This window comes from Pangasianodon hypophthalmus, chromosome 14 (assembly GCF_027358585.1).
Source record: "Pangasianodon hypophthalmus isolate fPanHyp1 chromosome 14, fPanHyp1.pri, whole genome shotgun sequence".
NCBI classification, from domain to species: domain Eukaryota; kingdom Metazoa; phylum Chordata; class Actinopteri; order Siluriformes; family Pangasiidae; genus Pangasianodon; species Pangasianodon hypophthalmus.
In genome coordinates, this window is record NC_069723.1 from 25,334,811 (window position 1) to 25,404,810 (window position 70,000).

Genomic DNA, 70,000 nt, shown 5'->3' on the forward strand with positions numbered 1-70,000 from the left:
TCATTGAATCCTACCTGTCTCTCTTTCTGTAGGAGCATCTAAAGAGAAGGCAGTGGGAAAGAAATATTATCAAGTCTGAAATGCGGCGACAATACATGTTTCAACAGCAGCAGCAGCAGCAGCAGAACTCCCCAGCGTTTTATCATCAAGACCTGATCACTGATAATCTCGCTGCGGACAAAAAGGTGAGTGTGTTACGCCAAAACAGAGAAGTATAGTCAAAATTGTGAAGCAGTTTAGTGACTTGTCCTTGAACGTAAGGATCTGATTTAGACCCGACTTTCACATGAGAGCTGTAGACTTGAACTTAAGAGGTGCTGACTTATGACCTGACCTTTGACCCTACTGGTATATGTGTGTTTGATTTTTTTTTTCCTAATCTCTATACTGTGTTGTTGAAGTTTTTATATCATTTTTTCCCCCAGAACCTTTGCAACAACCATCCACATGCTCAGAAGATTCATCCACACTCGCCCAACCTGCAAAGGAGTCAACCGGCTTATCCCTCACTTCCAAAAACAAAGTGCTGCTATTCTGCTCAGCCTCCGATGCAGCAACAGAGCAGAAGATCACCCAGTAGCCCGATTCCGGTGCCTCAGATCTGCATCTCACCGCAGAATGAAACTGGCATAAAACTGAGACGCCAAAGCCCAGATTCAGCAAATCACGACTCGAGGAATTACAATTCATGGAATGCTGATTTGGATCATGAATACAGGCGTCGCTCGGCCTCGTCCTCGCCCTGCCGAAGAGGACAACGAAGAAACTGCAATGATGAAAATGGGAGCAACCTGAGAAGCAATATGCGGAGATTCTCCGGCAGTCATGAGTGCGTGATGAACTCTGGGCAAATTGATTTAGCTGTGTCCGCTCCTGAAAGCTCACTTCAACACATGATAGGCCATCGACAGCGCCGCGTGTATTCTGTACCCTATTCAAACTTCCTTGGTGTTCCTCAGTCAAATCTCCTGCCATCGGTGGCCTATTTGGAGGAAATGGAAAACAATAAAAAAGGCAGGAGGCATTCTTCACATAATGATCTCTCAAGTGCATGTTTGGAGGATGACCTAGGTAGTTTAAACATGAACAGAAAAAATATCCCCCACTCAAGATCCACAAGTGGCCAGGACTTGATATGGGCTATACAGGATTTGCCACAGAAAAACAAGCATGGTTTTGTTAATTCAGTGAAGTCCGTTATTAGAAGCCTGGGGCTTTCACCTCGTGGATCACCACGTCAAAGTCCAGGTTCCTCCAGATCTGCCTCTCCAAGCCTCAGCCCTACACCTTCCACTCCCAGCGATTCCCCCTTCAGTCCCCCTGTAGAATGGCCTATTAGACCTTATTAAGCACACACACTTCCCCTTGGTTTCTGTGTAAATAACTTTTTGCTGAACTTTTTTTCCGGGCTACATTGACATTGACACTTGGATGTAGGTACCTGATAGCATCTTTTGTTAAAAAAAAAAAAAAAGAGAGAGAGAGAGAGAAGAAAAAGAAAAAAAAAAGCATCAAATGGCCTTATTTATTTGTTGGCCTAGCCAAAGTTTTTGTAATTTTTTTTTACTTAGACTGATCTAGATACTTTCATACATTTTTCTTAATAAGTCATTCCCAGAATGCTAACATCATTGCTAAGCTTCACCACAGCCAAGTGCTAATTTTTTCACTTTCTAACTTTTTATCACAATTTATACTGTTATCAGTGTATCATGTACGTATTACTGTTAGCATTTGATGATCAGTTTTGTGTTTTTTTTAATATAATTATTACTCTTTCAGAAGTAGGCATACAGCTACAGTATATCAGTCAAAACAGAACTGGATTTGGGGTTATGTTGATTTAGTCTTTTTATTTTTTAGTACTATTCTGAATATAGCACTTTTAGTTTTCCAAAGATATCTATCAGGGGAGCAATATGTACAATTCATTATATGTTTTTTATTATTTTTTATTATTTTTAAGTTTAGTACCACCTTTGTCTTACCTTTTAAAAAACAACAACTAACTGTGAATTTGTATTTTGACCATGAAACTGTATTATTGACATATTGACATACATTGTGCATGAACTTAAATATTAATAAAACATTCATTTACTAAAATATATTTATAGAACGTTCTTTTTTTCGAATGACGCATTCTTCGGAAGGTCGCACATTCCACACTAAACCACTTCTTCTGTTTTTAGACTCAGGTGAAGCCTGACATTCCTGTCTAATCTCTACATTCTCTGGCCTCCTCGCTACGTCTCCACCTTTCCTTTCCCTCCATACCTAATAGCCACACTGTAAAAAAAACATATCTCCAACTTGAAAACTCATTTCATCACCTTTTTTTAAAGGTAACTCAACTTTAGGGCTGACTTGTTTGCTACAATTACAATTTTCAGTTGGCATAACAAGCTTTAAATGTTGGCCATCTTAAACTTCTTGGGCATAATTTAAACAGAAGCTGATGAATTAAGTACAGCTAACTCGAAATCTCTAACTAAAAAACACACTGAAATTAGTTACAGAAACATTTTAGGTTAGACTCACAAACACATACTTGTGTAGTTGTTATTTTTTTAAACAGCAAAACCTGAGTGCATTTATCTGTCTTTTTCAATAACCACATTTTTCCCACATTAAAAAAAAAAAATTATATAATTTATAATATATAATATATATATATATTATAAAACTTTAAATTAAACTAAAATATTTCACTTCACTTTACAAAAATTCTAATTAAAACACAGCACCAATATAGGAATCTAGCAAGATAATTACTGCTAATGCCAAAACAAACCTGAGAGCCTGAGATAATAAAGAGCCTGAGATAAATAGAGCTTGAGATAAATAAAGAGTTTGAAATGAATAAAGAGCCTGAAATAAATAGAGCTTGAGATAAATAAAGAGTTTGATATAAATAATGAGCCTGAGATGAAAAATGAGCTTGAGATACTATATGAGCAAAAGTATGTGCACCCCTGACCATCTCACCCATATGTGGTTGGAAGCTCACAGTTGTATAGAACGTCTCTGTGTGCTGTAGCTTTACAGTTTCCCTTCACTGGAACTAAGAGGCTCAAACCTGCTCCAGCATGACAATGCCCCTGTGCACAAAGCGAGCTCCATGAAGACATGGTGTGTGAAGGTTGGAGTGGAAGAACTCGAGTGTCCTGCACAGAGCCCTGACCTCAACCCCACTGAACACCTTTGGGATGAACTGGAACACCGACTGAACCCCAGACCTCCTCGACATCCCAACATCAGCGCCTGACCTCACTAATGCTCTTGTAGCTGAATGAACACAAATCCCCACAGCCAACATCTAGTGGAAAGACTTCGTAAAAGAGTGGAGCTCATTATAACAGCAAAAGAGGAACAACTCCTTATTATTGATAATGGTTTTGAAATGAGATGTTCAACACTAACACTATATTGCCAAAAGTTTTGGGACGTCTGCCTTTACATGCACATGAACTTTACTGACATCCCATTCTTAATCTGTAGGGTTTAATATGGAGTTGGCCCACCCTTTGCAGCTATAACAGCTTCAGCTCTTCTGTGAAGGCTTTCCACAAGGTTTAGGAGTGTGTTTATGGGAATTTTTGACCATTCTTCTAGAAGTGCATTTGTGAGGTCACTGATGTTGGACGAGAAGGCCTGGCTCTCAGTCTCCGCTCTAATTCATCCCAAAGGTGTTCTGTGGGGTTCAGGTCAGGACTCAAGTTCCTCCACACCAAACTCGCTCATCCATGCGTTTATGGACGTTGCTTTGTGCACTGGTGCGCAGTCATGTTGGAAGAGGAAGGGGCCCGCTCCAAACTGTTCCCTCAGAATTGGGAGCATGAAATTGTCCAAAATGTTTTGGTATCCTGAAGCATTAAGAGTTCCTTTCACTGGAGCTAAGGGGTGAAGCCTGACCCCTGAAAAACAACCCCACACCATAATTCCTCCTCCACCAAACTTTACACTCAGCACAATGCAGTCCGAAATGTACCGTTCTCCTGGCAACCGCCAAACCCAGACTCGTCCATCGGATTGCCAGACAGAGAAGCGTGATTTGTCACTCCAGAGAACGCGTCTCCGCTGCTCTAGAGTCCAGTGGCGGCGCTTTACACCACTGCATCCGACGCTTTGCATTGCACTTGGTGATGTAAGGCTTGGATGCAGCTGCTCGGCCATGGAAACCCATTCCATGAAGCTCTCTACGCAATGTTCTTCAGCTAATCTGAAGGCCACATGAAGTTTGGAGGTCTGTAGCTATTGACTCTGCAGAAAGTTGGTGACTTCTGCGTACTGTGAGCCTCAGCATGCGCTGACCCCGCTCTGTGATTTTACGTGGCCTACCACTTCATGGCTGAGTTGCTGTTGTTCCCGATTGCTTCCACTTTGTTATAATACCACTAACAGCTGACCGTGGAATATTTAGTAATGAGGAAATCTATCACGGGACCACGCTTGAATTCACTGAGCTCCTGAGAGCGATGCATTCTTTCACAAATGTTTGTAGAAGCAGTCTGCATGCCTAGGTGCTTGATTTTATACACCTGTGGCCATGGAAGTGATTGGAACACCTGACTTCAATGATTTGGAGGGGTGTCCCAATACTTTTGGCAATATAGTGTAGGTGTCCACATCATTTTGGTCATACAGTGTATATGATATTACAGAAAATTAAAATCCAATCCAATAAAATCCAAACACTAATAAAAATAAATGTGAAAAATAGAAATCTTGGAAAATTTTACCCAGTGAATTTGGGAAAACTGATTTTGTAGGGTTTATTAGGTGTTATGGCCCTGTCTGTGTTTATTCTCTCTGTGTGTATTGTGTATGTGGTGTTGAAGTCCATTTCAGGTTTTCCAGGTGTAGGCCATTCCAGATCCAATCCAGCACTTCCAGCTTTCCCTGTGGCTTGTTACTTCTCCATCATCATCATCATCATCATCATCTCTCCATGAGTACTTTGGAGTGGACAGTGTGGAGCTTTTGAGCTCACTTTTGAGATTTGTTGTGTTATTTGTGGCTGTTCGATTCTGGTACATGACCCAAGCTTGTTTGTGTGTGTTGAGATTTGCCTGTGCCCTTTGGTTTTGATTACACATTGTATATGTTTCCTATTGTGTAAATATTTGTTGTGATTGTAAAAATGTGTGTGTATGGTACACAAGTCACCAGGGGCCCGTTTCAGAAAGGAGGTTAAGTGAAAACTCTGAGTGTGTTAACCCTGAAATGTGGGAAACTCTGGGTTTTCCGTTTCAGAAACGGAGGTAACCTGTACTCTGAGTCACTTCCCGTGGTAACTTCCTCTGTGAACCTAACCTGGTCGGGAGCAGCTTTTCTTTCGGTCTCCTCCCTTTTTTAAAGTGGAAGCAGTGTTTAAATACCTCATTCATTCTTTCGGTACATTCATTCATTGCACATATTTCCGTCTTGCAGACTGTGTAAAAAGTGAAAATGGCATGTCCTTTTGTAGAGGATCCTGTAGATGAGGAGGCTGCATTAATTCCCAGGGAGTTACATTTACATCAGGGGAGGATTTTGAGGCCCCGAGAGGATTTTTTGTCAGATCCTCATGCATTTTTATTTCGTTTTTCTAGACAGTCAACTGAATATATCCATAATCTCATCCATCCTTCCATCAGAAACATCAGCCATCGTGGCCGTGCTCTTACATCCGAGCAGATGCTTTGTGTTGCTTTACGTTTCTTTGCAAACGGTAGTTTTCTGTATAACATCAGGGATGTAGAGCACATTAGCAAGGCCACTGTATGCAGAACAGTAAGGAAAGTGTGCCTCGCTCTCAAACGCTTTCTGTGGATTTCTGTGGTGTTTCCTGGCACAAACCCCTGAGAGTCATCAAAGAGGAGTTTCACAGGATTGCAGGTTAGTGGTGTAGAAATCATTTTAAATGAGGCTACTCTGAAAAATGATCATCAGTTAATAACATGTTGCTGCGACCTCTGGAAGTAACCTAATAATTCGAATTCCCTTCAGGATTTCCAAATGTGGTCGGATGCATTGATGGCACACACATTCCCATCACTGCACCCTCCGAACATGAAGCTGACTCTGTCAACAGGAGGTCTATCCACAGTATTAATGTGCAGGCACACTGACTAACCTACTGTTTCTAATGGTCAAAGACTACATCACAATACTGTAACTCACATGTCTCATTCTTTGCGCTGTCAAGATCATATGTGATGCTGCACAGATCATCACAACTGTGGAGGCCAAGTGGCCCGGCTCTGTTCATGACTCGAATGTATCGTGAGTCGACCCTGAGCAACAGGCTGGAATGTGGTAAGTACATGTATGCCCTATACACTTATTTCAATGCACATACACACTACACACTTACAGGGGCACTTCTGCAGCACTAAAGCAATGTGAACTTTCTTACAGGAGAGATTGATGGCTTTCTGCCGGGAGATAGGGGTTACCCATGCCAACCAACACTAATAACCCCTTATCCAGAACCTGAACCAGGCCCCCAGCAGCACTTCAATGTGGCACACTGCAGGACGAGAGCCGGGTGGAGATGACCACAGGCCTGCTGAAAGCACGTTTTCAGTGCCTACGTCACCTCAGGGTAACCCCTGAGAGGGCCTGCGACATTACTGCGGCATGTGTTGTTCTCCATAATATTGCCATAATTAGAGGGAAGCAACACCCTTCCCTACAAATACAAGACCCCGAGGAAGACCCCATCCACCCTGCAGATTTCCAGGACGGAAGGGTAGTCAGAGATATTATATGCCGCAATTTCTTCTCAGATTAATCAACAAGCACCCACAAAAGAAACAAAATGAATCAATACAAATCACAATAATTTATTTGGTCTTCTTTATTTCCTTCAAATACAAAAGCAACTGTTAGATTTTCAAATTCTTCCAATAATTCATACAATTCACCTGTGACCATACTCTCACCTTTAGCTTTGCTCTCAGGATGTCGATTTCCAGAGCTGCCTTTTGGATCTGATGGTCCAAGTATATAATTCCTTTTCTGTTTTTTTTTCTATTTTTTGAATAAGATGAAGTCTATATAACTCCTTAACTGGTAACTGAAAATACAGTAGATTAGCGTTATATTATGTAGTTCTTTATGAATTGTGCAGAATTAAACTCTGGCATTTACTGAACTGTGTTCATCTGTGCAGCAGAATTTGACGGACCCTCCTGCTGCTGTTCTTCCACACTCTGTGAGGGTTGAGGAGAGATAATAATCAGTTTATACTTAAATATAAACTTTGATTCTATAGGCTACTCCACACAAAAATGTGAAGAAATGTGAATGTGTAGATTGTTTGATGTGTAGACACTATATTAATATTACCTCTGTAGGCCTCTCTGTGGCAGAAGTGGTTTCATCATCCTCATCTTCCTGTGAAGATTAGCGTTTGGTTGAGTACACTTTATAATACTACTTGTCATAATTAATGGTTTATTTAGTAGGCGACTTACAACTGCCTAGGGTTCAGAGTAGAAGTCAAATAAGAAAGAACATTTAATCGTGTGAAAACAGCATTACTCCTATGTCAAAAATGCTGCTGCACTGCAAGACACTGGATGCTATTTAGTTATTTAATATGTCACATGTTTGTAAAGTCAGGTAGCCTACACCAGTGATATGCTCAAGCCTGACCTGATTGAATTATGTTTTTATATTTCATTTTTAGCTGCTGCCACGTTCTTGTTATGCCTGCAGGATTGCACCTACATGAAAATTAAAATTAGGTTCAATAATGTACTGTTCTTCCAGTTTCACTTCTGATATTATTACGGCAGTGTTGGGTAAGTTACTCTAAAAAAAGTAAATTAATTAAAAACTAAAAAGTATTGGATTATTTATTACTAATTGCTTTATAAATCCCATATCAGCCTCAACCACAATACAAGGATAGACACAAAACTGCACTTTTAATTCGTAAAAAATTCTGTATTTAATGTAATTGCATCACAAGTTACTCGTGGCTTTCTATAGTCGTGGTGCACGCGCTTAACTCAGAGTCAACTTACTTAGAGTTGATTGAACTAACTCATTTCAGCTGTTCTGTAACCGAAAACTCAGAGTTTCCCATCTCAGAGTAAGTCGACTCAGAGTTCAAGTTTAAACTCAGAGTTGGTTGAACCTCCTTGTTGAAACGGGCCCCAGGTGCAGGTGTTCTGTCTGTGTTTTTGGTTTTTCAGGGAGAAAAAAAAGGAGAAAAGGAAATGTTATTTGTTTATCTTTTTTTTTTTTTTTGTCTAGGTAAGACAGCTTCCTTTTGCACAGATAGTTTTGGGTGCTTGTTTGTTGTTTTGGCCTGGCACTGTCCTCATTTTCATCCTCATTTCTCATCTCACCTTCCTATTATCAGCCCCAGCCCTAGACTGGGGTGTAACATAGCCTAGAAGGGCCTACTCGCTGAAACTATTTCATAATAAAACCAGGTCAGAGTCATTTTCGCACAAATAATGTAATGATTTTTCATACACATCTTCACCATTAGTGTGTAATGGGAAAGAGCTTCTAATGCCGTCACTCTCCTGTGTTTCATGATGTCTGTAACGGTCAGTTATGACAATAACGACACACAGTGTGAGTTTACAGACGGCCCTGCACACACAGAGGCCTATATAAATAAACTGACAGCAGTACAGCTGAACATTCCTGCTATAGGACAGGCTGGCAAACGTTCAGACCACATCCTACTTAAACAATTCCTCTCACTGTGTAATAGACATTCACTCAAATGCACTACGAGCATTAATACTGAAGAAACTTGACTGGGTTTACAACACCGACCGCTCCAGTCCAATCAGGTAGCTAACTTTATATTCAGTTTAAAAAGAAGAAGAAGAATTTCTATTTGTTGATGTTTTTTTCTCTTATTGCTGTGTGAAAGAATTTACAAAATCAACCTCCAGAAATCACCTTTAGTAGAGGTTCAGATAATGCTGGGAGAAGTGATCTGCTGCCACCTAGTGGAAAAATATTATAAATATAAAAATATGTATTGCGATTTAGTTGATAGAAATGTTCACTACAGTCCAATGACATTCTTACATTTTTTTTCTTCCTTTTTCCAATCGTGAAAAATACATTTTTAAAGTTGTGGACAGAAACATAATCACTAAATAAGAAAGATGAATATGTAAATTCAGCTCTACACTCTCCACCACTCTGCCTGGGAACCTGGTGTACACTGGCCTCATTTGCATACTGGAACCTGATTGGCTCCTGCATTTCATGATGCAATAACATTCTCCTGTTTGTCACTAACTCAGATGTTCCAGTTTCTCGTCAGCGGTTATTTTTGCTGCTAATCATCTGCTGAAAGTTTTATTTAATCATAAAACCAATGGTTTCATTTAGAGAGACTTTGAAGATGTTTTTCAGTGTTTTGATAACTAAGGGCCGTATTCAGAGTCGGCGACTTCGGTCCAAATGTTCTGCTAGTATTTACGTGGGGAAAGTTCCTCATATTCAGAGCCGGGTTACGCGTTTTCTGGGTGCACCATTCAGATTATTAAAATCATCTACATGTAGTTCACACCTTCACCAGCTGTCCAAAACCACCTCTTAGTAGAGAGAGAGAGAGAGAGAGAGAGAGAGAGACTAATCTAACAAGAGTTTCTGTTTCAAAGAACCAAAGAAATAAAAGATACTGTTGCTATCTATCTATCTATCTATCTATCTGTTTTGGCTTTAGGTATATACACTCTTCAGCCAGTAGAGATCACTCACACACTAATAACGTGGTGTGTGTATGCTCTCCATCAGACTGGATGCAGTACACACTCTCCCTCAGAGCTTCCACCTCTCTCTGATTGGCTGAAAGTTTTCTTCCTGTCTCTGATTGGCTGAGAGTTTTCCTCCTGTCTCTGATTGGCTGAAAGTAGCGTATGGTTGTTTACTATATAAAAACAGGCGCTAAGGCATTTTCCCTCCTCCAAACCCACAGCACAGAATGAAGCTCACACTCCGGATTATCATCATCACTGATTCTGCAGAACTCTTCCTCTAAACCATCCGGCTCACCGAAATACAACATTCTTTTATTATTTCTGTTTTTTTTTTTTTTTTAAAGAACTCTTTGTACAAAATGAAGTGAAGTTTTATTATTATTATTATTATTATTTAGTATTTTAAAACTTTTTTGTTTGATTTTTCAATTTGCTTATAAAAAAGAAAAGTACTTTTATTAGCTTATTGTTATATATTTTTTAATTAGTTTAATTCTTTTAAACTGTTTTATTTTCTGTTACTTAAATAATTGCTAACAGACGGTATTATTTTATCTATTTGTTTATTTTACATTTTGTTGAATGATTTGATTTTTTTCACTGCAGCAGTGAATCTTTAGATTTTTATTTATTTGTTTTTTTTAATACAATTTATTTAATTGTATTCCTGCACGTTAATTACGTGTGGCGATGGCGAGCGCGTGCCTGCAGCTGACCGGATTTCTCCTGAGTTTTGTGGGGTGGATCTGTGTGATCATCGCCACCTCCACCAGTGACTGGGTGATCCGCTGTAAATACGGCATGAACACATGCAGGAAGATGGACGAGCTCGAGACTAAAGGCCTGTGGGAGGAGTGTGTGATTTCCACCGCACTGTACCACTGTTACTCCCTCAACCAGATCCTCGAGCTGCCCGGTGAGTCACATTACCACACACACACACACACACACACACAATAAACACATACATTGTCATGCACATGCATTATAATACACACAACATACACATTATAATACATATACATCAGCTACAATATATGCACACGTTAAAGCACACACACATATACACACACACAATAATAATAATAATAATAATAATATTAGCTATTATTAGCTAATAAACACATTAGCTATCATGCACACAATACATACATTGTCATGCACATGCATTATAATACACACAACATACACATTATAATACATACACACATTAAAGCACACACACACACACACACACACACACACCACAGTACCCTTCGATACCCAAATCCCATAGTTTTTTATGAATATTATATGTTCTGTGTGGGATGTTTTTATTTTGTAATTAAAATATTAAAATATGCATATTTAATACTGAAATATTCTTTATAAAATAGTTTAATTCAAATGGAGAGCAATTAGGTCTAGTAATAAAAAAAATTTAATTTCTCATATTTAACCATATAGACTATAAAGATAACACACAAGAACACTACAAAATATATATATATATATATATATATATATATATATATATATATTTTTTTTTTTAACAATTCCGAGAATTTTTGGGTCCCAACTTGTATTGTTTTTATTTTGTAGTGTTCTTAGACTATACTAACCTTTTAGACTATACAGTCTATATGGTGTGTAATATCTATATGGTTTATATGGTGTGTATTATCTTTATGGTTTATATGGTGTGTATTATCTTTATGGTGTGTATTATCTTTAGGTGTGTATATTATCTATACAGTCAATATGGTGTGTATTATCTATATGGACTATATCATGTTTAATATAATTTACACAGCCTGTATTGGTGTATTATCTGTGCCTGTGTTCAGTCTTATCCACAAAGGGCCAGTGTGGGTGCAGGTTTTCATTCCAATCACGCAGGAGCTCCACCTGATTCCACCTGATTCCACCTGAATAATCAGTTGATCTTGGCTTTCAGTAGACTCAGGTGTGGCTTCTGCTTGGCTGGAATGAAAACCTGCACCCACACCGGCCCTTTTCCGGAGAAGATTGGACACCCGTGATCTATACGGTCTACATGGTGTGTAATATCTATATAATTTCATCTCCATGTTACAGCGTTGATCTTGGGTTCTGAAGGTTTTTAATGTTGTACTTTATTTTTATAGAGTGATAGTAATTAACTACCCTAGCTAGCTAGCTATTTAGTGATTTACAGTATGTTTAGCTGACCACTTAATGTAACAGTAACCAGCTAGCTATATTTAATACCTTATTTTGTACAGCTATTAACTTCTTAGCAATTTACGTTTAGTAAATGTAATGTAACAAATAATAAAGGTCCCTGTTGTAATGCTAGCTATATACTTTTAAGGATTTACAACATTTAGTTCCAGTGAAGGGAAACCGTAATGCTACAGCATACAAAGACATCCTCTTCAATTGTGTGCCTCCAAATTTGGGGGGAAAACGACATATGGGTGTGATGATCAGGTGTCCGCAAACTTTTGACCATATAGTGTAGATAGCTGTGACCTCCAGTGATAACTTTAGCTAGCTAGCTATGTTGGTATTGTCAGTGAATATAACTTAAGGGCATATTGTTAACTCTGTAGTTATCTATTCTTAGCATTCTTGATAGTGAGTGATTGTGTGTGTGTGTGTGTGTGTGTGTGTGTGTGTTGTAGTGTATATCCAGACATGTCGCGCACTGATGATCTCAGCATGTATCCTCGGTTTACCCGCCGCAGCACTCCTGCTCTCCTCTATGCCATGCTTCCAACTTGGAAATGATTCGGTGAACGACAAGAACAAACGCTCAGCCATCGGAGGAATCCTGGTGCTCATAGTGGGTAAGCAAACACACACGTAAACATTTGTAAACACATCATTGTTATGCTACGTTTAAATGCAATCAGATTTACCAATAAGTTCCCAAACTATTCACCACCAAATTCTGACAGCTCAAAAATACTGACTTTACCAGCACATCTGAGAAAAATGTTGATGTTCTGGATGGTTCTGTCTCAGTTCCACTGTCACTCTGCCTCTGTCACTACATGCTAGCTAGATAAATCACTATCCTCAGGGATTAGCTAGCTAGCTAATACCTGGTTCCTTCTGGATGCACCACTGTCTTGCCTTAATGTTATACAGCAGTTTGCGTAATTACCGTACTTCAGTTGGGGAAAAAAAACACTTTCCAGTAGAACTCCAAGTGGGAAGCTAGGGAGCTTTCTGAAGGCCCTGATTTCTACAACCAAACCTGGAGGAAACTAGCTTTCAGTATGGCCGCTAACAAGAACACGTTGTCCATCAGAGATAATAAAATCTAATATTCTCAATTTAGTTTCCATTTCAGTTTCATTAATTGTTAATGATAAATTAATACCACACGCTTTGCTTCTGGTTCTGGTAAAAGACGTGCTGAAGGGAACAATGCTATATGCTAAAGCTAACCAATGCAGAATTTAAATATGCAGCTATGATTAGCATTTCATTTTGAAGATAAAATGGCAAGATGTGTATTTATAAAGGAGATAGTAACACCTATAGTATTTCCTTAATACCTAGTTTCAATTAATATCAAGTTCTCACTTCACATCTACATTGTTCAGTTAATGCCTACAGTGTTTGATTAACACCTGCAATATTCACTTAACGCCTGCAGTGTTTGATTAACACCTGCAGTATTCACTTAACACCTGCAGTGTTTGATTAACACCTGCAATATTCACTTAACACCTGCAGTGTTTGATTAACACCTGCAATATTCACTTAACACCTGCAGTGTTTGATTAACACCTGCAGTATTCACTTAACACCTGCAGTGTTTGATTAACACCTGCAATATTCACTTAACACCTGCAGTGTTTGATTAACACCTGCAGTATTCACTTAACACCTGCAGTGTTTGATTAACACCTGCAGTATTCACTTAACACCTGCAGTGTTTGATTAACACCTGCAATATTCACTTAACACCTGCAGTGTTTGATTAACACCTGCAGTATTCACTTAACACCTGCAGTGTTTGATTAACACCTGCAATATTCACTTAACACCTGCAGTGTTTGATTAACACCTGCAGTATTCACTTAACACCTGCAGTGTTTGATTAACACCTGCAATATTCACTTAACGCCTGCAGTGTTTGATTAACACCTGCAGTATTCACTTAACACCTGCAGTGTTTGATTAACACCTGCAATATTCACTTAACGCCTGCAGTGTTTGATTAACACCTGCAATATTCACTTAACACCTGCAGTGTTTGATTAACACCTGCAGTATTCACTTAACACCTGCAGTGTTTGATTAACACCTGCAATATTCACTTAACACCTGCAGTGTTTGATTAACACCTGCAGTGTTTGATTAACACCTGCAATATTCAGTTAACACCTACAGTGTTTGATTAACACCTGCAGTATTCAGTTAACACCTACAGTGTTTGATTAGCACCTGCAGTATTCCGTTAACACCTACAGTGTTTGATTAACACCTGCAGTATTCAGTTAACACCTACAGTGTTTGATTAGCACCTGCAGTATTCAGTTAACACCTACAGTGTTTGATTAACACCTGCAGTATTCAGTTAACACCTGCAGTGTTTGATTAGCACCTGCAGTATTTGATTAACACCTGCAGTGTTTGATTAGCACCTGCAGTATTCAGTTAACACCTACAGTATTTGATTAACACCTGCAGTGTTTGATTAGCACCTACAGTGTTTGATTAACACCTGCAGTGTTTGATTAACACCTGCAATATTCAGTTAACACCTACAGTGTTTGATTAACACCTGCAGTATTCAGTTAACACCTACAGTGTTTGATTAGCACCTGCAGTATTCAGTTAACACCTACAGTGTTTGATTAACACCTGCAGTATTCAGTTAACACCTACAGTGTTTGATTAGCACCTGCAGTATTCAGTTAACACCTGCAGTGTTTGATTAGCACCTGCAGTATTTGATTAACACCTGCAGTGTTTGATTAGCACCTACAGTGTTTGATTAACACCTGCAGTGTTTGATTAGCACCTGCAGTATTCAGTTAACACCTACAGTGTTTGATTAACACCTGCAGTATTTGATTAACACCTACAGTGTTTGATTAACTTACCTTTCTGTACAGTGTGCAGTCAACACTTACAGTGTTCTGGTAACACCTGCAGTATTCTATTAACGCCTACAGTGTTTGATATTCTATTAACACACACACACACACACACACGAGTTCAGTTTAAATCTAGTGGTTTCGATATTCTGTTACCCCCAACAACGTTCAGGTTCCATTAACAACATTCATATTCTATTAGCACCTTCAGTGTTTAATTAACACTTACTGTAGAGTGTTCAGTCAATAGCAATAGCGCTCTGTTACAACCTGCAGTGTTGGATATCCAGTCAACACCTCCTCAGTCTTCACTTAACACCCATTGTGTCCTATTAATGCATGCAGAGTGTGTAATTAACACCTACAGCTTTCACTCAACATGCAGAGTGTGTAATTAACACCTATGGTGCTCATAGTCAACGTCCAGAGTGTTGAATTATTACCAACATTTGTTTAAGTTACAAGTATAGTGTTTCTCAATAGTGGACTCAGACTGCATGGCTTATGTTAACGTGTGTGTGTGTGTGTGTGTGTGTGTGTGTGTGTTCCCACAGCCTTGTTCGGTCTGGTGTCCACCGTCTGGTTCCCGGTTGGAGCTCATCAGGAACTTGGGCTGATGTCGTTCGGGTTTTCTCTGTACTCCGGCTGGGTGGGCGGGGCTTTGTGTCTCCTGGGGGGCTGCATCCTCACCTGCTGCTCCATTGACTCCACCCCCTCGTACCGCCAAAATAGCCGCTACTCCTACTACTCCAAACAGAACCCGCCCACCAACCAGACTCCGCCCACCGGCAACCACGCCAAGACTGCACACGTCTGATGGTTCTACAGTGCTAATTACCCTCTATCTCTCTCTCTTTCTCTCTCTCTCTATCTATCTGTCTCTAAAGGTATATAATTGTAAATAGATTTTTTTACAATCTCATCATCGGGATTTTTAAAAAAATGTGTTCAGTTTTTGATGATTTAAGTGAATTATATCCAACATTAACATCCAGTTTTGTTAAACAGACTTCTTATACTAAAGAGATAGTTTTTTAAATAAATTGTTTTTTTTTTTTTGTTGTTAATGTTAATTTTTATATTTTAATATTTTTTAAATGTTTTTGTATATTCATTGTAATATTTTTAAACCTTTTCTTTACATCCACTATCTCTCTGGGCCTTTATTCTCACTTTCTGAATGATTATTCAGACGGTTAATGTTTACTGATTTTCAGGCTTTGATATCATCTATACACAATACACAAAACATTTCTACTTCCTGTCTTTATTTACACTCTGGGCTTTTGCTATCAGTAAGGCTGTAAAAATTAACAACCAGGGTTGCCAGGTCTTTGTATAAAATCCATCCCAAAAAATAATAATAATAACTAAAACCGGTCTAATTCCAGTTCGATGAAACCGAAGGAAGTCTTAAACTGCAGGTTGTGAAATAAACTGCTATAAAGTGCTATCTCATTATTTAAAATTAATAACATCTGGTTAGGTTGAATTATTATAAAATAATATTATTATTATATTTTTCTTAACATTTATAACTGGTTATTATTTTCAACTTACTAACTCATTCTTTTGTGTTTTTAGTTCGTTGTTTCGAAATATTAACCCGTTATTCCACAATATTACCTTATTATTACAAACTTGACTCCTAATATTTAAACTGTCGCAAATCTATAATCATATTATATAATGTCTTGTTAAACCTGAGTGTGTTTAAGTGAATTAACAATCATCAGATGTGTGTTTGGTTTAACTGAATTCCACTAAAGCTTACTGAATATCTGAGAAAGAACTTCTAAGCTAATAATCAGTACATTGGTCTGATTGCTAGACTGCGCTGTGTTGAATATTAAAATTGGAATAATGAGAAATTAAGCTGAATAGTAGTGAGTTATTAAGACAAAATAATGATAACTTATTTAAGATAATAAGATATGTTGGAATTAGATATTCACTGAAAATAACAACAAAGCACATCACCTTTTTTTCACACTTTAGCAGTTCAGGGCTTCTGTACGGTTATTAACTTTAACTTAGTAATTAAGTTATTATTAATTAAGTTATTAACTTAATAATATTTACACAGCGGCACTGAGAAATTTTAATGCAAGTAAATCTTATTTCTGTAAAACCTCCAACCCCTAATCTATGGACAAAAAAAAGAAAAAAAGAACCTGGAAACCCTGCTAACAGTTTTGCTTATAATTGTAAATGTTGATTAATTTAAAGTCATTTTTGTGTTTTTTTTTTTTGATAGAAAACAAAACAGAACTGTAACTCAAATCACCACCAAAACAGCCTCGGACTTTGTTATTTATTAAAAAACACTTGTATGTTCTTTTTTTTATTTTATTAATGAAATAAAAAGTGATTTTTTTTCCATATCAAAGTGTCTCTTCTGAAGCTCAGATCAGATTGTGGACATTTATTTATTCGGATAACTGAAACCTGTCTAATGTGGAAAAACATTTACTTTACTTGGGGAAATAACGGCCATGTTGTTAATGATTACATTAATAAAAACAGGATTAATATTTCTAAAAAAAAAACTATTTTTGTAGCAGAATAGATTTGTAATTGAAAATCTTTTACATTTAGGTGTTACTATGTGTATTCGGACAAAAAAAAACCTTTATTTAAAATAAATATCTAAGCGGCAGGCTATACTGTAGTTTGGTCGTGAGTTAGCCTAGCATTAGCTGAATGTATGAAGTAAAAACACTTTATAACTTCACTTCATCTTTCCTAGAAAGAAACTCTAGATATCTTTAAACTAAAAATGTTTGTGTTACACAGCCGAGTTTAAAATATTAATACGCACAACAGTGAATTGATGTGCAGGGATCAGTAATGCTAAGCTCAATGCTAACTCTAAAACGCTAACGATCCTTATGATTACGTCCGAATTTCGTTGCTGTTGGTAACGCTTGCATTTTAGGTGAATTTTTGTAACTCAGAAAGAAATGAGGTTTTAACAGCAACAGATCCCCTTCTAACTTTTATTATTATTAGCACCATTAAGATTTTTGGGTGTTTCTTTAATACATCATTTAAAAAATGACTAGCTAGGAAAATCCTATGAGTAGCTAATATATTGCTAAAATAATTTTGCACAAAATGCTAACATTTGTGGGTTTGGGGGAAAAAGTACTTAGTACTGCTCCATCTGCCCTGCTGAAAAAAACTATAGAAACCATGACAGAAGTTCTAATGGTTTCCATTACAAACCATCAGCTAACCATTAAAACCATTACTGGCCCTTAATGGTATCCATTAGACATAACACACCACCAGTAGAAGGCAACAGATTACCAGTAGAGACCCACAGGGACCATTACAGCTTCCATTAAAACCAATACAATCCCCATTAAAACCATTACAGATTCTATGAGGGTTTCTGTTGTTTTATTCAGCAGGTTGTTGTCACTATTAGTAGCAGAATTGCAGGAATCAAAAGATAGATTCATGCTAATTACATTCTGCTAATGAAAACCTTCTCATTTTGAATCTTATTAGCAAAGATTTGTATTAGAAAAATAGCATCTTTAAAAAATAATTTTAAAATGCTAACGTATGAAACAGCAAATTAAAAACCTGCAGGGATCAGATGCTAAGTGTGTGTGTGTGTGTGTGTGCTAAATGCAGGATGCTAAGCAACTGTATAATGCTAACTGCAAAGCTAACTGCATAGTGCTAATCATTATGATTATTACATAATGATAATCGCAATGCTAACTGTATAATGCTAAACGCAAAGCTAACTGCATAGTGCTATTCATTGTGATAATTACATAATGCTAAACGCAAAGCTAACTGCATAGTGCTATTCATTGTGATAATTACATAATGCTAAACGCAAAGCTAACTGCATAGTGCTAATCATTATGGTTACTGCATAATGATAATCGCAATGCTATCCTAATAAAAAGCTAATCACAATGCTAACTGCATAGTGCTAAGTGCTTAATGCTAACTGATCCCTGCTCTTTCTGTGATTAATTCCAGCAGCAGTGAAGTGTTTCTGTGAGACTTTGCTACTGTTAGCTCATATCTTTGTACAAGATAAATGTTTTTCAGCGTTTAACCTTGAGCTAAACAGATAAAAAACGTTCAGGACATAAACAAGAACTGTGAAAGCAGCAGGAGAAAAAAAAAAGAAGCTAAAACTGAATATTACATCTTGCACTGCTTTGATAGTCAGAAACTGTATTTATATATTATTAATTTGAGATTTTAGATGTGTGTGTGTCAGGAAAATCCTTCTCTTTGTACAGGATTTTATTGCATATGCTAATGTTTGTGAGATATTGCTAATATTCGTAGCACCAGAGATCGTACACAGAGAAACAGCCGAAGATGAAAACCAGGGAATGAAGGGACGATGTGGTCTTATGAGAGACTCATAAGTTGTAACACAGTTTTGTTGAAGAGTGTTTATCCACACACACACACACACACACTCTTCCTGAGGTTCGGTGTGTGTCAATGTCGTAACATACAGTTAGCAGGTGAGATGAAACTGTATGACTCGTTCACTTCGACAGCATGAATTTCACAAATTCATACTTCGACATTGACCACCGGTTTAGCAATGATGATGAGACGCGTGTGTGTGTGTGTGTTTGAGTGTGTGTTTGTGTGTGTGCTCAGAAGCCAAAGTGCACTAAAACGAACTGTTATTAATTTAATCAAACACGAACACGTCACTGTGCTAATCGTTTTTTTTAAACTATTTACGTAACAGAAATCAATCATAACTCAGTTGCACTAATTCTCCCTTCAGCGTGTATTCCTACACTGTATTGTTCTTAATGTTCTTACAAAAGCTATTTTCCTGTAGTGATAAATGCTAATTAGCAATTTCAGATTAGCTTTGATTAAAATTGAATCAAATGGAATAAATAGGACATTTCATCTTTACGTAGTGCTTAGCGTCAAATAGTTTATTTTAACATTACTAAGTGTATGAGTTTAGCTACTTCACATCATACAAATATTGCTAGCTAGCTACCTATGAAGCATTAGCTAGCTTGGTGGTGAATGGCTAGCTACTTGTTGTGACGTATGTAAAATCAAAACAAGTACACAAGCTGCTAGCTATCATTTTATCATTTGATGGAGTTAGCCTTTGTTTTTTTTTTGCCATTGTATTACTACAATTTCCAGTACGTTCAATAAAAGTTTTATCTGTTTAGCTAACTAGCTAATATTTATAATTCAGTAAGCATTGAGCTTTGAATTATGCGAGACTCAATGGTATCTCACCATAATTATTTACTTAGCTAGCAGATATTTCTAGCTAGCTAGCTTAATGATCGACTATAAACAGTTGCGTTAGTGCACTCTGACTTCCGCTAACAGTAACCCTTCAGTATGTTTGTGTTTCAGATCAGGACTGAACTCAGATCAGTGTTTATTTCAACAAAAGCAGGCAAATCAAGAGCGACGCTTCATCAGGTCTGCAATAAACAGCTTTCATTGTTGCCATGACAACATCATCACACAGTGTGACGCGGCAGCAGGACTACAAATGGTGGGAAAAAAAACGAAATGAGATATATATAGATATAGATATAGATATATAGATAAATATTTTGTCCTTTTTTTCTTTTAAATCATTTCAAATCATACAAGAATAACATCCAAAATGCACAGAAAGAACAAGTTCACATTGGGAAGCTGATCTCACCTGAACAACACACACCTGACACACACACTCCGCGCACAAACACCACAATGCGCAGAGTGCACCATCGACAGGAAATAGATAAAATAAACGCTAGCCAAGTCTTACCGCTAACAGTAGCTAATTTTTTTTTTTAAAATAGATCCGTAATAAAATATTCCTTTACACAATCTCCTGTTCTAGTGGAAACGCTGTCTCGGTGCTCGAGTCTTGATCAAACTACAGTCAATGCTAAAACTTAAAATTACTAAAAGAGCTCGTTAAAAATAGACGCCTTCGTTTCCAAACGTCCGAGTGCACTCCTGGAGCGGAACTGTTTTTATTTTTATCAGTTATCAAACACTAATCTGACGCTTTCTTCACCCCATACTGTATATCCTGTCAGCCTGTTTCTATAGCGATGATAGCTAGACGTAGCTAAACCGTATTTTATCTTTCACTAATTAATTAAATTAAAGCCTGATATTGTATTATAGTCTGTATTGTGTCTGTATAAACTGTACAAAGTGGCTGATTTTTGCTGTTTTGTTTGTAACATGTCGTAGAAACTCCGAAAAATTTCCTAACCGAGTTTTACAAGTTGAAAACGTGTCACAATCGTAATTTGAAGAAAAACATGAGTGTGCTAGAACACTGAGTGTGATTTGAAGCGAAGCTGCTGATTGGTCGGCTGGTGTGACATCCATGATGACATCATCAGCTGGCAGCTCTAATTTAAATCCTTCAACATTCCATCAGTGTGTTTTAACGGAAAGTTTCACACTTTAGTCTGAAACTTTAAATGGTATAAAGTTTATAAAAACCCCAAACTCCAATGCAATTCTCTAAAAATATGCCAAATACAGTTAAAAATATTTAATGAATGATTATATTGAAAATGCCATAAATTCTTAAAAGTTCTTAGAATACTTTGATAACTGTATATTTTCAAATATATGAACACATTAACACTGGTCTCAGCCAATCAGAACACACTGTATCTCTCGTAGCCAATCAGAACACACTGTACTGCTCTCAGCCACTCAAAAACACACTATACTAATGTCAGCCAATCAGAAAATGCTGTACTGCTGTCAGCCAATCAGAAAACATTGTACTGCTGTCAGCCAATCAGAAAACATTGTACTGCTGTCAGCGACTCTGAACACTCTGTACTGCTTTCAGTCAATCAGAGCACACTGCACTGCTCTCAGCCAATCAGAGCACACTGCACTGCTCTCGGCCAATCAGAGCACACTGCACTGCTCTCGGCCAATCAGAGCACACTGCACTGCTCTCGGCCAATCAGAACACACAGTACTGAGTAAAGGATGATGATATTTAGTGATTGGTAGCTGATAAAATAGAAACAGGTGTTCATGCACTCAGATCTTTGGGTTTCTCGTCCTGTATGTGGTGGCGTTAAAACTCCTCTTTATGAAACAACCATAAAAAAATCCTCTTTACGTTTCTCTTTTTGTCTCCCTCACTTTTTTTTTTTTTTTTTTGCACTCTGAAGTCAGACGCCATTTTATTTCTGATTGTGAAGGAAAATGGCGTTCGGCAGACTTTGGCTATGTAAACAGGAGGACGTGCTGCGTCACACTCTGCGTCCCAACCCACTTTTAACGCGCCCTCGCTCCCTACGAAGTGCGCGTCGTTTATTTCGCAGAAGTGCGCACTTCCAGCAGCCTGTGGTGTTTTTGCTCACTGACTCGCTAACATGCTAACTCTCGAGCAATAAATTTGTGCAGTTCCGTCATATACACGGAGGGATGAAGATTACAGCCACGTCAGGCTTTGACAAGTGTTCTACAACATTAAACTATAAATGTAAATTTAAATGGATAAAATGTACACGTCATTCTTTAGTAAAGTTAAAAAAAAAAGTCGTCATTGGCAAATTACGTAGTGAAAATAATCAACTGTGGGGTGAGTGTCAGCTAACTTAAGCTCCGCCCCTTTCAGTGAGCAAATCCAGGACCGGCATCAGTTCGATCCAATCAATCTATTCAATCAATTCAATCAATTCTAATCAATTTCATTCAAACTCATACGGTAACAGAACAGCCCTTAACACAGCCGATGGGACTTCAGGACCAAGGGGAAGTCAGCAAGGGCGCATTAAAAACAGAATTGGAACACAGCCAGAGAGCTGTTTTGTGTCTTGTTGTGGTTTTTCACACATGCAAATTACTCAGCGACGCAAGTTTTATTTCCACATGCTACACGATTGAAACAAACGCACATGGACAATAAACCACACACACACACACAAATACGCACAAACTGCCTGAAATAAAGCTCTGTACATTACAGATGACTGCGCATTGTGTGGCACAACCTAGCGTAGCATGTCCAAAACCCAGGTCACTATGCAACTGAACAAAGAATTTCTTTTTTTTAACGTTCATTTAAACAAACATACTCAATAATATCTTTAGTTTTTGTTTTTTTTGGACAGTATATATGTTAGAAACTGAAAAACGTAAGGCCTCTTACGGTGGAATGAGTTTAGCTTTGGGCCTGGAAAAACGATCAGCCACACGTTTGGTGTGTGAGAAACTCGTACGCTTCGCAGCTCAAGTGACAAAACAAAACTTTAAACATCAAACATCCTCCGAAAAAAAGAAAGCCCCGATCAGCAGAAAGACACAAACCATACCAACATGATCTCACAACTGCGCATTCGTTAAAAAAAACACATGAATGGTGAAGGTCTGAATGAGGGGCGGGGTTATGTTTCATACAAACTCGATTGGCTTGAATCTGCACGAATGCGGCGTGAGATCGTAGGGGTTGAGCGGAATGCTAGCACACAGAGCTGGTGAGAAAATGGTGGAACATGGCAAGCTAACAGGCACAAATGATTCAACGTTTGGAATGATTAAAGACGCCCGTGTCATGCCGTTTTCCTCGTACGAAAATAAACACACACAAATACAGACGTACGTAAGCATGAGCAGTCGTGATCAGAGACACCGTGACGCATGAAGGCACTAATCGCAAGCAAACTGTGGCTGGTTAGAGCGCCACCTCTTGGGCTAGATGTTAGAAAGAAAGAAGATTCTGATATGAGGTTTTAAAAAAAACAGTCACTAGCACAACTTCTTCTCAACGTACGACTGAGATTCGACTTTTTGGTTACGGCACCTGAAAGTGAAAACAGAAAGAAGAGAACGGATGAAAGCGGAAATTCATTGTAACCTAATAACCTGTTTAGAGCAGACGCTTCATCTCCTCATGGCTAGCTCTGAGTTTTAAATGATAAAACTCTGTTAATAATTCCAACGTTTTCACGTAGTTACAGTTTATATACAGCTTGATTTTCTCTTCCTGTCAGATCTTAGCTGAGCTCGGTCTTAGCTTCACAGACGCTGAACGATAGTAAGAATTGAAAGTTGGATTTCGGAACAAACCCGTGGCGTGTGATTGGTCTGAAGAGTTTTAGTTGTCGTGAGTTGCGGTAACAGGAAGTGAATGATCGTACGTGCGTATTGGCGTTACCGCTAAACTGCGGCACGCTGGACAGTGTACGTTGTTTTTTGTTTCTGAAATGAAAATGAGAAAACAAGAAAACGGCTTTTTATTTTTGTTATTTTTCTCTTGACATTCACCACAATAGAAAATTAATACATTTCTTTCATACAATTATTTTTAATATTAAAATATTGATTCGTTTTTTAATTGTTTCTACTTGTTTCATCGCACAAAGTCTAGAAATCTAATTTTCACGAATGAGCTATTTAGCTAATGTTATCAGCTCAGTCAGACACTGACATTTACTAGCTAAAAATCACGACGCTTTTATTTCAACCGCACTTCTGGGTGATTAAGATATTCTTAAATCACAGCACCTGAGGATTCTTGAACTGATCTGAAATCTGTTTTTCTAGCTAGTAATTATCTCGCATGATCTAGATGTGTGATTTTTTCATATTTGAATATTCATGAATATTTGATTTCTTTGTGTGATGAAACAAGTGGAAACAATTAAAAGTGAATTAATATTTTAATTATTAAAATATTTTTATGAAAAAATGATCTGTGTTCCTATTTTAGTGCATGCCAAGAGAAACAAAAATGAAACAAAAATCTGTTATCCCATTTTCATTTCAAAATGAAAAACAGACGAACGCAGCACACGTGGACCCAAACCCCACCACATGAATCGTTAATGTTAATTAAGCAGATCTGACATGTGATTGGCTGTGTCTTGAGGCTTCCTCTTCCATCTTTCATTAGTCCTTATCTGGTACTCGGTGTCAAAAGGTCATTTAACCGTTCATGCGGAGGAGAATCCCTGGACTCTAGCTTGCTAAATTTCATCATGTCGTGTTTACGTGTTAGCAGAATGTCAGAAATTTTTTAGCTGAATGCCGCAAACTGCCAACGCCGATGGAACCTTCTCACAAAAGTTACATTTTCATCTGTTTGTTTTCCTCAGAAAAAGCTGTTAGACTCATTAGCTAGCTAGCATGTAATAAACAATGCATTAATTACTGCAGTTCGAGAGACATTAAAATGAAAAAATACAATTCCAAAAAAGGAATGGAGTAATTAACGGTCCGTCTTTGGAGTGTGTGATAGCAAGCAAAGTGCAAAGATATGCAGTAGGCCTATCTGAATAATAATAATTCATTTTTCTACGATTCCAGTCAGTAGTTAAGGTTAAAAACACAAATTAAAAACAGATAAATAGGTCAGTAAGCGTATTTAAACTTTGGAGTGCAGACTGAACCATCTAGCCCAAGAGTTTCTGTCACCCTGGACCCACGATTTTAAGACTTTTTTCATTCCAACGGCTCGTCCAAATCGTCGTCCACCACCAGAGCCTCGAAGTTGGTTTTCACGTTCTTGTTTTTAGCTCTGCTGCGGGACGACGAGGACTTTTTGGGATCTGAAACGTCATCTGTGTTGCGGTTCTGGTTCTCGGTCCTGCTTTGGGGTTTCCAGTCTCCCGGAGGGCAAAGGTCGTCGTCTACAGCGACGTTGTCGTCGACGCCCATGTCGTAGCGCTGGTACGTGCTGGCATGAGCTTCCTCCTCCAGAGCCGTGATCTCCAGTGTGCTGTTCCACATTCCATAGCCAAAATAAATCAACACACCTGAGGATGGAGAAGAAACAACGTCAGGACAGCCTTCCTGTCTTTCATACACCTTCCTGTCAATCAGAGTGAGAGGAGCCAATCACACACACCTGTTACACTCTGAGAAAAAAACAGGTGGTTGGTGTGTGTGTGTGTGTTTGTGTGTCAGGTTTGTCCAGGTTAGTGTATGTGTTGTATGTGAGTGTATTGTCGTGTGTAGGTGTGCCCAGCTGTGTGTGTGTATGTGCAGGTGTGTATAGGTGTGTGTTGTTATGTCCAGGGGAATGTGTGCAGGTGTGTAGCTGTGTTCTGATCTGAATGGATTTGTGTGCAGGTGTGTGTGTACAGGTGTAAGGGTGTGTATCAATGTGTGTGTGTGGCAAAGTGTGTCCATTTGTGTATTTATACAGGTGTGTAGGTGTGTATTATTGTGTAAAGATGTGTCCAGGTGTATGTGGGCAGGTATGTTTGGTGTGTATACAGATGTGTCCAGGTGTGTGTTTAGGTGTGTTAGTGTGTAGGTATGTACAGATGTGTGCCCAGCTGTGTGTCCAGGTCTTTAAGGTGCATTAATTCAAAATTCCCAGGTGAAAGAAACAGACGAGGTAGAACACGGTGTAGAACCAGGAACGAGAGAACAGAACTGATGACCATGAAGATGTTTCTCACCTATGAAGCACCAGACGGCGAAGCGGATCCAGGTGATGCCGGACAGTTTGAGCATGAGATAAATGTTGACCAACATGGCCGAGACGGGGACAAAGGGCACGCAGGGCGCCATGTAGGGCAGACGCTTGGGGTTCTCCGGCTGCTGCACAATGATGAAGATGAGCAGCGAGATGGAAACCACGAGCAGTACGAGCAGCGTCACGGCCCACCACTGTCCCTCAGCGATGAAGCCCACGCCGAACGTGATCAGGGAGCAGAAGGCGAAGACGAGGACGAAGAGCAGGAGAACGCAGCGAGTCACCGTCCGGCCGGTGGACTCTGTGGGACGGTCCATCTTTCCAGGAAGACCCAACCGGATCCGCAGGGTGTAATAACGAGGCCCCATAAGCCTCTTTAGCTTCTGCACATAAGCATTTTCCGTCTCATCAGACTCGATCCCGGTCGATTTGTCCACAGTGCCGTAGTTCGGATGATTAGCCGCGTAGCTAGACTTGGTTTTGTCCGATTTTCCGATTAGCATCTCGTTGTCGCCTAGCGAAGGGAGATTCTTAGCGCCACAAGTGTTTGTCGAGATGCACCCACCACCATCATCGACATTGTACTCATCACCTTCTTCGTATTCCTCCTTCTCCTCACTCTCTCTCTTCCTGGCCACTTCCTGTTCAGACAGGAAGTTGACAAAGCCGTGGATGTCACTTTCAGGCTGGTAGCGCAGCAGCAGCACACACACAGAGACGAGCGTGTAGGCCAACAGCGTGCCGATGGACATCATCTCGATCAGATCGCGCAGACTCACCAACAGAGCGAGAAGGGCGGCGAGGAAACCCGACACCACACACGCCACCGCCGGCGTCTCCGTGTACGAACTCACGTTAGCCAGGAACCTGCAACACACAACACGCATGTGAGAACATCGCTGGTAACACTTTATTTTACGGTATTCACCGTAACTGTAAAATAACGGATGTATAAAGTTCATTCGAAGTGTAATTTGTAATAAGTACATTTTTATGCCTAAAACATCTCTACACCTTTACACTCAAAAACACCACGTTACGAATATACAAGAATATGCGGTTTAGATACGCGTCCATGTCCTTCTGCTATCCCAGATATCATTAACAATAGCTAACTTAGATAGCTAGCTAATTACCGCCTAGTGAACTAGCTTGCTTTTTTTCACAGTCAGCTCCAGAGTCTCGATTTACATCCTTACTGCACTAGCTAGCTACTAACTAGCTTACCATGCAAGTGGTTTTCGGTTACCACGTCGTAATTCTTTCATAATTTGTATATCGTTGTGATTGGTTCGAAAGTTTCAAGTCTATTTTGTGACATCACACGCTGAAGACGTGTGTAGCGCCGCCTCCAAATCAGTTTGTACTTTAATTACAAAAAGCCAAAAGGAAATAAAAAAAACAGAATCAATATTTGTTTAAAGAAAGAAAGAAAGAATGAATGAATGGTCAATAATTAAAATAAAAGAATTATAAAATAACCAAGTTCGTCATTTAACCTGAAGAGCAGGCCGTCCCCGGCCATGGCGTAGATGACTCGTGGCATGGGGAAGAGCGAGCCGAGCAGACTGACGGTGAGTCCGGCGATGGAACCGAGAGCCACCACGTACTTGGCCGAGTAGAACCTGTGCTGAGAGAACATCTCCATCAGCGGGGCGTCGGCGTCGATCAGGGTGTAGGGCACCATCAGGGTGAGGATCACGCTCACCTACAGGACACAAATAGCCACTAAATTAGCGACTTTCCTCACAGGCAGGTGTGAAGGCGAGGAGCCGGTTTTGGATTAGCGTCATTCCGACTCGAGCGCACGAGCGCAGGTGTGAGAGAGCGAGTGAACGAGGGATAAGAGCTAGAGATGAAGAAGATCTGTAATGAAACTTTACTCATTCACAACAAACGCAACTCACCTGGCTCGAATACGTCCACTGTGTGATTACGGACAGGTGTGTGCGAGTGTGTGTCCTGGTGTATAGCTGTGTGTGCAGGTGTACAAACAAGTGTGTACACATGCAGTGGTTTATATACAGGTGTGTCATGCTGTGTGTGTATAAAAGTTTGAATGTGTAAGTGTGTAGCTCTGCAGGTGTGTAGTTCTGTATATATTTGGGTATACAGGTGTGTCCAGGTGCATGTGTTTACTTGTATAGGTGTGTCTAGGTGCAGGTATGTCCTGGTGTGTGACCAGCTATACGTCCAGATTTGTGCACATGTGTGTCCAGGTGTGTATTGTTGTGAATACAGCAGTGTGTTTAGGTGTGAGTAGTTATGTGCAGGTGTGTGCCCAGCTGTGTTTAGGTGTGTGTGAGGTGTGAGTAGATGTGTGCAGGTGTGTAGTGTTGTGTAGACAGGTGTGTGTGAGGTGTGAGTAGTTATGTGCAGGTGTGTAGTGTTGTGTAGACAGGTGTGTGTGAGGTGTGAGTAGATGTGTGCAGGTGTGTAGTGTTGTGTAGACAGGTGTGTGTGAGGTGTGAGTAGTTATGTGCAGGTGTGTGCCCAGCTGTGTTTAGGTGTGTGTGAGGTGTGAGTAGATGTGTGCAGGTGTGTAGTGTTGTGTAGACAGGTGTGTGAGAGGTGTGAGTAGTTATGTGCAGGTGTGTAGTGTTGTGTAGACAGGTGTGTGTGAGGTGTGAGTAGTTATGTGCAGGTGTGTAGTGTTGTGTAGACAGGTGTGTGTGAGGTGTGAGTAGATGTGTGCCCAGCCGTGTTCAGGTGTGTGTGAGGTGTGAGTAGATGTGTGCCCAGCCGTGTTCAGGTGTGTGTGAGGTGTGTACTCACAGAGACGTAGGCAGTGAGACAGGTGATGAGTGATGCTGTAATGGCGTAGGGGATGGAGGTGTTCGGACTCTTCGCTTCCTCTCCCGTCGTGGCGATGATGTCGAAGCCAATAAAGGCGTAGAAACACGTGGCCGCGCCCTGCATCACCTGCAAACACGCCATCATTACACCTTTAATTATTTCACATCGTTATCATTCACATGCTACATGCTACAGGCTAATAATACTAAACATCAACCAGCACTTGAGGGCGGAGCTCTTGCCAGCTCTGTTTCTGATTGGTGCAATTTCTCATGAGTAATTCTGCATGGCTTTAGTCTAACTCAGTGCCGTTTATATTATTAAAATTCTATGAATTTTAAACATCGTATTTTTAAACATTACTGAACATTTACCAAATGTGTGCTACAGGTGTGTTACAGCTATGTTACAGGTGTGTTACAGGTGTGTTACAGGTGTGTTACAAGTGTGTTATAGGGCTGCTTACAGGTGTGTTAAAGGTGTGCTAGAGGGCTGTTACAAGTATGTTACTTATATGTTACAGGTGTGTTACAGGGCTGCCACAGGTATGTTAGAGGTGAGTTAAGGTGTTACAGTGTGCTACTAGTTTGTACATGTGTAACAGGGCTGCTGCAGGTATGTGCCAGAGAACTACTACAGGTATGTTACAGGTGTGCTACAGGTGTGTTAAAAGTGTGTTACAGGGCTGTTACAGGTGTGTTACAGGTATGTTACAGGTGTGCTACAGGTGTGTTACAGGTATGTTACAGGTGTGTCACAGGTATGTTACAGGTGTGCTACAGGTGTGTTACAGGGCTGTTACAGGTGTGCTACAGGTGTGTTACAGGGCTGTTACAGGTGTATTACAGGTGTGCTACAGGTATGTTACAGGTGTGCTACAGGTGTGTTACAGGTATGTTACAGGTGTGCTACAGGTGTGTTACAGGTATGTTACAGGTGTGCTACAGGTGTGTTACAGGGCTGTTACAGGTGTATTACAGGTGTGCTACAGGTATGTTACAGGTGTGCTACAGGTGTGCTACAGGTATGTTACAGGTGTGCTACAGGTGTGTCTTTACCCCTGACCAGCCGAATGGCAGGAATCGTCCTTCGTCCCAGTTGGAGCTGTCGACGAAGAAAAACCCGGCAATCATCATGAAGACCCAGACGAGCAGGTTGATAATGTTCAGGACGTTGTTGAAGCCGACGGAGTTCTTCACTCCCAGAGCCACGATGGCTGTGACGAGGATGGCAATGACGAGGGCCAGGATGTCAGGGTACGCCTCTTCACCTTTACCTGACAGCAACATGGACAGGTAGGACTGATGAAGCTCCTGCAGCTACCTGGAGGTTACTCTTACAGTTTGGTGTATTCATATACGTGAGAGTTACGCAGGTGGGGGCGGAGTTTGTCTAAAACAGAGGCGTGTCTCAGTTACGCTCGATTCTGATTTTAAACTTAATGACATCAGCTCGAGTGAGGAGCAGCGTTAAGTCCAGCGCCACTGTCTGCCAGTTTGGTGTAACTGCAATATGTCACGCTGAAATTTATGAAAATTTTATTTATTTAATTGATTGATTGATTGATTGATTAATTAATTGGATTGTCACATTAAAATCCACAGTAACCTCTTTTTCCACACGGAGGACATGGGAGGAGACGCGTCTTAATCACGGTTTATCTGGAGGAGGGAATATTTTATGATAAAGTGATGAATGAAGTTAAAGTTTCTCTGTAAGCGTAGCAGATGAGCGCTAGGTCAGATTATCCTTCACACTGCGAGCACGTTTTCTTTACAGCATCAAATTAACACCAGCACTGACTTTATTTTATTAATTCAACAAATCAACATAGTGAATTAAAAGTGTAATAAAATATTGTAAGCCATAATGTTCAATGAAACCAAATGTTGCAGTGATTAATGTGATTATTACAACTAGCAAAACTCATCCAGATATATACTAGTGATATACTAGACTCCTATTAGATTTATTTTATTTTAAACCTTTCCTTACGTTACAGTTTATTACATTTAACAGTATGGAAAAATGCGATTTCCTTCTTCAGACTGCACTTTTCTATCCCTGATTTTTTCAGTTTTAAAGGTGAGTATGAAAAACTCCGTCTCGGATACTTAAGGAAAGATCTGGCAACCTTGGAAGTATGAACTACACGCAGGTTATTTTAATAATCTGAATATGGAGCTCTGAATATCCACTGAAGCAGCTGCGTAACCCGACTCTGAACACCAGGAACTTTCCTCACACAGATATTTATGTAACTTGCTGAATCTGAATCTTTACAAACAGGCTAATATTCTGTTAACGATCCTTTCTGCAGAGATTTAGTATACATGTGAAAGGAAACCATTGTGCCCAGTAAAAATGAAACAGATGCACATACGAGGGAAAATATTTACAATTTTCACTACAACTATTTCTATGGTTTTTACAGGAAGTAGGTGTCATCTATCCACAGGAAGCAGATGTGTTCATTCCCCACACAGTACTGGAATATTTACTATAAATACACCTCGGAAAGAACATGTATCTGGTATGATTATGGTACATCATGGAAATGTATTATCAGCTTTATAGATAGGTAGGTTCTGATTGACCTCACACACACACACACACACTCACCGAGGCCATTGAGCGTGCCCACATGGCTGATCATGAAGGAGCTGATGCTGTGGTTAGCGAGCGAGTCGAACATGCTGCTGAGAGCGCTCGCTCCGGCCGCCGTGCCGATCAGATACTCCAGGATCAGGTTCCAGCCGATGAAGAAGGCCACACACTCGCCCACCGTTACATAGCTGTAGGTGTACGCAGAACCCGTCGTCTTTGGCACACGCACACCAAACTCAGCGTAACACACGCCTGCGGGAGAACAGACAGAATTTATAATACATACACTGGAAACTCTTTCCATAAATGTTACATAAACATCTACTCACAGAAATAATTAAGCTAATACGTCGGTGCACTAGCTAAGTGGTTCATGTGAGTTTTTTTTCTGCTTTTGTCCCTAATTTTAAATTTCCTTCTTGTGTAAATTGTGTTTTAGAGCATTTAATGATGTTTGGGGAAAAACCTGGGTAGCTAGGCCACAAAATTAAAATTTAAATGTAGCTATCTAACTATTCCATTGACCAAATATGGAATGTGGGAAACAAGTAACAGGGGAGAATAAGAATTAAAAAGAACTGGAAGTGAAACATGATTTTATATTTCTTTTTATTAAAGAATACGTTATTTCCGCACTTACATACCACCAAGCTGTTAATGTTAACAGTGGATGTATTTGGCAAGAACGATGAACAATAGAACATGATGACAAATGTATCGCTCTTACTGTTTTACTACTGCTTTATTGCTCACTTCTTCGAAATATTATTATTATCCTTTCTCTCAGCCCTGACAGATTACAGCAGTATAAATAAATATTCCTCTGTGTGTGTGTGTGTGTGTGTTTCCATGGGTGGATAAAACTCTCCACTGGAATAAAATGTTTCCATTGTTTGTTCGTTTTTGGTTGATTTTGAAATCTGCTGCAACAAATTTCCCTCTTTAAACGTTATTTTCACGCCTGTATACTCTCACTGTTCACTGATCATAATGTAGCATGCTCTCTGTCACAATCTGTACAACACTGTATATCACACTCTGTATCACACTCTGTACCACAGTCTATATCACACTCTATATCACACTCTGTACTACACTCTATATCACACTCTATATCACACTCTGTACTACACTCTATATCACACTCTATATCACACTCTATATCACACTCTGTATCACACTCTATATCACACTCTGTATCACACTCTGTACCACAGTCTATATCACACTCTGTATCACACTCTGTATCACACTCTATATCACACTCTGTATCACACTCTGTACCACAGTCTATATCACACTCTATATCACACTCTGTACCACAGTCTATATCACACTCAATATCACACTCTGTACCACACTCTATATCACACTCTGTATCACACTCTGTACCACAGTCTATATCACACTCTATATCACACTCTGTACTACACTCTATATCACACTCTGTATCACACTCTGTACAACACTCTGTATCACACTCTATATCACACTCTGTACCACACTCTATATCACACTCTGTATCACACTCTGTATCACACTCTATATCACACTCTGTATCACACTCTGTACCACAGTCTATATCACACTCTATATCACACTCTGTACCACAGTCTATATCACACTCTATATCACACTCTGTACCACACTCTGTATCACACTCTGTATCACACTCTGTACCACAGTCTATATCACACTCTATATCACACTCTGTACTACACTCTATATCACACTCTGTATCACACTCTGTACAACACTCTGTATCACACTCTATATCACACTCTGTATCACACTCTGTACCACACTCTGTACTACACTCTGTACTACACTCTGTACAACACTCTGTATCACACTCTGTATCACACTCTGTACAACACTCTGTATCACACTCTGTATCACACTCTGTACAACACTCTGTACTACACTCTGTATCACACTCTGTACTACACTCTGTAGCACACTCTGTACAACACTCTGTACTACACTCTGTATCACACTCTGTACTACACTCTGTATCACACTCTGTACCACACTCTGTACTACACTCTGTACTACACTCTATATCACACTCTGTACCACACTCTGTATCACACTCTGTATCACACTCTGTACTACACTCTATATCACACTCTGTATCACACTCTGTATCACACTCTGTACAACACTCTGTACCACACTCTATATCACACTCTGTACAACACTCTGTATCACACTCTATATCACACTCTGTACCACACTCTGTATCACACTGTACAACACTCTGTATCACACTCTGTACTACACTCTGTACTACACTCTGTACTACAGTCTATATCACACTCTGTACCACACTCTGTATCACACTCTGTACTACAGTCTATATCACACTCTGTACCACACTCTGTACAACACTCTATATCACACTCTGTACCACACTCTGTATCACACTCTGTATCACACTCTGTACAACACTCTGTACCACACTCTGTACTACACTCTATATCACACTCTGTACTACACTCTATATCACACTCTGTACAACACTCTGTATCACACTCTATATCACAATGTACAACACTCTGTATCACACTCCGTACAACACTCTGTACTACACTCTGTACTACACTCTGTATCACACTCTGTACTACACTCTATATCACACTCTGTACTACACTCTGTATCACACTCTGTATCACACTCTGTACAACACTCTGTACCACACTCTGTACTACACTCTATATCACACTCTGTACTACACTCTGTATCACACTCTGTACCACACTCTGTACTACACTCTATATCACACTCTGTACCACACTCTATATCACACTTTGTATCACACTCTGTACAACACTCTGTACAACACTCTGTACTACACTCTATACAACACTCTGTACCACACTCTGTATCACACTCTGTACTACACTCTGTATCACACTCTGTATCACACTCTGTACAACACTCTGTACCACACTCTGTACTACACTCTATATCACACTCTGTACTACACTCTGTATCACACTCTGTACCACACTCTATATCACACTTTGTATCACACTCTGTACAACACTCTGTACAACACTCTGTACTACACTCTATACAACACTCTGTATCACACTCTGTACCACACTCTGTACTACACTCTATATCACACTCTGTACCACACTCTATATCACACTTTGTATCACACTCTGTATCACACTCTGTACAACACTCTGTACCACACTCTGTATCACACTCTGTACTACACTCTGTACCACACTCTGTATCACACTCTGTATCACACTCTGTACTACACTCTGTACCACACTCTATATCACACTCTGTACTACACTCTGTATCACACTCTGTATCACACTCTGTATCACACTCTGTACTACACTCTGTATCACACTCTGTACTACACTCTATATCACACTCTATCACACTCTGTATCACACTCTGTACTACACTCTGTATCACACTCTGTACTACAGTCTATATCACACTTTGTACCACACTCTGTACTACACTCTGTACCACACTCTATATCACACTCTGTACTACACTCTGTATCACACTCTGTATCACACTCTGTACAACACTCTGTACTACACTCTGTATCACACTCTGTACCACACTCTGTATCACACTCTGTACCACACTCTGTACTACAGTCTATATCACACTCTGTACCACACTCTGTACAACACTCTGTACCACACTCTGTATCACACTCTGTATCACACTCTGTACTACACTCTGTACCACACTCTGTACCACACTCTGTATCACACTCTGTACAACACTCTGTACCACACTCTGTACCACACTCTATATCACACTCTATATCACACTCTGTACTACACTCTGTACCACACTCTATATCACACTCTGTACTACACTCTGTATCACACTCTGTATCACACTCTGTACTACACTCTGTATCCCACTCTGTACCACACTCTATATCACACTCTGTATCACACTCTGTACCACACTCTGTATCACACTCTGTACCACACTCTGTACTACAGTCTATATCACACTCTGTACCACACTCTGTACAACACTCTGTACCACTGTCTGTACTACACTCTGTACTACACTCTGTACTACACTCTGTACCACACTCTGTATCACACTCTGTAGTACACTCTGTACCACACTCTGTACTACACTCTGTACAACACTCTGTATCACACTCTGTACTACATTCTGTACCACACTCTGTATCACACTCTGTACTACAGTCTATATCACACTCTGTACCACACTCTGTACTACACTCTATATCACACTCTGTACAACACTCTGTATCACACTCTGTACTACAGTCTATATCACACTCTGTACCACACTCTGTACCACACTCTGTATCACACTCTGTACTACACTCTGTATCACACTCTGTACCACACTCTGTACTACACTCTGTATCACACTCTGTATCACACTCTGTACTACACTCTGTATCACACTCTGTACTACACTCTGTATCACACTCTGTACTACAGTCTATATCACACTCTGTATCACACTCTGTACAACACTCTGTATCACACTCTGTACTACACTCTATATCACACTCTATCACACTCTGTATCACACTCTGTACTACACTCTGTATCACACTCTATACTACAGTCTATATCACACTTTGTACCACACTCTGTACTACACTCTGTACCACACTCTATATCACACTCTGTACTACACTCTGTATCACACTCTGTACAACACTCTGTACTACACTCTGTATCACACTCTGTACCACACTCTGTATCACACTCTGTACCACACTCTGTACTACAGTCTATATCACACTCTGTACCACACTCTGTACAACACTCTGTACCACACTCTGTATCACACTCTGTATCACACTCTGTACTACACTCTGTACCACACTCTGTACCACACTCTGTATCACACTCTGTACAACACTCTGTACCACACTCTGTACCACACTCTATATCACACTCTATATCACACTCTGTACTACACTCTATATCACACTCTGTACTACACTCTGTATCACACTCTGTATCACACTCTGTACTACACTCTGTATCACACTCTGTACTACACTCTGTATCACACTCTGTACTACAGTCTATATCACACTCTGTATCACACTCTGTACAACACTCTGTATCACACTCTGTACTACACTCTGTACCACACTCTGTACTACACTCTGTACCACACTCTGTACTACACTCTGTACCACACTCTATATCACACTCTGTACTACACTCTGTATCACACTCTGTACTACACTCTGTACCACACTCTGTACAACACTCTGTATCACACTCTGTACCACACTCTGTACAACACTCTGTATCACACTCTGTACCACACTCTGTACCACACTCTGTACTACACTCTGTACCACACTCTATATCACACTCTGTACTACACTCTGTATCACACTCTGTACAACACTCTGTATCACACTCTGTACCACACTCTGTACAACACTCTGTATCACACTCTGTACCACACTCTGTACAACACTCTGTACCACACTCTGTACCACACTCTGTACTACACTCTGTACCACACTCTGTATCACACTCTGTACCACACTCTGTATCACACTCTGTACCACACTCTGTACTACAGTCTATATCACACTCTGTACCACACTCTGTACAACACTCTGTACCACTGTCTGTACTACACTCTGTACTACACTCTGTACTACACTCTGTATCACACTCTGTAGTACACTCTGTACCACACTCTGTACTACACTCTGTACAACACTCTGTATCACACTCTGTACTACATTCTGTACCACACTCTGTATCACACTCTGTACTACAGTCTATATCACACTCTGTACCACACTCTGTACTACACTCTATATCACACTCTGTACAACACTCTGTATCACACTCTGTACTACAGTCTATATCACACTCTGTACCACACTCTGTACCACACTCTGTATCACACTCTGTACTACACTCTGTATCACACTCTGTACCACACTCTGTACTACACTCTGTATCACACTCTGTATCACACTCTGTACTACACTCTGTATCACACTCTGTACTACACTCTGTACTACAGTCTATATCACACTCTGTATCACACTCTGTACAACACTCTGTATCACACTCTGTACCACACTCTGTACCACACTCTGTACTACACTCTGTACCACACTCTGTACTACACTCTGTACCACACTCTATATCACACTCTGTACTACACTCTGTATCACACTCTGTACTACACTCTGTACCACACTCTGTACAACACTCTGTATCACACTCTGTACCACACTCTGTACAACACTCTGTATCACACTCTGTACCACACTCTGTACCACACTCTGTACTACACTCTGTACCACACTCTATATCACACTCTGTACTACACTCTGTATCACACTCTGTACTACACTCTGTACAACACTCTGTACTACACTCTGTACCACACTCTATATCACACTCTGTACTACACTCTGTACTACACTCTGTACTACACTCTGTACCACACTCTGTACTACACTCTGTACTACACTCTATATCACACTCTGTACTACACTCTGTACCACACTCTGTACTACACTCTGTACAACACTCTGTATCACACTCTGTACTACACTCTGTACCACACTCTGTACCACACTCTGTACTACACTCTGTACTACAGTCTATATAACACTCTGTACCACACTCTGTACTACACTCTGTATCACACTCTGTACCACACTCTGTACCACACTCTGTACTACAGTCTATATCACACTCTGTACCACACTCTGTACTACACTCTGTATCACACTCTGTACCACACTCTGTACTACACTCTGTATCACACTCTGTACCACACTCTGTACCACACTCTGTACAACACTCTGTATCACACTCTGTACTACACTCTGTACAACACTCTGTATCACACTCTGTACCACACTCTGTACCACACTCTGTATCACACTCTGTACTACACTCTGTACAACACTCTGTATCACACTCTGTATCACACTCTGTACTACACTCTGTATCACACTCTGTACTACAGTCTATATCACACTCTGTACCACACTCTGTACAACACTCTGTATCACACTCTGTACCACACTCTGTACCACACTCTGTACTACACTCTGTACCACACTCTGTACTACACTCTGTACCACACTCTATATCACACTCTGTACTACACTCTGTACTACACTCTGTACCACACTCTGTACTACACTCTGTATCACACTCTGTACTACACTCTGTATCACACTCTGTACCACACTCTGTACTACACTCTGTACTACACTCTATATCACACTCTGTACCACACTCTGTACTACACTCTGTATCACACTCTGTACTACACTCTGTACCACACTCTGTACCACACTCTGTACTACACTCTGTACTACAGTCTATATCACACTCTGTATCACACTCTGTACTACACTCTGTATCACACTCTGTACCACACTCTGTACCACACTCTGTACTACAGTCTATATCACACTCTGTACCACACTCTGTACAACACTCTGTATCACACTCTGTACCACACTCTGTACCACACTCTGTACTACACTCTGTATCACACTCTGTACCACACTCTGTACTACAGTCTATATCACACTCTGTACTACACTCTGTACTACACTCTGTATCACACTCTATATCACACTCTGTATCACACTCTGTATCCCACTCTGTACCACACTCTATATCACACTCTGTACAACACTCTGTATCACACTCTGTACCACACTCAGGACTGATACTACTACAGGAAGTGGATGTGGTCACCTGACAGGATGGAGGCCACAGCAGCAATGATGAAGGACACGATGACCCCTGGGCCGGCCATTTCCTTAGCAACGAGCCCGGATACGACATACATTCCCGTGCCGACGCAGCTGCCAACACCAAGGGAGACGAGATCAAAGGTTGTCAGGACACGTGCCAGTTTAGAGCTGCTCTCACTTTCCAACATGGACTCCACCGGCTTGGTGCGGAGAACACGGGAGCCAAATGCCCCCCACTGGACACGCCTGGGGTCCAACTTAGACAGGAAACGACTCATTGTGGAGGGGAGAGAGAGAGAGTAAGAGAGAGAGAGAGAGTCTCAGCAGAGAAGCATGGTGCTGAGAGACACGATGGGAGAGGATGGATGAATTGTTGGGACAGAGCTACCGAGAGAGAGAGAGAGAGAGAGAGAGAGAGAGAGACAGTTGAGGAAATTAATTGAAAGACAGATAGACAGAGAAAAACAGAGGAAATGGATCCAGTAGCAAGAATGAAAGAAAGGTGAAGAGAGACAGGAGCACAGAGGAGGAAGAAAGATAAAGGAATAAGGGGGAGAAGGCGAAGGAAAAGAGATGAGTAAAAGAGTGAAGAGAAATGAAAGAGGGAAAGATGAAGAGAGAAAGAAGGAAAAAAGGAGACAGAGAAAAAAAGAAAAAAGGCATTTGTTAGTTTAACACACACATACACACACACAGTTCTTCAGGTTGTTCCTCTTGGACTTGGAAAAGTAGAAACCTTTCAGAAAGCTGGAACCACAAACCATCCAAAGAACCACTGAGGAACACCTTTTTATTAAAGTGTATCTATCTGTCTAATCTGTTGTGTTTAAGGGGATTAGTGTAAAATGATACTGGTCGTTGCTATGGCAACAGCAGCTCTGATTCTCTCTGTGCTGGCTCTGTGACATCACCACTTTTTATTCATCTTATCTTCTTTCATGTTTATGTTCATGTTTCCATGTTTTGTGTGCGCGCATGTGTTTGTGTCTTTAGTGGGTGCCCCACTAACTTTGGACTTCCACCTATTGTAACACTCATTTAAAAAAGGTCCCCTAGATCACTAGAAGTGTTTGCTCCTTCCTTCAGAGGAACCATTAAAGGTTCTAAGCTCTGTAATAGAGGGTTAGAAGCCAAAGGTAGACATGTTAACTATTCAAAGAACCTTTGAGGAACCCAAAATCCCCAAAACTGCAACAAGGTCCAACAGTGACACTAAACTAACAACTAAATTGAAAAGGGTTTACCAATACACACCAATATACATCCATACACACTATTACACACCAATAAAAACCAATACACACGAGTAGAAACCATTACACACCAATAGATACTAATACATGCTATCACACACCAACAGAAAGCAATACACACCAATACACACCATTACACACCAATAAATACTAATACACACTATTACACACCAACAGAAAGCAATACACACCAATATACACCAATACACACCATTACACACCAAAAAAACACAATATACACCATTATACTCCAACAGATATCAATACACTCCTATACACCCTAATAAAAACAAATAGATACTAATACACACCAATAAACCTAAAATACGCTATTACACACCAACATACTGTATACTAATACACAACAAACACACACCAACAGATACCAATACACACCATTACACATGATTAGATACCATTACACACCAATAGATACCAATACACACCATTACACATCTATAGATAGCTTTACACATCAATAATTAACAATACACACCATTACACACCAATAGATGACAATACACACCATTACACATCTATAGATGACAATACACACCATTACACATCTACAGATGCCATTACACACAAATAATTAACAATACACACCATTACACATCTATAGATGCCATTACAGACAAATAATTAACAATACACACCATTACACATCTATAGATGCCATTACACACCAATAATTAACAATACACACCATTACACATCTATAGATGCCATTACAGACAAATAATTAACAATACACACCATTACACATCTATAGATGCCATTACACACCAATAATTAACAATACACACCATTACACATCTATAGATGCCATTACACACCAATAATTAACAATACACACCATTACACATCTATAGATGCCATTACACACCAATAATTAACAATACACACCATTACACGTCTATAGATACCATTACACATCTATAGATGCCATTACACACCAATAAATGACAATACACACCATTACAATCAAATATACACCAGTATACACCAATACACATTAATAGAACAAATACAAACGGTTGGTTATACATGAACAGATAACAATATATTCTATTACACACCCTTATATACCAATACACACCATTACACACATATACACCCCAATAACCGCCAATGCATTCCATTACACACTGATATTGAGTCGGTTCTGTGCTCGTCTATAACTGTCTGGTTTGGGTCAGCCAGCAAATCAGATCTAAGAAGACTGCAGTGGACTGTTAGGACAGCAGAAAGGATCGTTGGTGTGCACCTGCCCAATCTTCAGGACTTGTACAACTCCAGAGTGAAGAAACGGGCAGCTAACATCATCACAGACCCCTCTCACCCCGGCCACAACCTGTCTGCACTCCTCCCTTCAGGCAGACGTTACAGATCTCTGTGCACTAGAACATCTCGGCATAAAAACAGTTTTTCCCCCCATGCCATCTCCAGCTTAAACAGCTAACACAGGAATCATTACCTGTGTTGTGTAATTCATTCCTGTAATTCATCCTCCATCTCTAATTCCTGCCTCTTTCTCTGGTATTATATTAATATATATGCATATCTCTTTATTCATACAGCTGTATATAGAGTAAATAATGCACAAATCTGTGCATAAATCTTCTGTTCCACATTATTATTTTTTATTTTTTTATTGTTCAGTCTTACTATTTAAATGTTTTCTGTTCTCATGTCAGATATGTACGTATGTATGTATGTATGTATGTATGTATGTATGTACCAAGAGCACCTTAAAAAACCACAACATATTCCTTGTGTGTCTGCGCACACACTTGGCGAATAAAGCTAATTCTGATTCTGGTTCTGAATATCTGATATATATTCACACCTTTACATACCAATATATACCAGTACACACCATTACACAATAATAAACTCCACTACACACTAGTATATACCAATACAAACCAACACACACCAACACACACCAACAGAAACCAATACACACCTTAACACAGCTGAGTTTTAACAAACACTTAAAGCATTAACTGAATTTTCCTCTCCTGGTTATTTAGGAGGAAACACTAGTGCAATGCATTGTGGGTATTCTGTATAGTATAATACCATGTGTGTGTGTGTGTGTGTGTGTATGTGTGTGTGTGGTATCAGTATGTTTTCAGTACGACTTCACCTCATGATGTTTATCTTTAATTTATTCGTTGGAACCAGCTCTTCATTTCTCTGCACTGTATTTGTGATGAATTATTTAAAGGACCAGCTGCTGTGGAGGCTGAGTGCAGTCACAGTCTTGCATTTAATCATCACACACCACTTTTTACACGCGCTCTGAGTGTGTAAAATTCCCACCGCTACAGTCTTTAATGTCTGGATTCAGTAAATTACAGGTTTTTATGGCTGGGAATGATAAAGTGTTCTCCCAGTGTTCAGCTGAAAGTAATAATCACGCACGCTGTATTTACCGTCTCACTGCTGCTTCTGGCTCATTTTAAATATAAAGGAGGGCAGGCTGGAGTTTTTTCTTTATTCTCAAAGCCTCTTTTATCACAGAGCTGTCAATCACGTTAATCATCGATGGCTGAGCGTGGCTACGAGGCTGGATTTCACAGAAACCCTCGCAGCATGTACTGTAGGTTCCTTGAATTCTAGGATTAATAATCCACACAAACGTACACAAAAACAATGCAATGCGACGTTACGCTGCACTGATCCACTATATTTATTGGGCTGCCACACTGACGTTGATTATTTTCCTATAACAGCATGGCTCTGAGTGTTTTATTCCTCTTACATCACGGCAGTTTGCCAATGATTATAATTTATTTATTTATTAATGTCACGTCAGTGCCGGAATCTCCCAGAGAACAACACGGCCTACAAACATGGCCGCCACGAACTACAACACCCATGAACTCCACGTTCACAGTGTCACAGTGTCACACCTTCCTACTGATTATACACACCTGGACTCAATAATGAAGCATCCTATACACACACACACACACACACACACAAGCCCTCAGCTGACCGTAAAGTATATGCTCTGTGTCTGTGTTACCAGTCGACACCAAGCCTTTGTAGTTTGTGATTCTGACACTCTGGTTTTATCCTGTTTCAGGTTTTCTTTGCCTCTTTTGGTCTTTCTTGCCTTGTTTATGCTGTGTGTCACCTGATCGCTTCCTGTTTCCTGTTCCTGATTTTGCTGTACGTAAGGGATTTGTTGCAAGCTGTTTAAATAAAGCTTTTGTGGACCTGCACTTGCGTCCGTCCCTGACGCCTGACAATTAACAAATGACACATCATACTTTTACATACTTTTTCATTCCATGAAAGTTCCTCACTTACGTTATAGCAGCTATAAAGAGCCGTTCCCTCACCAGCCTCTCTCTTTTCTCTCTTTAAGTCAACAAGACAAAAAACTCAGCTTGTCATGTTACCGAGAAGCTCATATTTTTGGAGAATATCTTCATTGATGCTCTAAATGATGCAGTAATATAGAGAGGCTTTTTTTTGTTGTATTAAAAGTTTCTTGCAATAATGAACTAAAACTCAGTTATATATATTTTTTGTTTTAAGGCTGTATTTAATTGTTTCAGAAAGTCCAAATATTATGTCAGTATTTCCATGGGGAAAGTTCCTCATATTCACACTCAGGCTACGCAACTGCTTAAGTCACATTTCAGTTATTAAAATCACACGAGTGTAGTTCACGTCTCAGAGGTTTCCACATCTTTCTTTATTAGAAGCTTCTGAGACGGGGTTTTTCACATTAATTACACTTAGTGACCATTTCACCCATTTTCACTCCCAGAAAAGTTGAAATTTCACTTGTGTATCAGCCAGAATCCTGAGTTTCTCGCTTGTAAATCCAATAAATACTTTGTTGGCTGTTGGAGTGGAATTTTTAAGTAGAATTTTTTTTCCAAACCAATTGAAATGTTATCCCAAATGAGCCTTCCAGCTTTTCATATCTATAAAGGAAAAGGAAAAAAATTTTGTCTGGATTTATGCTTGATCCAAGCCAAGCATTTAAGACTGATTTGGTGTAAAACAGGAAGTTGTCACACCCAGTGCTAAGGCGTCAGAACACTACATTAAGTGATCAGTAGGATTTATAGGATTTTAGGAATCTCTCAGAAGTCACGAAGGACAAAACGTTCTCGTCTTCCTCCTCTTCCGGTGCTACATCCTCTTCTTCTTTGATTTTGATCCTCAGCCTTTTCATGGTTGATCAAACAGCAAACACATCCACTAAAACTCCACACGTGAAGCTAAACAGAGCAAGAAACCTCTCTTTTCATACATTCCTGTTAGCACATAAAGACATTTTTCTGCCGCTCGTCATTCTGCCTCTGAGCCGAGACGCTGCTGCTGATAGAACATAACAAAGTGAGCTCTAATAGCAAATTTAATTAGATGTCCATTTCCTGAAAGAAAAACTGCAACTCAATACACAAATAACACTTCAGCTCCTAAAACATGACGTCTCCTCATGCCTGTGTGTTCTGGTCCCTGCTTTAAACACAGCGTCCTGTAACTTTCATGTTCCAGTCAGGTATGATGGTGTAGTATCAGTCTGATTCACTACAGGCTCAGCAGGATTACAAAAGAAAAAAAATAAAATTATGAAATGTTTTTTGTTTTCTATCTCATGCTAAGAAGGAACAAATCAAGCTTTCTTCAACCATTTGTTTAAAATCAAGCATCTTTATAAGCGCTAACACTGCAGAGTCTCCTAACTGTGCATGGGGCGGGGCAGGGGGCGTGGCCTGGATGATGACTGACAGCTGTGAGTTATAGTTAATACAGCTTGGTGGAATGATGGACTGAAAAGAGGAACCACTGCTGTACTGCTGCTTGTTACAGAGTCAAAGGCCTTCCTTATTCTGGACTCGTGACGAGTCATGACTCACTTTAGTGATTCATTTAAGTGAATCATACTTTTAATTTATTTGATTCAGCACTCACAGCATCAGGATACGATGTGGGCTCATGGATCTACACAGGTGTGTACTCCTAAAGGTTCCAGAAAAGGTTCTTTAGAGCTGTGTTAAAGAAGAACCATTATTGGTTCCCTAAAGAACTATTCAGTCCACTTTAGATTCTCACAATAAACTGAATCATTTTCCACTACAGAAGATTCTTCCACATGATTTATGGTTGGAATTTTATTTCTGATTTTCTGAAATACAAAAATGGTTAAAGATCCGTTAATTCAAATGGTTCTTTAGGGAACTAAAAATGGTTCTTCTCTGACACAGCTCTACAGAATGGCTGCATGAGCTCGGAGCCCAGACTGTAGCCTGACACTGAGGCAAAAGAATCAAACATTCTTAAAGTTCAGTTCACTTAAATGGGTGATTTGTACAAATCAATTCAATAAAGTGAGTCATGACTCACCGTGCATCCATCAGCTGCATAAATCTGCTGATCGCATTAGAGTGTGTGGACACGGCGTCAGTGACGTGCATCACCCGGAGCTGAGTCACACCTGATTACAAATCAGCTTTCAACAATACACCTGCACACACACAGCCATCTCTCTATTCTGGGTCAATCTCGGCTAAACACCACGCTAATCACTGCTTCCTGTTGTGCATTACGTCCTCAGTGACCACAGTCGCATACTGACGCTTTAATACCGGCGGAAATTAAGTTTCCACGTGGGAATCCGGAAACGACTGATTGTGGATGGCTAATTTATCAACAGTATCTGATTAGCGTTTATCCATAAAGAAGAAAAATAATAATGCTAAACGAATAGAGGAAATGTCTTGTCTTCTCTGCAAATCAAGACTCTGTGATTAACTCGTGTTAGCTAGTCTTTCTAACCAGCTAACTCGTGTTAGCTAATACTAGTAATAGTAGCTTAGTAGTGAGAGCAGGAGGGCATGTGGGCGTGTCCAAATTAGCATATTCATGCATATTTATAAACCCGGTCTTTTTTAGCTCAGGTGAAGGTGTAGAGGTGTTTAACATTCTTCTGTACAGATTCATTTTTTTAAAAATATATTTTTAATGGGTTAAAATGTATATAGGGATATTTGATGTGACAGAATTATCACAACACGATACCTGAAAACAAAATATTTTATTTATTTAATGTACTGTATTATTTTATTTGAATCATTTTACTGATAACGTTATTATTGGGATCTGATTGGATCAGCTGCTTCCAGTCAGAGTTTGTAATCATGTGATATAATTTATCATGATATCGATACGATGAGCTCACACACACACACACACACACACTCTCTCTCTCTATTCAGCTCTCGCAGCTTTCACTATGAAAGTGTGTGTGTGTGTGTGTGTGGAATCTCGCGCATGAATAATTTAGAGGTGATCTTTCACTCTCTGATGATAAAGCGACTCATTAAAATACACAGATGGACAGATAGCTCATGGTGGCAGATGAGAAGAAAACATTACATTAACGGTACTTTTCCGTATCGCTGGTGTGGAACTCGTGAGTCTACACCTTCTGCACCTTCAGTGTTCATATTTAAAATGATTTAAGCTCATAAGTGGACTTTAAGGACCGGTCTAGTACCTTTACTTAGCTGTTAGAGGTACACTACATTAAAATATTCTCCCTCCAAGGTGTACGCTTCAGAGTTCCACCCCAGTGACAAGGACAAGTGCAGGTTTTCTTCAGAGTGTTTATTTATTTACTGTGCATGCTCGTCATGGTCGTAGCGATGAGGACACCGAGGTTCAGACCTTAGTATTTTCAGAAGAGTTTAGCTTTATGCTTTTTGTTTAGCTCTCACGCAGATTCTCCAGCTGTCAGGTTCAGTACAGAAACAGCAACATCCTGCTAATGTAGTGGCAGAGTGCACTTCACTACACAGAAAAAAGAAAACACAAGCCTACTCCTAGATAACACAAGCTTACTCCTAGATAACACAAGCCTACTCCTCGACAACACAAGCCTACTCTTAGATAACACAAGCCTACTCTTAGATAACACAAGCTTACTCCTAGATAACACAAGCCTACTCCTAGATAACACAAGCCTACTCTTAGATAACACAAGCCTACTCCTAGAAAACACAAGCCTACTCCTAGAAAACACAAGCCTACTCCTAGACAACACAAGCCTACTCTTAGATAACACAAGCCTACTCTTAGATAACACAAGCTTACTCCTAGATAACACAAGCCTACTCCTAGAAAACACAAGCCTACTCCTAGATAACACAAGCCTACTCCTAGATAACACAAGCCTACTCCTAGATAACACAAGCTTACTCCTAGATAACACAAGCCTACTCCTAGATAACACAAGCCTACTCCTAGATAACACAAGCCTACTCCTAGAAAACACAAGCCTACTCCTAGACAACACAAGCCTACTCTTAGATAACACAAGCTTACTCCTAGATAACACAAGCCTACTCCTAGAAAACACAAGCCTACTCCTAGATAACACAAGCCTGCTCCTAGATAACACAAGCCTACTCCTAGACAACACAAGCCTACTCTTAGATAACACAAGCTTACTCCTAGATAACACAAGCCTACTCTTAGATAACACAAGCTTACTCCTAGATAACACAAGCTTACTCCTAGATAACACAAGCCTACTCCTAGAAAACACAAGCCTACTCCTAGATAACACAAGCCTACTCCTAGAAAACACAAGCCTACTCCTAGACAACACAAGCCTACTCTTAGATAACACAAGCCTACTCTTAGATAACACAAGCTTACTCCTAGATAACACAAGCTTACTCCTAGATAACACAAGCCTACTCCTAGATAACACAAGCCTACTCCTAGACAACACAAGCCTACTCCTAGATAACACAAGCCTACTCCTAGATAACACAAGCTTACTCCTAGACAACACAAGCCTACTCCTAGATAACACAAGCCTACTCCTAGACAACACAAGCCTACTCCTAGACAACACAAGCCTACTCCTAGATAACACAAGCCTACTCCTAGATAACACAAGCCTGCTCCTAGACAACACAAGCCTACTCCTAGATAACACAAGCCTACTCCTAGACAACACAAGCCTACTCCTAGATAACACAAGCCTGCTCCTAGATAACACAAGCCTGCTCCTAGACAACACAAGCCTACTCCTAGATAACACAAGCCTACTCCTAGATAACACAAGCCTACTCCAGACTCACAGCTGCTCACATTTCCATCAGAGGATGCTAAATCGTAGCATATCGTATCATATTGTATTGTATCGTATCATATTGTATTGTGTCATCGTATCGTATCGTATCATATTCATATCGTATTGTATTGTAACATATTGTATCATACTGTATCGTGTCATATCATATCATACGGTATCATATTTATATCATATTGTATCGTATCATATTGTATCATATTGTATTGTATCATAGTGTATCATATTCATATCATATTGTATTGTGTCATATTGTATAGTATCATATTCATATCGTATCATATTGTATCATATCATATTGTATCATACAGTACCATATTTATATCATATTGTATCGTATCATACTGTATTGTATTGTATCATGTTGTATTGTGTCATATTGTATCATATTGTATCATACTGTATCGTGTCATATCATATCATATTTATATCATATTGTATCGTATCATACCGTATTGTATCATATGGTATCATATCATACTGTATCATAGTGTATCGTATCATAGTGTATCATAGTGTATCGTATCATAATCATATCATATTGTATTGTGTCATATCTTATCATATCATATTGTATCATATTGTATCGTATTGTATCGTATTGTATTGTGTCATATTGCATCATATTTATATCATATTGTATCGTATCATACTGTATTGTATTGTATCATATTGTATTGTGTCATATTGCATCATATTGTATCATACTGTATCGTGTCATATCATATCATATTTATATCATATTGTATCGTATCATACCGTATTGTATCATATGGTATCATATCATACTGTATCATAGTGTATCGTATCATAGTGTATCATAGTGTATCGTATCATAATCATATCATATTGTATTGTGTCATATCTTATCATATCATATGGTATCATATGGTATCGTATCATATTGCATCGTATTGTATCATACTGTATCATATCATATGATATTTGTATCGTATTGTATCGTATCGCAGCAGATTCTGTTGTACTCTTGCGTATCATATCGCTGCCTTACGAATAAAAATCGCAGTGTATCACGTGGAAGTGTGAGCTTCACCCCCCTAAACACAACGGAGATCAGAACCGAGCGGTCGCTCTGCTACACATCCGGCACCGTGGGACAGTAAACATGAAGCGGATCACATTTCTGCAGCGAGGACCTCACTGAAATACCAATCCTGCTTATAGCCACACAGGCAGGATTTTATTTAATAACTCTAATTACTGAATGCACTCATTCAATTAGTGAGCATCTAAACAACAACAACAACAACAACAACAACAACAACCAGGCTGAGAAACAGCAACATAACACTCTGCATGAATAAACAGATTATGTCCAATCAGGTCTTATGGCTGTATTTGGGTTATTCGATGTGGAAATCTGATTTTAAACAAAAATAAATCAATAAATAAATAAACAAACATAAATGTGTTTGTTTTGTCCGCTGATTCACTGTGTGTTAGTGTTTATTAGACCACACAACACTGTGAAATGAGTCCTGCATCTCTAACCCGACATTAACGTCAACCCAAACACACACACACACACACACACTCACACACACACACTCACACACACACAGTCCCAAGAGAGTTTGCTCTTAAAGCAGAAGTCGCAGTTACAGCAGCTCATGCATCTCTAATCTGAAAAATATTACACGTAAAAAATAAACACAGCTATAAACATATCACACACACACACACACACACACACAGAGAGAAACATCTGAGAAAGAGAAACATCTGCATCCTTCCTGCAAATAGGAACATCAAAGCAAAACATCTGTATTATTGTGTGTGTGTGTGTGTGTGTGTGTGTGTGTGTGTTGTGTTTTGGAGGCATCTGAGCTTACCTCTGTGGGTGTTGGTGCTCTCTAATTCAGCTCAGAGAGAGAGAGAGAGAGAGAGAGGGAGAGAGAGAGAGAGAGAGAGAGAGAGCATCCGCGCGCAGGTGGCACTCAGGTCAGGATCATTTCCGCTTACGCATCATGGAATAAAGAGAGAATAAATAATAAAGATGTCTATCTTCCTATAACACACACACGGCCATGAGGCTCGCGCGGCTCGCGCGCTGTGTGCTATAGCGCAGAGTGATGCTGCATCAGGGATGAGCAGGATGAAGATGAAGATGAAGATGATGATGGTGGTGGTGGTGGTGGTGATGCAATGACGCGCATCTCGCGCGCGCGCTGCTGTGTTGCCAGGTTGCGTGAAAATCCTCCTTATGGACCCTTTTGCTACACAAAAAAATTCAATAAATAAACAAATAGAATAATACTAAGCTAACTGCATATTGCTTACAGCTCAGCACGCGCTCAGGTCCCGGTGTGTATCCATGGCAACCAAGACCCTGTTAAAAGCTCTGTAACTGTTACACTGCGGATTAGTGAATTCTTTAATAATAATAATAATTAAAATAGGACATAATGTATAGTCTTCAAATGGGTGTGTTTTTTTATGCTGTAATATAAAATGAGCTAAACCGGGGTCAGGGAGAAAACCAGCCACAACTAGTAACATAACTAACTAACTAACTAACTAACTAACTAACTAAATAAATAAACAAATGAGTGTCTTAGAAAAAGCTTTAAGTCTAGAGCCCTTGAGTACCTTTTGGTTGTCCATCTGCATGGGGAACAATTATACTTTAATTAATTAATAAATAAAATATAATAATAATAATAATAATAATACTTAGAAATGAGACAAAGAATATAACAATAAACAGTCACGAACAATACATATAAGAATTAAACAAAAGATAAAAAAAGAAGGAAAACACATTTTTATAAAAGAAATAAATAAATAAATCAGAAAGAACTAACCCTTAAATATCCATGAAAACATTTCAGAGCCCTGAAGACTGAGATTGTGGAGGAACTGAAGCTGGATGCAGTTTATTTAATAAAACACTGTAATTCAGTTCGTATTAAACTGCTGCACACGCTTTCATTTTAAACATTTCCACTCTGAGCTGTTGATGTCGACGTATCGAGTGAAACATCCAGCTCTGAATTTCAGGTGGTTTCCAGTTAGTGGTAAAGAGTCGCCCCCTCCACCCCTCTTCCCTCCACCCTCTCACCTCTCCACCTCTCCACCCCTCTTCCCTCCACCCTTCCACACCTCCACCCCTCCACCCTATCACCTCTCCACCCCTCTTCCCTCTCAGCTCTCCTCTTCCCTCCACCCCTCTTCCCTCCACCCCTCTTCCCTCCACCCTATCACCTATCACCCTATCACCTATCACCCTATCACCTCTCCACCCCTCTTCCCTCCACCCTTCCACCCTCCACCCTCTCCACCCCTCTTCCCTCCACCCCTCTTCCCTCTCAGCTCTCCTCTTCCCTCCACCCCTCTTCCCTCCACCCCTCTTCCCTCCACCCTATCACCTATCACCCTATCACCTCTCCACCCCTCTTCCCTCCACCCTTCCACCCACCACCCCCTCCACCCCTCTTCCCTCCACCCTATCACCCTATCACCTCTCCACCCCTCTTCCCTCCACCCCTCTTCCCTCTCAGCTCTCCTCTTCCCTCAGTCTCCACCCATCCTACCCTTCCACACCTCCACCCCCTCCACCTTATCACCTCTCCACTCCCCTCAGGTTCCACCTCTCCACCCATCCATCCACCCCTCAGGCTCCACCCCTCCACCCTTCCACCATCTCACCCCTCCACCCTATTATCCCTCCACTCCCTTTGCCCTCCACCCCCTCACCCCCTCCATCCATCCATCACTCCTCTCCTCTCACCCCTCCACCCCTCCACCCTCTCACCCCTCCACTCATATCAACCCCTCACGCATCCACCCCCTCACCCATCCACCCCCTCACCCATCCACCCCCTCACGCATCCACCCCCTCACGCCCCTGGATGCTCTTTAATGACCTCCTGCGCCGCTCATTAGCGCGGCTGCTAATGGAGCTCATCACTAAGGCTGATGTTTGATGCTAAAGCCTCCTGTGATGCGCGAGGATGAGGAGGAGTCGTGACACAAAGCTATGACCTTTTGGAAAGAAAGAATTATAATTTTATCTGTTTATTTCCTGCATGGATATTTGGGACACTCCAGTAACGAAGGACAAAAACAGTGTACCGTAGCCTACTCACTCCACTGTAGCGTGTTTAGCAGGGGTGTGTCATCAGATGTTTGTAAGACATTAAAAGCAACAAACGATTCAACATGTTGCTACGTAAAGCTGTAATTCAGTCTTGTGCAAAACAATTCATTGTTAATGAAAAACTCTGTGTTAGCTCCGAGGCGTAGGAGGCCACGCCCCTTTTACAGGGAATGATAGGCACCTGGGAAGTGTTTCCAACATGTCTGCCAGGGTTTGTGAGTCTTTAACAATGGGAAGTGGGCGAAATTTCCCCAAACAGCACAAATTAAAAAGAAGCAGAAGCACAAAAATAATAGTGTTTGTGTGAACTCTGGTGCTTGGACCCCTAATTATGTAATACATTTTTTTTTTAACCTGCAGTGGCTATAAACACAGACGTTTCGGGCACGACGCTATTCTCAGTGCGTCACACGCCTAAAAACGTGCTTGCTTGTTGTGTTTACATCCTTCCTGTCAGTCATGTTATAGACACGCCCACATTTTTCTTGCAGCATTGTTTATAGTGAACTTATACAACTTTATAGTGTCAAGACATGATGGAATGAAAGCTAACTAGTGACCGAACTATTGCAGATAAACTCTGCCATCCACTGTAGGTCCTGGGAGGCGGGGCTTCATTTACATGGGCATGGCTAGGAGGTGGGGCTTTATGAACATGGGCATGGCTGGAAGGCGGGGCTTTGTTTACACTAGCATGAATAAGAGGTGGGGCTTTGTGTATGTGGGCATGGCTGGGAGGAGGGGCTTTGTGCACACCAGCATGAATAAGAGGTGGAGCTTTGTGTATGTGGGCGTGGCTGGGACGAGGGCTTTGTGTATACTAGCATGGATGGGAGGCGGGGCTTTGTGTATATGGGTGTGACTAGGAGGAGTATTTGTGTACATGGGCATGGATGGGAGGCGGGGCTTTGTGTAGATAGGCATGGATGGGAGGCGGGGATTTGTGTACATGGGCATGGATGGGAGGCGGGGCTTTGTGTACATGGGCATGGATGGGAGGCGGGGCTTTGTGCATGTGGGCGTGGCTGGGAGACAGACTCTTTGTGTGAACAAATGATTCCACTATATTTGTATTTCAACTATCAGAGCCCAAATTTTACCCGGTGCACCTTTAAAGTACAGGTGGAACCTTTTACAGAACCTTTTACAGAACCTTTTAGTTTCACCAGAACTTGGTGTTAAACATTTCTAAGAGATCACATTAAGAGAGAAAGAAAAAAAAAAAACATGTCCGAATGAACGATGCATCTTGATTTCACTGGTCATGTTTTGTTTAATCTTCTTTCATCTCGCTGTAAATCCTGATTACCATCTGGGTTCATGCAGGAGGTGCGGGGCGGTTGCTATAGCAACGCTGGCCTCACGAGTATGTGTGTGTGTGTGTGTGTGTGTGTGTGTGTGTGTGTTTATAGTTCTGAAGGGATGGAAGGCGTCGTGAAACACACGGTTGTTATGAGCATGAGACTACTCGCCTTTTATTGTGGGCTAGCACACACACACACACACACACACACACACACACATTCTTTATTTGTCCCTCTTGCCATTATTCCCTCTTTTTTTTCTCTCCCTCAGAACACACACACACACACACACACCCTTTTCTTTGTGTCTCTCTGCTCCATGCAGAAGCACACAGTCTGTAACAGTACAACATGGACTGCTGTATTTTTATGTGAAATGGACAGAAATCCAAATTATTTTATTTTAAAGCTGCAGTTTGTAATCACTAAAATGTTTATAGATCTGCAACAATCAAATCCTCAATAAAAACATAATAAAGTCTTAGAAAAAAATGTGATTTATAGCATTTTTCACTTCAGCCTCATGTTTACTGTTTTTCTGGCCCAGAAATTAGCCCCGCCCCTTTTCTAGAACTCATTCCTATAAAAACGTCGGCCATTTTAAGACACACAGTGAAAAACACACTGACTAACCATGTTTACTGCTAACAAGCTGCTAGTGTAGAGCAAGACACGCCCCTGGGGGCGGGGCATATACATTCAAGAGAGCACTTAAATGGACGAACACAAGACTAGTACAGGATCAATTATAATTTTTTTTAGCTATAAAATTAAAAAAGAAACTGTATTTTTTCTCTAGAAAACCCAACATTAAGTGACAAACAGCTCTGAAACACTGGTTTTGATTTCAGAGGCAGTTCTTAGAAGTACGTCTGCCATTTTACGGCGCCGATGAGGATGTTGATTTATGTAGCATGCTAACACCTACGCTAAGTTATAATTAGCACAGAGCTAGCAAGCTAATTAGCCTTATTTCATCAGCAGTTCTTTTGATATTTTTTGATGATCATCATCACTGTTAGCATAAATCCTAGCTAGTTAGCATTTGGGACACATTTGTATTTGCTGAAAGAGACAGATGGAGTCAGCTACAGAGTCTATACACACACACACACACACACACACACACACACACACTCGTCCCGCTTAGTGACAGCGCTATTAAGGATCCATTTAACTCCACAATAATCCATTAATCTGACTGTGGGTTTAAATGTGAAGTCGTTATGTGTGGAATGATGAATCGTCCAATCAAACGCAGCGGCCTGCGCACCGGAAAGCAGCTGAAATATGAGTCTGCTGCCAGGGGTGCCAATACTTATCATTTATCAATGAACGTTTCAGTCATTTTGAGTGAATCCATAAGAGTGGAAAACAGTTCTTCTGAGTGAACTTGAGGCAGTAAGGAGATTTCTCTTCTGTCCGTTAGCATGTTGTATTGATCGACATCGCCGCTACCGTATCCGTTTAGACGTTTAGACGAGCTTCATAGCAGCGCTCACACTCTGGGACTTTAAACAGAAATTTCTCACACTGACACATTGTCTTTGGTCGCAGTGGCACTAAATCGTACACTGATAACGCGAGCATGTCACATCACTCATCCGAACACCGCCGATCTCAACTCACGAATTCTTTTACGATGTGTGCTTTTCATCTGTGACGGCGAAAATCATACGGCGTGAACACGGCTTTCGTCAGAATGCGCTTTGCCAGATGAGAATTAATGATAACATACAGTCAGGTCCATAAGTATTTGGACAGTGGCACAATTTTGGTGACTTTGCCTCCGTACTCCACCACAGTGGATTTGAAATGAAGCAATCAGGATGTGACTGAAGTGTAGACTTTCAGCTTTAATTTAAGGGCTTTAACAAAAATATTGCATTAACCATGTAGGAATTACAGCCATTTTTTACAGAGTTCCTCCATTTTCACAGGCTCAGAAGTAACTCGACAAACTAACAATCATAAATATAAGGATTATTTTTAACACTTAGATCCGAATCCTTTGCACTCAATGACTGCCTGAAGTCTGGAACCCAAGAGCATCACCGAATGCTGAGTTTCCTCCCTGGAGCTGCTTTCCCAGGTCTTTACTGCAGCTGCCTTCAGTTGCTGCTTGTTTGTGGGTCTTTCTGCCTTCAGTAAGTGAAAAGCAGCTCAGGTGGGTTGAGGTCAGGTGACCGACTCGGCCGTTTAAGACCATTCTATTTCTTTGCCTTGAGAAGCTCTTGGGTTGCTTTCGTGGTCTAATCTGATCTTTCTGTTCTCGAGTGTCTCCAGTGGTTTGCATCTTGAGGTAAACCGTCTGTATTTACTTTCATGAAGGCGTCTCTTGATTGTAGACTTTGACAACGATACGCCTTCCTCCTCCACGTCTGTGATGAAAATGTGTAAAATCTGTACCGTATCCGATTCCTGGGTTTACGTCTTTCCCCTGATAAAGTGCTTTTTCCCAGCAGCATCACGGCGGCTGCAGAAAGACGAGGGATTCTGTTGTGCTGTTTCCACTGAGATGATTGTGAGGTGTTTAACCTCTTTGTATTTTAAAAACCTGAAGGTTTTGGACTCGGTGTTGGATTCAGGACCGATTCGTCCTCGTCTCGTTTCTCTAGATGTTTCTTTAGTTTGTATAAAATCACTGTTGCTCCTCCCACATTCTGATAAAACTATTTATTTCATCTGGACTCCACTGATGGCTCTTTATGATTCATGTGCGTCGTTTGAGAGCCAAATGATAGATAAAAAAATCAGATGTGAGATTTACACGAACACAACAATGTACGAAGTCAGCAAAAAAATTCTGAATCGGATGAAAACACAGCCAGCGATCCAATAAGAAACTATAAAGAGCGTTGCTTTATATGGACGATCCTGTGATTGGACCGCGATTGCATTTCAGTGTGGTACGAATACAACACAGTGATTAAAGTGAAGTGCAACACAACGGGGAATTACGTTCTGAAGTCAATACGCAACAGCTGCGTCGCAAGGACGAGGCAATAAAGGTTTTGCTTTTCTGTGTGGAACGTTTTCCTCATATTACACCGTCTGTGTGTTGCATTTCACGCTTTTCCCCTGGTGTTTTCTTCACTCTATAAACACAAACATGGCGGTTCCGTCAGAGAGCGTACGAGAATTTTTTTGATAATGAAGAATGAGCTGTTTACGGAAAAGTGATAAAAAAGTATATTTTATTTGTATTCACTCAAATAAAATATATATCCTATGCACGATTAAATGCTTTAGAAATATTGGGATAAATATTTATCCTCAGTCCTCGTCATGTTCGCACCTCTTCACGCTCACGTTTAAAAAAAAAAAAAATTATTAAAACAGATTGGAATTGCAGTGTGCATCAAAACAGGAAGCTTTCCACGAAGCGATTTCCATATCAGCATCAGATACCACGCCGCTACCGCGGTCCGATGGTGTGGTTTTTTTCCCTCGCTCTGCAGTGTGTGTAGCCGGTGTAACTGAGAGTTACTCATTTTTGTAAATAAAGAAATAAAACACTAAGAAAACCAGGAAACTAAGGAAACGTCAAGGTTTAAATAATAAACGTGGAAACGAGGAACAGGTGGAACCGATTACAGGAGAACGTGAACCGGCTGTTCAGATCACATCCTGCCGTAGGGGTCAGAACCGCCGTGGAGCTCGCGGTCATGTTTACGAAGTGATTAGCCTGTTCGGTGAAAAATCCGCTGAGTTGTGTAATCAGTGAGCAATGCTAACTAGCACTGACATAAAAATAGTTATTTAGTTAAAGCTAAAGTGTGTAAGATCGTTGGTTAAAGCATTACTGAGTCGCATTACACCTGAGAAACGTGAGAGAAGACACACAGAGAAGCCTTTGTGTTTAGCATAAGCCGACTAGCTTGCTAGCTTGACAATAAAGCACAAAACAGCAATGTTAGTGAGCTAACTGGCTAATGTTAGCATGCTAGATTAAACAAGTTATCATGAAAATGCAGTCCTCGAGGTGTAGCGCATCCCACATATGGAGACAAATGAGGAGCATCTCAGAGCTACAACACAATTAAAAAGGTGTGTGTGTGTGTGTGTGTGAGTGTGTGTGTGTGTGTGTGTGTGTAAGAGAGAGAGTGTGTGTGTTCAGTACACACACTGCCAGTGAGCCGAGCTGGACAGGAAATTAATCTCAGCAAAGCAAACATACACATGGAAAATGAAAGAATCTCTTTCTCTCTCTGTCTCTCTCTCTCTCTCTCTCTCTCTCTACACACACACACACTCACACACACACACACTCACACACACACGCACACACACACTACAAACATTTCACAGTTAATGTACTGTAAATCCAAGAAAGCTCGCATTAAAAAGCAGTAAACACATTAACAGAGTCAGCAGTGATTGATACACACGCGAGTCATCGTTTATACGCAGCGACTCAAAATTGTTCACTCTTGTTTCTAATGAAAATATAAGAGTTCAGACTGCACAGGTAGCACAGGTAGCACAAGTGGCACAGGTAGCACAGGTGGCACAGGTAGCACAAGTGGCACAGGTAGCACAGGTAGCACAAGTGGCACAGGTAGCACAAGTGGCACAGGTAGCACAGGTAGCACAAGTGGCACAGGTAGCACAAGTGGCACAGGTAGCACAAGTGGCACAGGTAGCACAGGTGGCACAGGTGCACTGAATGTTCACTACGACAATGGAATAAGATAATAGAGTTTATAATTTTATTGTTAATAAGAGATTTTATTATTAATGCATTTATTAACATCAAAAGTGTGTTCTCTGTCTCTGTTCTGTTGTGAAGATTTTTTGTTGTATAACTGTAAGTGAAGAATATATATATATACAGCACTGTGCAAAAGTCTTGCCCCCCCCCTTTTTTTTTTAGTACTAACTTTGTTATAGATGTTTATTTTCTGACTTCTACATTATTGATTCAGTACAAAAACATTTTAGATTCCAAACATTAGTTTTCCAGCACAAAATGAAACGTTACAGAAAAATGTTTGTATGTCAGTAAAGAAAGCAGCAGATTCCATAAGAGACACTTTTCAGATAAAAACATAATGAAGGCTGCTGGGTTTCGCTGCAGAAATAAGAAGCGAGTCGACAGTCAAAGTCTCCAGAAGAACTGTGGCTGCTTCTGCAAGATGCTCAGTAACACTTCCAGCTCATTTCCTTATAAAACTGCACACACTGCACCTCAGATACTGCTTTATTTATTTAAAGTGAAGGATCGTCACATTAAATACTGACTTCGTTTCATTTATTACTGTTTACTGCTCTTTATAGGATTTTTTTAAATGTAGAAACATTTAATTTCATTATTTCTGAAGGCGTCTTTACTCTACAGCATTTCTTTGCACGTGAATAAGACTTTTGCACAGAACTGTAAATATAATTTCATCTACATCGCAGCGTATATTCTCATGAGAGAGAGAGAGAGAGTGAGAGAGAGAGAGAGCTTGTCAGGTATTCTTATTGTCATGTAATGGTTAAGGACAATGTACATTGTGTGCAGAGTGTAAGCAGGGTTAGGATTAAGGTTAGAGAGCTGTTGAAGACAATGTAAACATTGAAGGTTCAAGGTTCTTTATTTGTCACATATATTACAAACATGTGATGTATTAACGTAGCGTAATGTTTTTCCTTAGTGCCTCGTCCCACAGTGCAACTCTGATACATAAAACAGAATATAATAAAAGAATATAATGAATAAAATAGAATAGAATAGAATCTATTAGATAAAATATAGATGTTATGTGTAAAAATATGTAGAACATGTTTAGCAGCTTGAAAAGAGAAATCTTAGCAGCTTTTTGAGGACGTAGTGTGCAGAAGATGCAAGAGTTTTTGTTTGTCTGTAGTGCAGCTGATTGTGTGTGTGTGTGTGTGTGTCTGTGTGTGAGGTAGTTAATATGCAGACTTCTCAAGTGTCCTCATTCAGTAGCCGCATTGCCTGAGGGTAGAAACTCCTCCTGAGACTCTCAGTGTTGGTCTTCAGGATCTCCTTGGGTGGTGAGAGTCTTTCATGATCCTCCTGGCCCTGGTCCTGCATCGCTGGTTGTAGATGTATGTGATGCAGGGGAGAGAAGTCCTGATGGTCTTCTCCGCTGCCCTCACCACTCTGGACAGTACGTTCCGGTCCTTGGCCGTGGTGCCTCCGAACCAGATGGTGATGTTTCCGGTGAGAAGACACTCCACAGCCCCAGTGTAGAAAGTTGAAGGAATCAACAGTCACCCTTTCTACCATTGAGCGTATGAATACATTTCTGTAGATGAAGCAGAGTTCAATCTGGTGAAGAGAAGAAGGAGAGGCAGGAAGTCCCTGGCCAGCGTGGTGCAGCCAGAAGTAATCATGGGGTTCTCCATCGTCATGCAACCATGGAGCCATATAACACTGAACATCTTCTTACATTTCTGGGTGGTCTTCATGATGTTTAGTTTGAGCGTGAGCAGCAGGATCATCAGCAGGCAGTGCGTCCTGTCTGTGTTGTGGTTCGGGAAAATGTCAGCGTTCGGATACGCGACTGGTTTTGCCTTCCACCATGCAGCCCTTTCCTCAGCCCAGTAGAAGAGTTTGTCTCTGCGTGGTGGTGGAAGGTCTATGACTGAAACCCGTATACCAGGGAAAATCTCGTACAGACACTGGAATTGGCCTGTGGTGACATCAGTGTGGTGTGTTGTCAAGACGGGATCCGGCACAGCAGAGGGTATTTCCCCTGCAGCAGAATGATTCTCTCATTGATTGTGCAGTTGCACAACATCTTGTCATTTGCACTACCATGGTAACTTACACCTCATTCAGAACATGCCTTCTTGCACATTACTGACTAATTACTACACACACCTTCTTTATTTGCACTGAGCTGGTCTCTACTTTCTCTACCAGATATATATATATATACCTCACATCTCTGTACAACGCAGCTTGTATATTTGTACACCTTCTCGACCTTATACCTTGTACCTATATATATATATATATATATATACAGTACTCTGTAAAAAGTCTTGGCACCTTATTATTTTAGTATATTGGCTCCTTTGTTATAGATGTTTATTTTCTGACTTCTACATTATTGATTCAGTACAAAAACATTTTAGATTCCAAACATTAGTTTTCCAGCACAAAATGAAACGTTACAGAAAAATGTTTGTATGTCAGTAAAGAAAGCAGCAGATTCCATAAGAGACACTTTTCAGATAAAAACATAATGAAGGCTGCTGGGTTTCGCTGCAGAAATAAGAAGCGAGTCGACAGTCAAAGTCTCCAGAAGAACTGTGGCTGCTTCTGCAAGATGCTCAGTAACACTTCCAGCTCATTTCCTTATAAAACTGCACACACTGCACCTCAGATACTGCTTTATTTATTTAAAGTGAAGGATCGTCACATTAAATACTGACTTTGTTTCATTTATTACTGTTTACTGCTCTTTATAGGATTTTTTTAAAATGTAGAAACATTTAATTTCATTATTTTTGAAGGTGTCTTTGCTCTACAGCATTTCTTTGCACGTGAATAAGACTTTTGCACAGAACTGTAAATATAATTTCATCTACATCACAGCGTATATTCTCACGAACCATGCATCATGGGAAAAAAACCACCGTGAATGTTGAATCCATGCTTCTGCCTCTTCTTTGTGTTGAAGTTGTTCTCGAGACAATCAGCTCTTTTATTCCATTTATTTTTGGAGCAAAACAAAGTGCAGTGTGTCCGAGAGTGAGACAGAAAGAGAGAGAGACAGAGGGAGAGAGAGAGAGAGACAGAGGGAGAGAGAGAGAGAGACAGAGAGGGAGAGAGAGAGAGACAGAGGGAGAGAGAGAGAGAGACAGAGAGGGAGAGAGAGAGAGACAGACAGAGGGAGAGAGAGAGAGAGAGAGTCCCGTGCTATTCAGTATATACATCAGTAAACTAGTAAGAGCTGTGGAACAGTCTGGAGCACCTGGTCTTCCTCTGCTAGACTCTGAAGTCAGTGCCTCCTGTTTGCAGATGATCTGCTGCTGCAGTCACCCACAAAAGAAGGTCTACAGCAACATCTAGATCTCCTGCACACCTTCTGTCAGACATGGGCTCCGTCAGTTAACCCCAAAAAGACTAAAATAATGATATCCTGAAAAAGACACAGTCACAAAGACCAACATCATAACTGCAGATTAGATAACTGCAGATTAGATAACTTCAGATTAGATAACACGCCCCTCGAGCACACTCACAACTACACACTATCCTCTCACGACAAAAGAGTAAGCAGTGGAACAGGACCACAAACCGCACAACAACACCAACACTGTAAACACACACAACACCAACACTGTAAACACACACAACACCACCAACACTGTAAACACACACAACAACACCAACACTGTAAACACACACAACACCACCAACACTGTAAACACACACAACACCAACACTGTAAACACACACACCACCACCAACACTGTAAACACACACAACACCACCAACACTGTAAACACACACAACAACACCAACACTGTAAACACACACAACAACACCAACACTGTAAACACACACAACACCAACACTGTAAACACACACAACACCACCAACACTGTAAACACACACAACACCAACACTGTAAACACACACAACACCAACACTGTAAACACACACAACACCACCAACACTGTAAACACACACAACAACACCAACACTGTAAACACACACAACACCACCAACACTGTAAACACACACAACACCACCAACACTGTAAACACACACAACAACACCAACACTGTAAACACACACAACAACACCAACACTGTAAACACACACAACACCACCAACACTGTAAACACACACAACAACACCAACACTGTAAACACACACAACACCACCAACACTGTAAACACACACAACAACACCAACACTGTAAACACACACAACAACACCAACACTGTAAACACACAACACCACCAACACTGTAAACACACACAACAACACCAACACTGTAAACACACACAACACCACCAACACTGTAAACACACACAACACCACCAACACTGTAAACACACACAACACCAACACTGTAAACACACACAACACCACCAACACTGTAAACACACACAACAACACCAACACTGTAAACACACACAACACCACCAACACTGTAAACACACACAACAACACCAACACTGTAAACACACACAACAACACCAACACTGTAAACACACACAACAACACCAACACTGTAAACACACACAACACCACCAACACTGTAAACACACACAACAACACCAACACTGTAAACACACACAACACCACCAACACTGTAAACACACACAACACCACCAACACTGTAAACACACACAACACCAACACTGTAAACACACACAACACCACCAACACTGTAAACACACACAACAACACCAACACTGTAAACACACACAACACCACCAACACTGTAAACACACACAACACCACCAACACTGTAAACACACACAACACCAACACTGTAAACACACACAACACCACCAACACTGTAAACACACACAACAACACCAACACTGTAAACACACACAACAACACCAACACTGTAAACACACACAACACCACCAACACTGTAAACACACACAACAACACCAACACTGTAAACACACACAACACCACCAACACTGTAAACACACACAACAACACCAACACTGTAAACACACACAACAACACCAACACTGTAAACACACACAACACCACCAACACTGTAAACACACACAACACCAACACTGTAAACACACACAACAACACCAACACTGTAAACACACACACACCACCACCAACACTGTAAACACACACAACAACACCAACACTGTAAACACACACAACAACACCAACACTGTAAACACACACAACACCAACACTGTAAACACACACAACACCACCAACACTGTAAACACACACAACAACACCAACACTGTAAACACACACACACCACCACCAACACTGTAAACACACACAACAACACCAACACTGTAAACACACACAACAACACCAACACTGTAAACACACACAACACCAACACTGTAAACACACACAACACCACCAACACTGTAAACACACACAACAACACCAACACTGTAAACACACACAACTCTCTCTCTCTCTCTCTCTCTCTCTCTCTTCCTGTCAGTAATGATGTAAGGATGGTGCAGGTGCTTGAAGGCGTGATGTTTGGTGGAATTTCAGAAACGTGACATTTCAGCTGCACAAATTAAAGCCACAGCAGTAAAAGGCAAAAAAAAATCAGAAATACAAATTAAATACTAAAGAAATGTTTTGTAGAAATGAACGACCCACAGCTACTGGATCGCTAATTCCACTGCAGTGCTAACTGACACCCCTTCTGCCCTGCATGCTGGAATGATTTGCCCCCTGAGCTGGATTAAATACATCACAACAGGAATTCTTCTTCTTCTTCTTCTTCTTCTTCTTCTTCTTCTTAGCGCTTTTTAAATTCGGCGTGTTTGTGAGCAGTCGAGTGAACAGCACAGAGACTTACAGAAGAAACATAAACATTTTTTACAGCTGATTCTTTCTCATCGTGATGTGTCTGTAGAGCCACGCCCCTCGCTTTACTGCCCCACGGGGCATATTTCTCACCGCAGCTGCCCCTCTCACTCGTTCACTTAAAGGGGAACTTCATCCAGAAAGCAGGAACAGATGAACACTGAAAACAAATGAGACAGAAAACAGAGTGGGAGAACAGTGGCTGTAAACCAGGAACAAAACACCCACACACACACACACACACACACATACAGAGAGAGAGAGAGAGAGAGAGAGAGGGAGGGAGAGAGAGAGAGAGAGAGAGAGAGAACAGATGGACAGAATAACTCTGTGGTCATCTGGAACATGTAATAACATTTAATCTCCTCCAAACACAGCGCTGCTGAATTCTGGATCGTGATTGGTCAGAAGCTGTTGATTAATTTTCTAAAACAGCAGCTCTGACAGTCGTGCTATATTCAGTGTGTTACTTGTGTTCTGTTCATTTTATGCTCAAGTGGATTCCCAAAAGTCAATATTTTTTTTAAATAAATTTCCTGGATGTTTAACTCAATAGGCAACATCTGCACTTAATGTTTAACATCTGCTGAGTGTTTGAATACGCCCGCTTACAATCCCTCATCTAACCTCATCAATAAGGAGTTAAATGATCGAAGAACGTCCTGTTTGCTGAATAAACTGATGAAATAGACAGTTCTACGTGGTTCACGCAGATAGTTTTGGACCCTACGGTGACATCCACACACACGTTTGATGTGTTTGACATTTTCAGATCAAAGAGAAAGAAAATAAAGACGACACGTGCATCAAACATGAACATGTGTGTTTTAGATCAATCTTTCACCAAGAAGACTCTCCCCAACCCAACATTCCTCCCACACACACACACACACACACACACACACACACAGAGCTCTCCTCCACGTCCACACCGCGACACTTTGACCTGAAAAACACGCCACTGTTCACGACATGCTCACATCGGCCGCTCGCTTTGATGGTCCGGTTACAGAAATAATCCCAGCGCAGGAGGTTTATTTTCCCTGCAAGGCCCAGATTTAATCTGCCTCCGTCTCCAGGCCTGCAGGGGGCACTGCTTTGATCCGCCGCCACCCAAACGGAGACCTGCAGGGAGGGAAAACAGAACCCAGGCCCGGAATAATACTAATAATCATCTCCAACAGGAAAGGAAGGTCAACATCTCACATGTCTGCTGAAGGTGGAGGAGTAAATAAAAGTCAACACGGCCGAGCAGCAGCACAAACCCAACATGTGTTTCAAATCCAGGGTGAACTCCGGGTCTGAAAAACCCCTCGTCAGCTCGTCTCGCTGCTCTGAACGTGACGGAAAATAAACGCACTTCATCTATTTTGATTCATTTAATCTCCGAGTGTTTGCTTTCAGTTACTCTGGGTTTTGTTCCTAACGCAGCAGCGTCTTATTTCTCTCAGTGGTTTGCGCATGAAATAGTTTAAAGTGCATTAAAATGTTTAAGCAGATAAAGTGTTAAGTTTTTCAGCTTTAAACACGACGGGCTTCATGTGACTGATACAGTGAATAAGGGACCAGCGCTGTGTGTCTGAGTGAACAACACGGCAGCGTTCACGCCCACTGTGCGAGTTTTAACACGAGTTTTACTGATTGAAATGCGAGTCACCATTTTGTGAATAAGTGTTAATTACAGTAGTTAATTTTACTCAAATAGAACTTTCAGCTCTGTAGTTCTGCTTTTAACTGACAAGTCCAGTGTCTCTGTGCTTTTATTCTATGTTTTGTAGCGTAGCGTTACGTGTAAAAACAAAATAACCCTCAAAAATCCATTAAAACATTACAGAGCCCTGAAACCTGAGAGTGTTGGTGTGGAGAGGTGTGTTGTTGTTCTGAAGTATTTGCAAGTTGTTTGTCAGGTGTTTGTTGAATGTTTGTGTGTAAGGTGTTTGTGATATTTTTTTGTGGTTCTCTAAGGTGTTTGTTGTGTTTGGGTGCAGTGCCTGCATGTGGTGTGTGTGTCAGGTGTTTATGAAGAGTTTGTGAAATGTTTCTGTTTGTGTGGTGTTTGTAAGGAGTTAGTGTGGAGTGGTGTGCTGTTGTTGTGAAGTATTTGCAAGTTGTTTGTGTGGTGGTGTTTGTGAAATGTTTGTGTGGTGTTTGTGTTTGCGGTGTGTGTGTGTATGTAGGGTGTTTGTTGTGTTTGTGTGGTGTTCATGAGGTGTTTATGAAGAGTTTGTGAAACGTTTCTGTTTGTGTGGTGTTTGTAAAATGTTTGTGTGGTGTTTGTGTATATGGTGTTTGTGTGTATAAGGTGTTTGTTGTGTTTGTGTGGTGTTCATGAGATGTTTATGAAGAGTTTGTGAAATGTTTCTGTTTGTGAGGTGTTTGTAAGGAGTTAGTGTGGAGTGGTGTGTTGTTCTGAAGTATTTGCAAGTTGTTTGTTAGGTGTTCCTTGGATGTTTGTGTGGTCGTGTTTGTGAAATGTTTGTGTGGTGTTTGTAAGGTGTTGGTGTAGAGTTGTGTGTTGTTGTTGTTGTGAAGTATTTGCAAGTTGTTTGTGTGGTGGTGTTTGTGAAATGTTTGTGTGGTGTTTGTGGTGTGTGTGTATGTGGTGTTTGTGTGTGTAAGGTGTTTGTTGTGTTTGTGTGGTGTTCATGAGGTGTTTATGAAGAGTTTGTGAAATGTTTCTGTTTGTGTGGTGTTTGTGAGGAGTTAGTGTGGAGTGGTGTGCTGTTGTTGTGAAGTATTTGCAAGTTGTTTGTCAGGTGTTCCTTGGATGTTTGTGTGGTTGTGTTTGTGTGGTTGTGTTTGTGAAGTATTTATAGTTGTTGTTCACAGTTAACGTGTGTAATGCTAAGCTGTAGCGGTGTCGTGTTCGCAGGTACAGTGAATGGAAAAGACTTGTGAGCTTTGAGTCATGTCTGCCGGAGCTCCTGAGCTTCTCATCATTTTAATGAAAGTTTTGTTAGTAAAAGTAGCTAATGTAATGTACTGACTGAGAATATAAACTTTTACACTCAACACAAACTACGTTTTAATGAAAACATTCTCGGCTCTGTGCGCTGTTCCTCTCGCTCTGACGCCTGCAGTAAGTTACGCATCTGAGTGGAGGAGCGCTCTTTTATTCTCCACTCGTTCTGTCGCTGCGGTTCGTTTAGAAACGAGAGAGCGGCGAACCTCGCCAGGCTGCTCCGAGTGTTAGCGAAGGTCATCCAGGTCATAAATTCTTCTGAGATGTAGCGAGGGTTAGCTGCCTGGGGCTGCGCCGTCACTGGACATGGTTTAATACAGGACGGTCCAGAGCTTCAGGTGTGTGTGTGTGTGTGTGTGTGTGTGTGTGCGTCTTTTATTTATCACCAGATCACTCCTATAAAATGTATTTATTGTAAGTAAAATATTTCAGGGGAGATATCCGGGTCACGACAGAACACTGTTCCTGAAAATAATTTGTGGAAATGTAGCTTAAAATGGAATTTTAGCTTGAGTTCCATTGGCTAACAGGGAAATGGGCGGAGTAAAAAGTTATACTGCAGCCAGCCACTAGAGGGCCTCAGAGCCAGTTTGGCTTCACTTACGACTCCCTGTTACAGCATCCACTCATATATACAGTCTGATCTTGGTGTATATGTGCACTATGTAGTGAGTAGGATGTGTGGTTTGGGACGTACCCACAGTGACCTAATCTCAGAGTTTATGTGCACTATATAGTGAACAGGGCGTGTGGTTTGGGACACACCCACAGTGACCTAATCTCAGAGTTTATGTGCACTATATAGTGAACAGGGCATGTGGTTTGGGACTCACCCACAGTGACCTAATCTGGGGGTTTATGTGCACTATATAGTGAACAGGGCGTGTGGTTTGGGACGTACTCACAGTGAACTAATCTTGGGGTTTATGTGCACTATATAGTGAGTAGGGCCGGTTCAGCTGCTCTAGTGCTTTATGAGGTCTGTGTAAGACCTGTAGGAGAATCCACACTGTGAGGGATTTTTACACTCATGTCCATTTCCTGAAATCTCCTGCCTGTGGTGATCAGGTGTGTGTAGTGCGTGTAGGAGTGTGTAGGAGTGTGTAGTGCATGTAGAAGTGTGTAGTGCATGTAGAAGTGTGTAGTGCGTGTAGAAGTGTGTAGAAGTGTGTAGTGCGTGTAGAAGTGTGTAGTGCATGTAGAAGTGTGTAGAAGTGTGTAGTGCGTGTAGAAGTGTGTAGTGCGTGTAGAAGTGTGTAGTGCATGTAGAAGTGTGTAGAAGTGTGTAGTGCGTGTAGAAGTGTGTAGTGCGTGTAGAAGTGTGTAGTGCATGTAGAAGTGTGTAAAAGCGTGTGGAAGTGTGTAGTGCATGTAGAAGCGTGTAGTGCGTGTAGAAGCGTGTAGTGCATGTAGAAGTGTGTAGAAGTGTGTAGTGCGTGTAGAAGTGTGTAGTGCATGTAGAAGTGTGTAAAAGCGTGTGGAAGTGTGTAGTGCATGTAGAAGCGTGTAGTGCGTGTAGAAGTGTGTAGAAGCGTGTAGAAGTGTGTAGTGCATGTAGAAGTGTGTAAAAGCGTGTAGGAGCGTGTAGTGTGTGTAGAAGCGTGTAGTGTGTGTAGAAGCGTGTAGTGCGTGTAGAAGCGTGTAGAAGCATGTAGGTGCGTGTAGGTGCATGTAGTGCGTGTAGAAGTGTGTAGTGCGTGTAGTGCGTGTGGAAGCGTGTAGTGCGTGTAGGTGCATGTAGTGCGTGCAGAAGTGTGTAGTGCGTGTAGAAGTGTGTAGTGCGTGTAGAAGTGTGTAGTGCGTGTAGTGCGTGTGGAAGCGTGTAGTGCGTGTGGAAGCGTGTAGTGCGTGTAGAAGCGTGTAGTGCATGTAGAAGCGCGTAGAAGCGTGTAGTGCGTGTAGAAGCGTGTAGTGCGTGTGGAAGCGTGTAGTGCGTGTAGAAGCGTGTAGGTGCGTGTAGGTGCGTGTAGTGCGTGTAGAAGCGTGTAGTGCGTGTGGAAGTGTGTAGTGCGTGGAGAAGCGTGTAGTGCATGTAGAAGTGTGTAGTGCGTGTAGAAGTGTGTAGTGCGTGTAGAAGTGTGTAGTGCGTGTAGAAGCGTGTAGAAGTGTGTAGTGTGTGTAGAAGTGTGTAGTGTGGTGTGTAGTGCGTGTAGAAGCGTGTAGTGCGTGTAGAAGTGTGTAGTGTGGTGTGTAGTGCGTGTAGAAGTGTGTAGAAGCGTGTAGTGTGGTGTGTAGTGCGTGTAGAAGTGTGTAGTGCGTGTAGAAGCATGTAGAAGCGTGTAGTGTGGTGTGTAGTGCGTGTAGAA

The 70,000-nt window shown here is 40.7% G+C and overlaps 3 protein-coding genes across 4 annotated transcripts in view; 2 read left to right on the forward strand and 1 right to left on the reverse strand.

The window, feature by feature from the left end:
- tnika (TRAF2 and NCK interacting kinase a) overlaps positions 1-2,068 on the forward strand; it is an 11,369-nt gene extending 9,301 nt beyond the window's left edge. The window contains exons 13-14 of the mRNA XM_026910590.3: positions 33-185; positions 426-2,068. Coding sequence (XP_026766391.1) covers positions 33-185; positions 426-1,349 — 1,077 coding nt within the window. The 3' untranslated portion in view covers positions 1,350-2,068. The remainder of the gene's footprint in view (positions 1-32; positions 186-425) is intronic.
- Positions 2,069-10,147: 8,079 nt separating this feature from the next.
- Positions 10,148-17,328, forward strand: cldn11a (claudin 11a). The gene is made up of 3 exons (XM_026910598.3): positions 10,148-10,644; positions 12,374-12,538; positions 15,361-17,328. Exons 1-3 carry the CDS (start codon positions 10,419-10,421, stop codon positions 15,621-15,623), a joined length of 654 nt encoding a protein of 217 aa, XP_026766399.1. The 5' UTR covers positions 10,148-10,418; the 3' UTR covers positions 15,624-17,328.
- Positions 17,329-20,202: 2,874 nt separating this feature from the next.
- slc7a14a (solute carrier family 7 member 14a) lies at positions 20,203-50,922 on the reverse strand. Of its 2 annotated transcripts, none has more exons than XM_026910645.3 (8): positions 50,643-50,922; positions 39,401-39,738; positions 31,665-31,901; positions 30,101-30,318; positions 29,022-29,168; positions 27,746-27,954; positions 26,230-27,113; positions 20,203-25,578 (listed from the first exon to the last, which is right to left on the reverse strand). In XM_026910645.3, the coding sequence occupies exons 2-8, from the start codon at positions 39,675-39,677 to the stop codon at positions 25,265-25,267; spliced, it is 2,286 nt and encodes a 761-aa protein (XP_026766446.1). In that variant the 5' UTR covers positions 39,678-39,738; positions 50,643-50,922; the 3' UTR covers positions 20,203-25,264. The 2 variants fall into 2 exon arrangements, with proteins under 2 accessions (XP_026766446.1, XP_026766445.1); XM_026910644.3 differs by having other exon boundaries at positions 39,401-39,783; positions 50,643-50,921.
- Positions 50,923-70,000: the final 19,078 nt, after the last annotated feature.

Coding starts and splice junctions, on each gene's coding strand:
- cldn11a (XM_026910598.3), top strand. CDS start 10,419: ATGGCGAGCGCGTGCCTGCAGCTGACCGGATTTCTCCTGAGTTTTGTG. Junction 10,645..12,373: donor CCAGATCCTCGAGCTGCCCG/GTGAGTCACATT, acceptor TGTGTGTTGTAG/TGTATATCCAGACATGTCGC. Junction 12,539..15,360: donor AATCCTGGTGCTCATAGTGG/GTAAGCAAACAC, acceptor GTGTTCCCACAG/CCTTGTTCGGTCTGGTGTCC.
- slc7a14a (XM_026910645.3), bottom strand. CDS start 39,677: ATGAGTCGTTTCCTGTCTAAGTTGGACCCCAGGCGTGTCCAGTGGGGG. Junction 31,902..39,400: donor TGTGGCCTCCATCCTGTCAG/GTGACCACATCC, acceptor GTTCTCCCGCAG/GCGTGTGTTACGCTGAGTTT. Junction 27,955..29,021: donor GTCTCACTGCCTACGTCTCT/GTGAGTACACAC, acceptor TGTGTCCTGTAG/GTGAGCGTGATCCTCACCCT.